Source organism: Triticum dicoccoides, chromosome 2A (genome assembly GCF_002162155.2).
Source record: "Triticum dicoccoides isolate Atlit2015 ecotype Zavitan chromosome 2A, WEW_v2.0, whole genome shotgun sequence".
Classification (NCBI taxonomy): domain Eukaryota; kingdom Viridiplantae; phylum Streptophyta; class Magnoliopsida; order Poales; family Poaceae; genus Triticum; species Triticum dicoccoides.
In genome coordinates, this window is record NC_041382.1 from 128,170,824 (window position 1) to 128,242,224 (window position 71,401).

Consider the following 71,401-nt stretch of genomic DNA (forward strand, 5'->3'; position numbering starts at 1 on the left):
GAAACTTGATTTTCCTGTCACGTTGATTTTCAACCTCACTCTGAAATTCCTTGAACTTTTCAAAGGTTTCAGACTTGTGTTTCATTAAGTAGATATACCCATACCTACTTAAATCATCAGTGAGGGTGAGAACATAACGATAGCCACCGCGAGCCTCAACACTCATCGGACCGCACACATCAGTATGTATGATTTCCAATAAGTCGGTTGCTCGCTCCATTGTTCCTGAGAACGGAGTCTTGGTCATTTTACCCATAAGGCATGGTTCGCATGTGTCAAATGATTCATAATCAAGAGACTCTAAAAGTCCATCAGCATGGAGCTTCTTCATGCGTTTGACACCTATGTGACCAAGGCGGCAGTGCCACAAGTATGTGGGACTATCATTATCAACCTTACTTCTTTTGGTACTCACATTATGAACATGTGTAGCATCACGTTCGAGATTCATAAAGAATAAACCATTCACCATAGGAGCATGACCATAAAACATATCTCTCATAAAAATGGAACAACCATTATTCTCAGATTTAAAAGAGTAGCCATCTCGAATTAAACAAGATCCCGATACAATGTTCATGCTCAAAGCTGGCACTAAATAACAATTATTAAGGTTTAAAACTAATCCTGAAGGGAGATGCAGAGGTAGCGTGCCGACGGCGATCACATTGACCTTGGAACCATTCCCGACGCGCATCGTCACCTCGTCCTTTGCCAGTTTCCGCTTATTCCGCAGCCCCTGCTTTGAGTTACAAATGTGAGCAACTGCACCGGTACCAAATACCCAGGAGCTACTACGGGCACTAGTAAGGTACACATCAATTACATGTATATCACATATACCTTTTGTTTTGCCGGCCTTCTTATCCGCTAAGTACTTAGGGCAGTTCCGCTTCCAGTGACCGCTTCCCTTGCAATAAAAGCACTCAGTCTCGGGCTTGGGTCCATTCTTTGGCTTCTTCCCGGCAGCTTGCTTGCCGGGCGCGGCAACCTCCTTGCCGTCCTTCTTGAAGTTCTTTTTACCCTTGCCTTTCTTGAACTTAGTGGTTTTATTGACCATCAACACTTGATGTTCCTTCCTGACTTCTACCTCTGCTGATTTCAGCATAGCAAATACTTCAGGAATGGTCTTTTCCATCCCCTGCATATTGAAGTTCATCACAAAGCTCTTGTAGCTTGGTGGAAGCGACTGGAGGATTCTGTCAATGACCGCATCATCCGGGAGATTAACTCCCAGCTGAGTCAAGCGGTTATGCAACCCAGACATAGTGAGTATGTGCTCGCTGACAGAACTGTTTTCCTCCATCTTACAGCTGAAGAATTTGTCGGAGACTTCATATCTCTCGACCCGGGCATGAGCTTGGAAAACCATTTTCAGCTCTTCGAACATCTCATATGCTCCATGTCTCTCAAAACGCTTTTGGAGCCCCGGCTCTAGGCTGTAAAGCATGCCGCACTGAACGAGGGAGTAGTCATCGAAACGTGCCTGCCAAGCGTTCATAACATCTTGTTCTGCAGGGAGAACGGGTGCGTCACCAAGCGGTGCTTGTAGGACATAATCTTTCTTGGCAGCTATGAGTATGATCCTCAGGTTCCGGACCCAGTCCGTATAGTTGCTGCCATCGTCTTTCAGCTTAGTTTTCTCTAGGAACGCGTTGAAGTTGAGGACTACGTTGGCCATTTGATCTACAAGACATATTGCAAAGATTTTAGACTAAGTTCATGATAATTAAGTTCAACTAATCAAATTATTAGTGAACTCCCACTTAGATTAGACATCCCTCTAGTCATCTAAGTATTACATGATCCGAGTTAAACTAGACCGTGTCCGATCATCACGTGAGACGGACTAGTCAACATCGGTGAACATCTTCATGTTGATCGTATCTTCTATACGACTCATGCTCGACCTTTCGGTCTTCTGTGTTCCGAGGACATGTCTGTACATGCTAGGCTCGTCAAGTCAACCTAAGTGTTTGCATGTGTAAATCTGTCTTACACCCGTTGTATGTGAACGTCTGAATAAAACACCCGATCATCACGTGGTGTTTTGAAACAGCGAACTGTCGCAACGGTGCACAGTTAGGGGGAACACTTCTTGAAATTATTGTGAGGGATCATCTTATTTACTACCGTCGTTCTAAGTAAACAAGATGCAAAACATGATAAACATCACATGCAATCAAATAATAAGCGTGACATGATATGGCCATTATCACATAGCTCCTTTGATCTCCATCTTGGGGCTCCATGATCATCTTGTCACCGGCTTGACACCATGATCTCCATCATCATGATCTCCATCATCGTGTCTCCATGAAGTTGCTCGCCAACTATTACTTCTACTACTATGGCTAACGCGTTTAGCAATAAAGTAAAGTAATTTACATGGCGTTTCTTGATGACACACAGGTCATATAAAAGAATAAAGACAACTCCTATGGCTCCTACCGGTTGTCATACTCATCGACATGCAAGTCGTGAATCCTATTACAATAGCATGAACATCTCATACATCACATATAGATCATTCATCATTCATCACAACTTTGGCCATATCATATCACAAACCACTTGCTGCAAAAACAAGTTAGACGTCCTCTAATTGTTGTTGCAAGTTTTACGTGGCTGAATTAGGGTTCTAGCAAGAACGTTTTCTTACCTACGTTAAAGCCACAACGTGATTTGTCAACTTCTATTTACCCTTCATAAGGACCCTGTTCATCGATTCCGCTCCAACTGAAGTAGGAGAGACAGACACCCGCCAGCCACCTTATGCAACTAGTGCATGTTAGTCGGTGGAACCGGTCTCACGTAAGCGTACGTGTAAGGTTGGTCCGGGCCGCTTCATCCCACAATACCGCTGAAGCAAGAAAGGACTAGTAACGGCAAGAAAGTTGACAAATCTACGCCCACAACAAATTGTGTTCTACTCGCGCAAGAAGAACTACGCATAGACCTAGCTCATGATGCCACTGTTGGGGAACGTTGCAGAAAACAAAAATTTTCCTACTCGTTTCACCAAGATCATCTAGGAGTTCATCTAGCAACGAGTGATTAGATGCATCTACATACCTTTGTAGATCGCGCACGGAAGCGTTCAAAAGAACGGTGATGATGTAGTCGTACTCGACGTGATCCAAATCACCGATGACTAGCGCCGAACGGACGGCACCTCCGCGTTCAACACACGTACGGGACGGGAGACGTCTCCTCCTTCTTGATCCAGCAAGGGGAAAGGAGAGGTTGATGAAGATCCAGCAGCACGACGGCGTGGTGGTGGATGCAGGGCGTCATAGCAGCAGGGCTTCGCCGAGACTACGAGGGAGAGACGTAACGGGGGGAGATGGAGGCGCCAGGGGCTGGTGTGAAATCCCTCCTCTCCCCCCCACTATATATAGGGGTGCCAGGGGGGGCGCCGGCCCTAGTAGATGAGATCTACTAGGGGGGCGGCGGCCAAGGGGAGGTTTCCCTCCCCCCCAAGGCACCTAGGGGTGCCTTCCACCATATGGACTCTTCCATGGTGGAAACCCTAGGCGCATGGGCCTATAGGGGCTGGTGCCCTTGGCCCATATAGGCCAAGGCGCACCCCCTACAGCCCATGTGGCCCCCCGGGACAGGTGGCCCCACCCGGTGGACCCCCGGGACCCTTCTGGTGGTCCCGGTACAATACCGATAACCCCGAAACTTGTCTCGATGCCCGAAATAGCACTTCCTATATATAATTCTTTACCTTCGGACCATTCCGGAACTCCTCGTGACGTCCGGGATCTCATCCGGGACTCCGAACAACATTCGGGTTTCTGCATATACATATCTTCATAACCCTAGCGTCACCGAACCTTAAGTGTGTAGACCCTACGGGTTCGGGAGAAAGCAAACATGACCGAGACGACTCTTCGGTCAATAACTAACAGCGGGATCTGGATACCCATGTTGGCTCCCACATGCTCCACGATGATCTCATCGGATGAACCACGATGTCGAGGATTTAATCAATCCCGTACGCTATTCCCTTTGTCTATCGATATGTTACTTGCCCGAGATTCGATCGTCGGTATCCCAATACCTCGTTCAATCTCGTTACCGGCAAGTCACTTTACTCGTACCGTAATGCATGATCCCGTGACCAGACACTTGGTCACTCTGAGCTCATTATGATGATGCATTACCGAGTGCGCCCAGTGATACCTCTCCGTCATACGGAGTGACAAATCCCACTCTTGATCCATGTCACCCAACAGACACTTTCGGAGATACCCGTAGTCTACCTTTATAGTCACCCAGTTACATTGTGACGTTTGGCATACCCAAAGCACTCCTACGGTATCCGGGAGTCACACGATCTCATGGTCAAAGGAATAGATACTTGACATTAGAAAACTCTAGCAAACGAACTATACGATCTTGTGCTATGTTTAGGATTGGGTCTTGTCCATCACATCATTCTCCCAATGATGTGATCTCGTTATCAATGACATCCAGTGTCCATAGTCAGGAAACCATGACTATCTGTTGATCAACGAGCTAGTCAACTAGAGGCTCACTAGGGACATGTTGGTGTCTGTTATTCACACATGTATTACGATTTCCGGATAACACAATTATAGCATGAATAAAGACAATTATCATGAACAAGGAAATATAATAATAATGCTTTTATTATTGCCTCTAGGGCATATTTCCAACATATAGCCGTATTCCTTCATTGCTCTCTATGTGTTACATTGCCAGCATATTCCATGTACTGACCCGTTTCGGGCTGCAATGTTCATGCTGCAGACTTTTCAGACGACGAGTAAGGTGCTTTTAGGTCATGGTTCTATACTCAGTGATGCCGTTGGAGTTGATGGACTCACTTATCTTTCAAGTCTTCCGCTCTTATCGTTATTAGATGGCCTTAAGCCATATTTATTGTAATAAGTTCTCTTTTGAGACACTCGTTGTAATAAGTGTGTGATTGCTACTCTGTTATAAATCCTTCAAGTACTGTGTGGTGTCAGCATTACTGATCCAGGGATGACACCTGAGCACAGAGATTGGACCGTTTGAGGTCTGGTCGCTACACAGGAGCATCATGAAACCCTATTTCCACCGCCGCAACCTTCTGTACCCAAGAGATCTCATCTTGAGGCCTTTTTAGGAGCTCCGCCGGAGGGGGCATTGATCACGGAGGGCCTCTACATCAAATCCATGGCCCCTCCGATGATGTGTGAGTAGTTTAACTCAGACCTTCGGGTCCATAGCTAGTAGCTAGATGGCTTCTTCTCTCTCTTTGGATCTCAATACAAAGTTCTCCTCGATTCTCTTAGAGATCTATTTGATGTAATCTTCTTTTGCGGTGTGTTTGTCGAGATCCGATGAATTGTGGGTTTATGATCAAGTTTATCTATGAACAATATTTGAATCTTCTCTGTATTCTTTTATGTATGATTGGTTATCTTTGCAAGTCTTTTTGAATTATCAGTTTGGTTTGGCCTACTAGATTGATATTTCTTGCAATGTGAGAAGTGCTTAGCTTTGGGTTCAATCTTGCGGTGCTCGATCCCAGTGACAGAAAGGGAAACGACACGTATTGTATTGTTGCCATCGAGAATAAAAAGATGGGGTTTATATCATATTGCATGAGTTTATCCCTCTACATAATGTCATCTTGCTTAAGGCGTTACTCTGTTCTTATGAACTTAATACTCTAGATGCATGCTGGATAGTGGTTGATGTGTGGAGTAGTAATAGTAAATGCAGGCAGGAGTCGGTCTACTTGTCACGGATGTGATGCCTATATACATGATCATACCTATATATTCTTATAATTATTCGCTTTTCTATCAATTGCTCGACAGTAATTTATTCACCCACCGTAATACTTATGCTATCTTGAGAGAAGCCACTAGTGAAACCTATGGCCCCCGGGTCTATTTTCCATCATACAAGTTTCTAATCTATTTTATTTTGCAATCTTTACTTTCAATCTATATCATAAAAATATCAAAAATATTTATCTTATTATCATTATCTCTATCAGATCTCACTCTTGCAAGTGGCTGTGAAGGGATTGACAACCCCTTTATCGTGTTGGTTGCGAGGTTCTTATTTGTTTGTGTAGGTACGAGGTGACTCGCGTGTGGTCTCCTACTGGATTGATACCTTGGTTCTCAAAAACCGAGGGAAATACTTATGTTGTTTTTCTACATCACCCTTTCATCTTCAACGGAAAATCAACGCAGTGCTCAAGAGGTAGCAGCCGCCGACGCATGAAACCGTCGGAGAACCTGTCGAAGACGGAGACGGCGGAGGTGCCGAAGGATCCGAGTATCACGCTCGCCCAGAAGATCAGCTCGGCGATGCGGCAAACTCGCCGCGTCAAAGCGAACACCGCAAAGAAGGAGAAGCTCAAGAAGCGGTTGGCTAATAATGGGCCTGGTGGTGGCATTGGGCGTGGAGGTCGTGGCGGACGAGGCGGTCGGCACGGCCGTGGCGGACGCTGCCAGATGGTTCAAACTATTGATGGAGGCGACAGACAAGAAGCTCAAGTTCGAAGAGAGGAGGACCATGATTGAAAAGAGGAAGGCTGCGCTCGAGGAAGAGAAGTTGAAGATCGTTGCCAATGCGGAGGACGCAAGATGTTGACCTTGAATGTAGACTCTCTGGATGCTGACGTAAGAATTATCATGCAATCCGTCCGCTACCAGATGTTACAGCAGCAGAAAGATCAGTTGGCGGCGGTGGAGAATGAGGACGTGGCGGAGGCATACGTGGACGCGGAGGTAGATGCTGCCTACGCGGTGGCGACAACATCTCCTTGATCGAGGAGCAGACGGCTGGGACTATCGGTCCGGCAGGACAGAAATGCACAGACTACCGGACTAATATTCTTTGGATTCGGGCATGTAAAAATTAAGCATATTTGCCTCTTTTTGGTTGTGATCGGGCATGCGGTCCGACGCTGGTGTGATCCGGCATGCTGTATGGATCGGAGTACATTTGAACTTTTTATGGACAGGATAGTGGTCTCCTGCGTCCGTGTCCATGGACTAGTCTCTATCCATGGACGGATGCGAGAGGAAATTTGTGTGCCCTAAGCATGTATTCTCTCCAAAGACATGAAATAGAGAAAGAGCCGCACCTTACGTCTCATGTCTATCTATATCTCTGTTCACGTGTGTTCCATCAAAGTCTCAACAAAATTCGGTGTCGAAAAAGCTATTGTCTGTAAAACTATCTTTGTTCAAACTTGCACTACACAAATCTACTAAACTTAACAACAAGCTTGGGCTTCATACGTGTTACTCGAGTCTCGATCTCTATTCTAGAACTCTAGGTGATTTCACCGGGTGAGTAGGCAACACCAGTCGATTCGATTGACCAAAAAGAACAACCTAAACAAACAGTGTGTGAATTTTCCTTTTGCTCCATGACCTTGCACAAAGACGACCGTGATCACATTACATCAGTACCCTTCTCTCGTGCATTCCTGGATGTGAACTGCCTGCAAAACCATGGGGCGTGCAGACGTTAGAATGATTCCGTAAAAATATGAACATTGATTTCTCGAACATCAATATAATAACGTGATTGAAAGGTGAAGAACAGATATCTCATTTACTTGATCATGTCAGCAGACTTTGAGTCGCTTGATGCTGCGCCGTCGTCCTCTTGATTCGCCAGTTTCTCTCGTGATCGTATCCTCGTCGATGAAGTTCTGATCCGACCCCTCTGAAGAAATGCACAAGTAGTTCCCTTGTAAGAACCTTGCCGTGTTACCCAACTCTATGAAAACAGACTAATTTGAAGATGTCTATTCATAATCTTATACGTACTCCACAAAAATGTGCGTCAATGAGGACTAGTGGTGTCATCCCCGAGTTCGTTGCTACTCCCTCCGTTCCAAATTACTCGTCGTAGAAATGGATATATCTAGAACTAAAATACATCTAGATACATTTATACCTGCGACAAGTAATTCGGAATGGAGGGACTGGCAGGGTGATTGATCGTTTATCCTTTCTTCTTTGAACTTTTGGTCATTTATTCTTGGTAAAACACATAGCTGAGTAAACTAGACGGTGCTACGAAATCAATGTATTCAAGACAAACATAAGTTGAACTAGCACCCTAAAACATAAGTGTTCCTAAACATAAGCTTTTTTTTAGAGATTTCAATACAGGCTATATGCCTATACACGAAGCAAAATGGGTCTATATACATCTATACGTAGTCGGTGTTTAAATATCTAAAACGTCTTATATTTAAAAACGGAGGGAGCATCTTTGAGGAACAACGTACCTGCAGTGCTAGAAGGGGAGCGCCCGCGCTTGGCAGAATGGCACGGGGAAGATGGTCCAGAGCTCGTCGCGCTTGCTTGGGAGCAGGACTCTTGCACGGTCTCAGTGGACGATGCATCATCATCATCATCATCATCCATGGAATGGACTTCCCCATCTCCCTGATTTCCACAGCAAGGCGTTCTGGCCGGCTCAACCTTTGCTCTGTCAACCTTGGACGGTTGCTTGGGCCCTGAAGCTCCTGGTCCTGGGGAGAGATCGAAGAGGCCCCTGAAGCTGATTTCACCGTCGTGTAACCGGTTCACGAACGACTCCTGCAACAAGCCTAGGTAGAGCATGTGCTTCTGGTCCGTCCATCCGGCCGAAGAGCACACCACCATCACGTCCTGCCATAGCAAAGAAACAACTTCAGAATCAATCCAGAGCTGCACAAATCTGCGGGTAATTAGACGGGGAAGACGAAGAAGAAGAGAACGCTTACCGGGAAGCGCGCGAGCTCCCGCAGGCCGGCCCGCCCCTCCTCCTCCTCCATCGTCGTCTCCTTCCCAGCACCGCACGACCAGCCAGAGCGAGAGAGAGAGAGAGATGAGAAAACAGAAAAGATCTCGAATGCCTCGGCCGGCCGACGGAGGTTTCTCTTTTATTTCCTTGGTGGCGCCGCTTTTCCACGTGGCCTTGGGGAGGGGCGGTAAATATCCGCCACAGTGTCACGCGCGAGCGCGTGCGGCAGGTGGCCGCGCTGCACCGCCTACCTCGTGCCTTGTTTATTCCGATCCGGATGGTTCGACGGTACCGCGGCCGAGATATTTTCAGAAACCACGATCTCGCGTTTGGTACAAAGAAGAAAGAAAGAAAGACCATGGATATTTTCCCGGCACAAACAAGCAAACGATGATATTTTCTGGTCGATGGTAATGAGGTTTGGGTTTGGGATGGGCTGGTGGCTGCCGTGACGTCGCGCCTTTTGTCCCGGCAGCAACTTGTGCTGTGTATTCTATGCCAACTTTTCTATCCTTTCTCGGCTAGTAATAATTAGGTTTTGTTTTGCCACAACCTCGACTTTAGCTCCAGGGGGACACCAGACAAGATGTTTAAGCAAGCTAGTGCCTTTTGGAAAAAGCAACGCTCCTGCGCTGGTTTGTTTCGGTGACTATTTTTACTGGAAGATCGATCGACCGCTATCCAGTTCTATCCATGATTCATCATGGGTTTCGGCTGTCGCGGTCGCCGATGAGTTCGGTGGTCGCTATCCTCAACAGAACGGAGCTGCGTCCGGTCAGAGAGAAGATCGGCGAGGAAGATGGATAAGAATACGGGCCCGAGATATTTTCGCCGGCGCGCTGAAAAGATCTGGGTCGCCGCGGCGGCGCTGACGAGGCTGTGACGAGCTCTGACTTCATCCGCGTGGTGGCCTTGTGGGTAGCTCGACCAGGGGGTGCGACGTGACATGGACAGCGCGTGAAATAATAATACACTCTTTTAATCGATGCACCTAGTATAATGCAAAACAAATACCAAGACTCAACCACCTCTAAGGAAAAACCATTTCAATCACCCATGTGAATGTGAAACAATGTACTAGTACCAAATATCATTAGCTTTTCATAGCAATATACAAATCCCCTCGTAATATTATATGCTTCCTCGCGTTCACAAACAAAGTACCATCTCGCGAGAGGAAATATTGGCTAAAACTTTGTTGTGTTTGGCAACATATCAATAATGCCAGAAACGTCATTTACTTTTTCAACATGGGCGCCAGGGAGTAGTATTAGTAGTATACAATGGATCTGGGGAAGAAGTCATGATGTCGAAACATAAATACAAGAAGAAACTATGAAGATTGGGCAGCATAACTTATTCAGGAGCAAAAGACCACTCCCTGTGAGATTCCAGCATTAATACACGACGATGCTGTGATACCTAAATGAATCACCGAACCCCCTCAAGCGGTTTATTTGCAATCACTCAGGAGCAGATAACCGTCTTCGGCACGTCGAAAGATGGGAGGCCAGCAGAAAGGCCCAAACAGAGACCATCTCCCTCATACAGGTCTTTGTGACGCAGCAAGCTCTTCCACCCTCTGCCGCATTTTGTACTGCAGCATGGGCGGGGCACAATCCAAAGGAGTTTCCCCTGCTCAAAAAGTTCATCAAAGTTATCGATTCTGTCACCGTCATTTGGGCACAGCACTATTGATGATTAAAAGTAGCATTCAGAACGAAGTAATCTAGAGCAATCATTCTATTGTATATCAAGTGTGGATGTATATAGTATTTTAGAGCAATCATTCTATTGTATATCAAGTGTGGATGTATATAGTATTTTAGAGCAATCATTCTATTGTATATCAAGTGTGGATGTATATAGTATTTTAGCTTATCTACTTCTATCTACAAGCTAAAAGCTAAAATGTTGCATATATGCTGTTAGCTAGGTTCTTTCCAGCTAACTTTGCAAGGCTGTCTGGAAAAGCCCGTGGAGATAGGCTTTTATTCCGTCACAACTTATAGTAGTTGACAGAATACAAAAGCATAAAAAACATCAAAGCCACCAAAGAGCCTTGCAATCCAATTAAACTCTTCCTTTTGTCCATGCTAGCTCGTATTTTGGTTTGAACTGCACGAATATGTGTGTAAAGAACATTCGACGGTATCAATATTAATTCAGTGGATTGGTAGATCGGATAGGAACATGTTGATGAAAGAAACTTTTGTGCTTAAGAAGATTATAAATCAACTTTAGGAACTCGACAATGTACAGTATTTGAGCAATATATGCTATCCATGATAAAACTGCCTCAGATAGTAAAAGCAACCAACCTTGCCCATTTTTGCGTTGAATATTGGCTCCACTATCCATGAGAATAAGAGCAATCTCAGTCTGGTTAAATAGCGCAGCCTGCGATTGTCCATAGGCAGATAGATGTTCAGTAGAAAGTGATTTGCTCGTTTCTATATGTATGTGCCAAACGCAACAATCTTCTGTAGCACAATAAAGCATGTGCACCACTAAATTATTAAAAAAATGAACAGGATAAGTAATCATGTTGGCGTGCAAAGGGGTTCTTAATTGTGGGGGGGATATCATCTGTATTTGGCACATACAGAAGCAACAGTTCCAGAGAAGGCAATGTAATCTGGTCAAGTGAATCTTTGGATACTTAATTTATCAGCAGATACATCTCATTTCAGTATTAGTGCACACGTGTTTTATATCATTCAGATGCATGGGTGTGCTCTGGCCTTTACATCGCAAATGGTGTTTCCCTTGTAGGACCGAACATTTATAAGCAAACGGCTACACAAAATGGTACAATGATGTGCAAATATAAGTTGACCACGAGGGAGTTGGTAAAACAACCACATACCAAATGTAGCAAAGTGAATCCTTGCTTGTCGCAGTAGTTAGAATCGACTCCCTGCGCAATGTAATTGTAAAAAACAAGTAGATAAAAATAAAACGAGAGAAAAGCTAGAAACAGTACCTGGCTAAGAAGTTTCTTCACAGCTTTAATATCCCCACCCTTAATCGCTTCTCTCAGTCCCTAAAAAGGAATGAAGATTGGATTTTTAACAGGAAACTCCTAGAATGCCAGGCCAGAGATATCGCAAGTACCTGATGGGTTGAATAAAGAAACAGAAAATGAGCACTATTGAGCTGTTCCTAAGCTTACCTCTCCAGTAACTTCATAGTCAGACGGAGTCTTATCATTGCTGTCGTTGCTCATCAGGCCAAGATTTAAGAATGAGCTGGAATAACAACAATCAGGACACAGAGATGAGAAGGTCAGCTACAGGCAAAATGTTTGTGCCTAATGCACATATGTAATCTTCCTATTACAAAGAATGTATAGGTCCTGGCATTTAAGATAATGACCAAAATATGCAATAGATCTTGCCAAACAAAGTTGATCACATAGTGCAAAAGCATACTACGAAGATTACGAGAGACATATATGACAATAAGTTAGAATTCCTCTTAACAATGCCAGAACATGACAAGTCTACCGAACCTTGAGTTGCTGCTGGAAGTAGCTGAAGCCTTCTTCGAGCTTGATTCAGATGACTGCTGGTTGCTAGAAGGTTTTTTAGGCTTTGGGTTTGATTGTGCAGTTGACGAAGCGGCACTGATATTCTGGTACATAAGAATAATTATGTTAATATACACCTACAACAATCGATTAAATGGATCGGATTGTCGTCAACCTTTACAGGCGCAGGTTCAGGTTTTGGTGCCTCGCATATGCACAAAGGCATCCCGCATTTGCACTCGATAACGGCAACTGGAGTCTGAACCGCTGAACTTCTCGTGGGCAACGAATCATCATCTTTATCCAAATTCAGCCCTGAAAAGGAGTCTGCAGCACCCGAAACGCTCCCGGCAGAACTCGCGTTATCAACACCCCCGCGTCTGCAACATCGCACGGGAAGATAGACAAAAATTCAGTTTATATCCAGACCAAACATAGTCAGTGTTTGCGCGGTCAGATTCATCAGATTGTAGCAAACTAGTGAGCCAAGCTACCTGGATGATGATTTGTTGAAGCACTCGTAGCAGACCCTGGCGTCCGTGTATATCCCGTACTGCGGCAGGGCCTGGAACCAATCGAAGCAAAGAGTTTAATCAAGCAAGCTTGGGAACCCTTGACTCCCTACACTCACAAACTTGCTCAGTTTTGAGGTTCCCTACCATGTGGTACGAAGAGTGCTCGTGGCAGAGCGTCCTCCCGCAGCTGCGGCAGTGGTGCTGCGAGAGCGTCAAATCAGTCAGAGATCAGGGACGCGGCCAAACGAAGAGAATCTCTGCACGGATGAGAGGGAGGGAGGGAGGGGGAGGACGCGTACGCGGCGGCGGAAAGTGGAGAAGGTGCAGCGGCAGACGTCGCAGTGGGCCGACTCCTGGAACGGCGGCGGCGTCTCCATGGTCTTCGCCGTCGGCTCGCCGCGAATCCGATGCTCCGACGATCTGGGACGCCGATCTGAACCGAAGACGATTGGGGGCGAGGTGGTAATTTGGGAGTCGACGACGGCGAGAGGATTATTGTCTTGCTCGATCCCAGATGCGCGAGAGCGGAAGGGGAACGCGGAGTGTCGCTGGGCGGTTTCGGGCCGTCGATCGATGGCCTGTGTACGGTCAAGATCGCATCTCTCGTGTTCTCCTCTGACTCTTGCTCCAGAGCAACTAGTCATTAGTCAACCGACGGAGCAATAGTAAAGCACATAATTTCAGTAGACGAGCTCTTGGAACATTCAGAACATGAACCGATACTTAACATTTGACAAGATTCCACATGATTTTTAAGCTCTTGTACAGACAGCGTTTTTGAGAACTTTGGCTGATGATTTTCAAATTTCCTTCTGACTTTTTCACGCTCAACTATTTAGATGATGGTTGTACTTCAGGGAAGGAAAACAAAGCCTCTTAGCAAATCGAGCACATTGTGCCATTGCACCTTATGAACAACTCCCAAGGAAAAATATACATGGCACAGAACAGCGTGTCAAGAATAAGAGTCCTTGAGGCATATATATAATCATTTGACAGGGAAGTCCAATACATCTAGAGAAGACAAGGCCTCGAAAACCCGACTTGAATCACTGATTGGGTTTCCTCTAGCAATGATCATCCCACACTTGCAGTTACTTGCGATTTCAGCAGTGGCCAGGGATAAAAATGGCACAGGAGCCACACATGGAGATCCTTCAAAGCCGGTAGAAAACTGGTCGGTTTTTAAATCCTGCATCAATACAATTGACATGACTGTAACCATCAGGCACTGGCAGTTCATATGGTTTCATCGGTGAGCATGGCAGGAACAGAAATGCACAAGAAGCCACCTATGGATATTCAAAAGCGAAATATGTACGAAAGGTGGAAGTCAATCCTGTAGGAACAAATGACGATCCCAAGTAGACATTTCCAAAAAAAAAAAAACATATTAAAAAGGTCATGCATTTAAACAATAATAAAGCCCTCAGAAATCAGGTTAAATCAAAGACCAAGCCTTGAGGGCATGTCATACAGCACCTGCGATGCATGAATTTCCTCATTGAGTAGAACAGGATTGCCGGCAAGCTGGAATAGCTTCAATTTACACAACAAATCTGTACAAAATATGCTAACAAGTGCCCAATAGTATAAAAGGGGCAAGCCCTTGCCAAACCTGCACTGATATCATGGACAAGCCATGTTCTATGGCGGTATAATGATCCAGCACGCAGTTCTTAAGGTTTCATCAGTGGACACAGGAGGAACAAAAATGCACAAGAAGCGAATCACAGGTAAACTTTTTAATTATTAGGAAGCAGTTAAGATTTAAAACTAAAAATGCCAAGGTGGAAAACAATTGTATAGAAACAGATGATGCTTTCAAGTAGAAAATTCCATGCGAAAAGCAGTAAAAAGGTCTTGCATCTAGAAAATAAAACCCTCAGAAAGCTGGTTAGATCATAGACCAAGCCTTGAGGCCTAGTAATGTCATACAGCACTTGCAATGCATAAGTTTCCTCATTGGATCATAAACCAACCAGAACTATTTTTAGAAGCCTCCGCTATAATGGAAATCAACTCTGTAAACAACAAATGATTTTCTCAAGCAGACAAATCCAAGCAAAGTACATTACAAAGGTCTCACAATCACATAATAAACCCTCAGAAAACTGGTTAGATCATAGACCAAGCCTTGAAGCCTAGTAATGTCATACGGCACTTGCAATGCATGAGTTTCATCATTGGGTACAACAAGATCAAAACACAAATAACGAGTCACAACAAGAAGTTCATTTAAAACCTCCAAAAGCTAGAGATGCCAACATACTCTGTAGCAACAATGATGCTCTCAACTGGAGAATTCCAAATAAAGTGCATTACAGAGGCCTCGCATCTAGACAATAAAACCCTCAGAAAACTGGTTAGATCATAGACCAAGCTTTGGGGCCTAGTAATGTCATACGGCACTTGCAATGCATAAGTTTCTTCATCAGGTACAACAAGATCAAAACACATATAGGGAGTCACAAGAAGTTTGATAAAACCCAGAAAACTGCATGAGAGATGGAAATCAACTCTGTGGCAACAAATAATGCTTTCGAGTAGACAATTTCAGGCAAAGTATATCACAGAAGGTCTCAATATTAAACCCTCGGAAAAAAAATAGATCACAGACCAGCCCTTGAAGCCCAGTAATATCATACGGCACTTGCAAAGCATGAGTTTCCTCATTTGGTACAACAAGATCAAAACAAAAATACGGAGTCACAAAGAGAAGGAAGTGTCACGGAAAAGCAAGCTGGAATAAAATTTGCATAACAATATGTGAGCTAATAACACATAACAATCTAAAGGTGCAAAAACAAAGGACCTGAAATAACTTGAAATTCCAAAATTGTCAAAATCCATTGGAATTTGTTGAATTAAAATAAATTATATGATAGTGTTGCATAAGAAATTACGCAGAAAACTTAGTAGCAGCCTTTACAACCTTTTTTTCTTGGTTACTCTCTGGATGATCTGAGTTGAGAGTTTACCTTTGCTTCCTTGAAGATTCTAGGAAGGAGCCGGCACAAGAAAATGTACATCTTTGGTTTATGGCAAAAGTTATAGACAAGCTTTCATTGCTTTATTAAGTGATCATACACCCGATATGGTATGAGGTATGAACTGAGAAGCCAGTGATGTGACAGTAACTACTCTACAAATCTACATCACCATTCTCTTGTACAAAACTGGAGACTGGTCTCAATTCTATTCTGGCGGTGTACTTTTTACATGCGCAATGCATCAGAGACTTTTGCAGCATCCACGCCATACCCAACATTATGAACCCTTAATATGTTAGCACCATTCCTAATCCCAGCTGCATTAGCAGCAACTGTAGCTGCGTCTCTCTCAACTGGATCGGCACGATTGCATATTTCACCTAAGAAACTTTTTCTTGAGAGTCCAAGTAATATTGGCACATGTGAAGCACCTAAACTCACTTTACCCATCTCTTTTCTAATGGATCCCAAGCCCTTGATTATTTCAAGATTATGTCTGAGTTTCTTGGAAAACCCAATGCCGGGATCAAGAACTATCCTCCACAAAGGAATTCCAGACAACTCTGCTTCTCTTAACCGTGTGTATAACTCAGAAGCAACTTCTTTGCAGACATCATCATACTGTAAATTCTGTTCACTCTGCATAGTTGATGGATCACCTCTCATGTGCATGGTAACATATGGAACTCCAAGTTCAGCTACAACTTCAAGAATACTTGGGTCAAGCTGTCCGCCAGACACATCATTAATCATGGTGGCTCCTCTCTTTACAGCTTCAGCAGCAACTTGTCCGTAGAATGTGTCTACTGAGATCAGCTTCCCTTCCATCTCGGGGATTTTGACGATTGCATCCAGAACAGGGACCAGCCTCTCAAGTTCTTCACTTGCAGATAGTCTTGTTGCAGAGGGCCTGGTGGATTGAGCACCAATATCAATTATGTCTGCGCCTTCTGATATCAACAACTTGGCCTGAGCAACAGCAGCCTCCACTTCTTGAAACTTACCTCCGTCACTAAAGCTGTCCGGCGTCAAGTTAAGCACCCCCATGACAAGGGTCCTCTCACTCCAATCCAACAGACGATTTCCAACAGCCATAACCCTCTTGATACCTTGTGTCCCAATTAAAGATTCACCACCAAGCTCGTTCCACACATCAAAGAACCCACCGCTGCACTTCGAAAGGGAGTGCCAGCTTTTCTCCATATGATCGTCAGCCGAGGACCCTAGAAGGTCAACAAGAGGCGCTAAAACGAATTGTCTCTCATGGATGCGCTCATGTGGCACAGTCAGGGTCTCGGTACTGATCTGGGAGTCGCCATACAGGAGAATATCCAGATCGATCGGCCTTGGGCCGTACCTTATCCCGGCGGTCCGCCCTATATCCCTCTCGATCTCCTTCAGCTTCTTGAGCAGATCATGAGGCCCCAGCTTGGTGGTGCCCCGAACAGCGGAGTTGAGGAACCGCGGCTGGTCCGTCACATACTCAGGGGCGGTCTCGTACAGACAGGCGTGTCTGGTGATCTTTATGCCCGAGTCTTTCATCAGCCGCAGCGCCCTGTCGAACGAACTGATCCTATCCCCCACATTGCTTCCCAGAGCGATCACAATCTCTTGGTCGGCAGGGCTTCCCACGATGTGCGCATATGAACGGGCCCTGCATGGATTAACAAACCCCGGCGCTTTCCTTGAGGGGTTGAGAGAATGCCTTAGATCCCATGCTGCTGTTATATTAAGAAGAACGAACGAGTTAGAAATGCCTTTGAACTGGAATGTAGAGGGGCTGGTGAACAGATTCGAGCTTGGAAGGAGAGCTACCTGGAAACGTGTTGGGCGCCGCTAGGCCCCCGCAGTAGTAGCCCTTGGCGACTGAGTACATCTTCCTCAGTGTCTCCTTAGCATGGAGCATGTTGGAGCATGCGAGCCAGGACTAGCCCTGCTGATTAGATTCTCTTTCACATCAACCTCTTCCCTGCCGTGCGGAGGGATCCCCGTGGTCGATGCCCTGCGGAGTGAATCTGCTCGGCCGCGTCAGCTGCGGCGAAATCTGCTTGCTGTACTTTGGAGCTAAACTAAATCTGCGGCGTAACGGAAGCCGGAGAGAGAGAGACACACACAAGCGTACCTGGAGATGCAGGCGAGTGACGCACCGCGGCGCTGGTCCTTCGAGCCTAGGCTGACGGCGGAGGTTGGTGGTACCGTCGGTCGCTCGGCGGGGGGAGTGGAGGGGAGAGAGAGGATGCTGCGCCGCGCCTTCGGCGGCGGGGGGTGCTGCTTTGCTGGGTTCGGATTTGTTTACTCCATCGTCATCGGCTACCCCCCCCTACACTAACCTACTCCTACCTACCGGGAGCGCTGGCTGGGCTTGTTACGTACAGTGCACGCGACAGCCCAATAGCCCATACCAAGGGCACAGACGAGCTGCGCGACCGCTGAGCCCACACACACACGCACGCGTGCGCACGATCGGCGTCTCTCTTCTCCGAGGAGCGCGCGCCAAGAGATCGTGGCGAACGAAACGCGAGCTCTCTCCTTCCCTCGGCCGGCGGCGTGTGCGCAGGGCGCCCGCCACTTCGTCGCGGTGGCCGGTGCTTGTCAGTAACCAATCATGGTATGCGGATATGTTCTTCTCCCCAGCTTCTCAAGCGTCCTTTTTCCTTTGTATCAAGCGGATGATGCTGGTTGATTTCGCTGGAGGTTCGTTTTATTTTATTTTATGTTTTGATGAGACTAGAGGTTTCATTTCGCTGTTCGATCAGGGTGATACAAGGACACATTCGCAAAAAAAAGGGGGATTTTTACTATCACCGTCCCAATTGCACAAGGATTTTTTTTTCTTTCAAAGAAGAATCATAACGCGGCAGAAAACTGTCACTGAATACGACTTCACTGCTACGGCGGACAGCATCTACTGGCTGCTGCTGGGACGGATGAACAAGAATGACCCTAAGACTCGGCAACAAAACTGTAAATCTGTACAACTGTTACTACTTCCCAAAAGGTCTCTGGAACACTTTCAGGCCTATGTACAACAGTGTGACGCTTATACTGCGTAGTCGCCGGATTCGCCGTCGCGCCGCGTGTAGCTGTCGCTGCTGGACATCCTCGTCATGTTCGCCCGCTGCACGAGCCGGACCAGCGACTGGACGACCTCGGACATCGGCGGCCGGAACTCTGGCTCTGCCTGCTCAGGTTTCAGGACAAGCGTCAGCGGTGTGGCAAAAAAATAATTCAGAGACACATGAGAACTGCAAGAGGAGGTGTTATGGAATGCACCTGCACACAAAGAGCTATCGCATCGGCGAAGCGGGACAGGGACTTGGAATGGTACAGCCCCTGGAGCGCCGGATCGACCATCTGGTCCAGCGCGTCGATGTCGTGCAGCTGCGGGGCGGCCCATCGGACCAGCGACTGCTCGGACCGTGGTCGGGACCTGCGGTGATTCATTTCAGACAGTAACTGGAAGTTCAGTACACTTCAGTGGGCTACATGTTCTTATTACAGTTTACAGGGAGTTGCCTGAATATTCTTGGGCACTTCTGAAACAATTTCAGGAAGAGATATGGATAGTGCAGTAGTATTTGATTGCGGTGCGTACCTGTCAAAAGGTTTGCGGCCAGTGAGGAGCTCTAACATGACTACTCCGAAGCTATATACATCGCTCTTCAGTGAGTATTGGCCAGACATGGCTATCTCAGGTGCCCTATATCCTGAGTTTTCTTCTGATTCCTGGAATTGATGATATGTAAGTAAGTAATTATTGACAGAAATGTTTGGCCCTAAATTATGATCATTAGCACCTGCATTGCGAAATATGCAGAACACCAAACTCAGTATCATCTCACTTGTTCGATCAGATACTATCTAGCCTTGCATCCAACTAACAAGTAATAGTTGAACAGCAACTCATGTTTGCTCCACTAATATCCATATTAAACTAGCATCATGCTATGTGAAATACTTAATTATGGATAATTGACATAAACAAAATGATAATATGTTTCAGCTGCAAAATGGCAAATAATTCTAGCATTTCCCTTTGATGATTAACATTAAATTGTGTGATATTCCTGGCAGGTTGTCAGGAAGTCTGAGGATATAGTGCACGACATTACCTGGAATTCCTGGTTAGGAATAAGATCTCCATATCCAGAATCCGAAAGGTGAGGGTTCAGCTCATTATCCAGTAAAATGTTTGATGACTTGAAATTCTTGTGGATCACAGATGGCGAACATGTTTCATGTAGGTATCTGCAGAATGCCGATGATTGTCATTGACATGAATTTTTAATTCCAGATTAACACGAAGGGTTGACAGGCATGTTCCACTTACTCTAATGCCCTTGCAGATCCAAGAGCAATCTTTACACGGCTATTCCAGGACAGTGGTTTGCTTTGATCATCCACCAGGTTAAGTAAGTCACACAGAGAACCATTTTGATAGAATTCATATGCCAACAAGCACTGCCCATGCTCTGAACAGTAGCCAACTAACTCAGCAAGGTTTGGATGATTTAGCCTTGAAATATTTGCAACCAACTCAATGAACAAATCAGAAGGATGGCCTGGGAATGCAGAAAAGTTGATTTTCTTTACAGCCAGGACCTGAAAATACCGGAAGATGATGAGAATGCAATAGTAGCAAGGGGACTTTATTCAACATCAAGTCATGGTTAATGAAATGAGATTGTTGAGCCCAATTAGCACCATATAAAATCAGACAACAGCATTTTGCAATGATACAAGCATAGATCGGGTATTCCCATGCATACAACAAACTTTCGTGCTATTACATGGATATATTTTGAAGCAGGTATAATTTGATGAAAAATATTTATGACAGATATAAAATCCCCATACTGTAGATGTTTAGTAGGACAAGATATGAATGATATGTATGATGGCATGAATGATATGTTTAATCCGGGAAATAATGGACATCAAGTAATTGGGGAAGCACCTTCTGATCATTGAATTGTGCTCTGAAAACACGTCCAAATGATCCCTCACTGATGAAATGGTCAGCACTGAAGCTTCCTGTTGCTATCTGCAGGTCGGCAACTGTGTATGCAGGTATTTTGATGGAAGACAAACTTATCTTCCTTGTAACAGACTTGGGTGTGAGATCATTTCCATCGAAGGACTTGTGCAAGTCAATTTTTGTTGGAGGTTTTAAGCTCATTGAAACAGTCTTTTGAAATTGATCCTTGCCAGTTGTTGAGATGATCTTGATGGACTTCATCTCTGAAAAATATAGTTTTGACTTTAAGAGAGACACCTTGCAAAATGGAAATTGTGAGTAAAGAAGTAAGGAAATGCACAATTCACTGGAAAAGGAAGGTTGAATAATTTATTCCTGGGCTAGAGAACTGTAGTAAGATGACCATGTGGAACTCAGAGGCAATGACGCTTACGTTTAAATCCTGAAGCAAGGGGACTTAGAGGTTCTTTCTGTTCGGGGTCTTGTCCTCGGGACAACTTCCAAGATTTCCTCTTGATCACAAAGAATGCAAACATTGCACCAAGAACCAGCAAACATATAACAATTCCAGCTATTGCACCACCTTGTAGTTTGGAGTGTTTGCTGCCGCTGTTGGATGGACCATTGTTGTCATTACTACTTGGAAGAGCAGGGCGTTGAGGCGTTGGCGTTGGCGTTGGCGTTGGATTTGTAGCTGGTGGGGGTGGTGGCGCGGGACCATTGCTAAATGAGTTTCCAGTTGTCCTACGAAAGGAGTGGAGTACTAACTGTGATTCCATTCTACATGCTTATATCAGCCAAACCATGACAATTGTAGTAAAACTGCTTACTGTAGACTCCTTATTTTCTTTAGCTTATCAGGGACCCAGCCCGTGAATTGGTTGTTCGCGACATTTCTGCAAGAATGGTCGAATGTTGCATTTATAGGACGATTCAACCGTGAATTAGAAAAGGTTGTGGGTATATCAACTCACAAGTCAGTAAGAGGAAGATTGGCAAGGACATCTATCGTGCCACTGAATTGGTTGTTCTGCAGATAACTGGCAAGAGGAGATATTACATTTGTAATCAACATATGGACTTTATTCTTGTTGATGAAACAAATTGATGCAGAAACATTACAAAACAATGTACTCACAGTGTTTTCAAACTTGTTATAGAGTTGAAGCTTTGTGGAATATTACCAGAAAATGTGTTGAATGAGATATCCCTGAGTGAAATGAATTAATGGTTCAGTTTTTTCACTAGCTTGGCAGCTTACTGCTCAAACAGAAAATCACTCACATTGTTGTTAAGTTGGTGAGCTGGTTAAACATATCACTGATGGTTGAGAGCTGGTTATGAGCAAGATTTCTGCAACGGAGACATTAAAATAATTTGGTCAGATCATACCAGAAAAAAGAAATGACAAAGAAAGTCAGCTGATACATCGGCTTATCAGAGATAAGTAACTTACAAATCCTTAAGTGCGACCATTTGGGAAATAGAGTATGGTGTGGTTCCAGTGAAGTGATTTCCAGCAAGATTTCTGCAGATCAAGTTCTCTGTAAGAACTAAAAGATTGTTCCGCATATAGATAAGAGCAGCTTGAGTTGCACATAGAAGTACTACTTACAATTTCTCGAGATTTGGAGGAAGATTATAGGGAATGTCACTGCCTCCAAGATAATTATTGCTCATATCACTGCACAGAACTAAACTAGATCAAAACTTGTTTTTGGTGAGAGGGCATTGATGTTTGGGATGAGAGAGATCTCACTAACAGCTGAACTAGTGCAGTCAGTAGGTTCATATTGTAACCCAAAGTCCCGTTAAGACTCATGCCCGGTAAGTTTCTGTCAGGTATTAGGATAAATAAATATCAGATAAGAAGGATAAACAGTTGTGACTTGCAAAAACACCACATCTGAATCTCAGCTCACATTGCTGTCACTCTGGAACCCGAGCAAGTGATCCCCTGCCACGACTGCCCGCAGGGATCTCCATTTTGTGACACCCAGTTTTTCAGCTGGGGTGGGTGGTTCATTGTTGTATAGAAGACATTGAGGGCTGTCACTGCATAGGCAAATGCAGATTTTGGGAGAATCAGTAATGCTTGTGGATCGATATTTCAGATAAATGAGTAACGATGTTTTGTTCTTACTTTGGTCTTCCCAATGAAAGTATTTTTTCAACACAAAAAAGCAAAAGGAAATTATCGTTTAGTTCATTATGTAGCAATATTTCCTTTAAATTTCCTTCTGCACAGAACCAATACTTAACTCGTCTAATGGGAATGCAAATGTGGTTACTCATTCCATCGCTAATGTTGTAATAGTGTGAAGGCTAGTGATGTTATGTATGATTCAGTTCATTCCTGAGTGTTGGAATTGGCCACTAAAGATTTTGTAAACAATTATTAATTTTATATATAGTACGGCTTCCAAATAATACCAAACTTGTCTTGCTAATGTTGTAATAGTGTGAAGGATAGTGATGTTATGTATGATTTAGTTCATTCCTGCATGCTGGAATTGGTCACTAAAGATTTTGTAAACACTGATAGTTTTATATAGTACGTTTCAGAATCATACTTAACTTGTCTTACTTCCAAATTGGAAAATAATACTGTACTTAACTTGTCTGTACCATCGACGATTTCGAAGTTGACTTTTGCAAATAAGTAGTCATGTCTAACAAGGTATCCCCATTATTCTGTAACCAAATGTTCATCAAGACTAGTTTGATTCTCGAACCAAATGAAATATTAATAGAACCAAGAGCTGGGTTATTTTGGCAATCACACAAACATTTTTTTCGGACTAGCAGCTGTCTGCAACCCCGCACAAAACCAGGCATAAAAGAACAAATGAACTAATTTTTCAGAAACTCTCTGCTGAAGTCAGACATCTAGGTGGATAAAACCAAGAAATCTAGAACTTGCCACAAATTTAGCATCACCACTAGGAAAATATTATAATTAAGGAAAATTATAACTTCTGAAAACTCTGCTATCTGTTCGTCCCAAACTGCAACAACCCTAAAATTCCCACCAAGAAAGGATAAAAAAAGGCAGCAGGAACAAACGAAGAGCTAAAGAAAGTAAGAAACATCTTTACTTGGTTTGGTTAACTGACAACCAAGGAAAATGTTTATGGGATGCCAATGAACAAAGCAGAGCTCCAAATTGACCAAAAGCATAAAGCAAGGACGGGTCGAATGAGACCGTTGGGTCCATGAATCTTCCAGCTTCCTCTCCTGAGCCGAAACGCATCTTCTTAGCACAATGGTTTCCTGTTTCCATCTAAACCTAAAATTTCAGGAATCCAGGAATGGGTACCGAAAGCGGCCTATCTGCACTGAGGTGAACCGACCAAAGCAGGGGGGAAGGAGGAACCAAGAACACAGATTTTTCCCCATCCGTTGCTACTCAGTCAAGCTAAGAAATGCATTGTTTGTTGGTTTTCCGAAGTAAAATCAAACCAAAAGAAAAGAAAATTGAGTACAAGAAGTAATAATACAACTCGCTTACCATCGTTGGAGTCGGTGTTGGCATGAGCCCCCAAGGAGGCGGTGGCCAAGAACAGCAGCGCCGCTCCAATGGCCGCAGCTCCTCTCCCCCTCATCTTGGTCGTGGCCGTGGTCGTGGTCATGGCTGCCGCGTTGGTCACTGCAGCACCCGTCTGGCCGTCTGCACTCTGCAGGCAGGCTCTGAGACTGGGAACACAGCAGCACCGCTGCAACGCCCAATAACTTATGCTCCGGAAAAAGGTCTCTTTTGCACCCACTGCTTTTGTTTACTTGGTAGTATTACTTTTTCTTTTTTCTCGGTACTGACATGTCCTTTTTTTCCCCAGTGGATTGTGTATTTGTCAGCAAGCTAGAATTAGGGAGAAGGGGGAGGGCTTTAAGAAGTGCACTTCGCACGCTGAGAAACCCCTCGGAAAGGGCAAAAACTAATTATCCCTTCACGAGCAGTGTCACCTTTTGCAGCCCTCACTTTGGGACTGAGACAAAAAATTTGCGCAGTCCGGTTGTATCAGCTTGATAAGACGACTGAACGAAGATATTGTTTTGTCAAAGGAAAAGATGTTTGCGGTGCCTGTCTATAGCTTTTGCCTTCTTTTCAATCGAGAATATGCAAAGTTTGCGTATCAAGAGCTCTGGCCTTCCATTGAAATGGGATTTATTGCTGAGAAACCCCTCGGAAATGACAAAAAGTAATTATCCTTTCACGAGCAGCGTCACTTTTTGCAGCGACATTTTGGGAGTGAAGCAAGATTTTTGCGCAGGCCGGTTGTATCAGCTTGATAAGATGACTGGACGAAAATATCATTTGTCAAAGGAAATGATGTTTGCGGTGTCTTTCTATATGCCTTCTTTTCAATTGAGAATATCAAAGCTTGCATATCATTTTCATTGATAGAGCGATTTGGCCTTCCAATGAAATGGGATTTATGGCGCGTATATATTGTTTTGAATAAGTGAAATACTGAAATCCCCCAGTGAGCTGCTAGATGACGAGTGCTTACAGTGGGTTTCCCAAAGATGCGCTGAACTCGCTTTCCCCTTTCTAGTTTCCTTTTGAACCTTTGGTGAAAACGTATGTATTTCCATTATGAAAAGTAATGGAAAAGGATTATGCCTGGTTCAAAAAAAAAAGTGAAATACTGAAATCAAGAATGAATCCTTGTATTCAAATACCGAAAGCTTAACAATACTACAAACGAAGATTTGGGGCAAAGGGTCATTCAGAAGTTTTATACTGTATCAGGAAGATGGCCACTTGAGCTGATGCGTGTCCTTGCGGGAGAAAGTGGTATGTATGCGCAATGACACGTTGAAGAGGTGAGTGGAAGATGTTGCGGTCACTTCTTTTGTGGTGTTGCGCGTCGTGGCTCCCATGCCATGCCGCCGGGAACGTTGCCGTCCGTGCGGTCGCTTTTGCTGATTGGCAATCAATTATACTGATACAGTTGCTCGCATGCGTGTGCAGAGTGCTCCTTCATTTTTTCCGCGAAACTACTTCACAGCCGATGCGAAATGGACGATTCATGGACGATTGATGATCAAATGGCCGTGCTGGACTTCATTCAATATTTTGATGGTTGGATGTGTAGAATCGTGCAGCAGTCGTGCATGGGTGTCGTTTGTGTAGCACTACTGTTTTTTCCGGCTGGTTTCATCATGGCCACAGTACGTAGTAACTTCCAATTCCCTGCCGTTCTCCTTGGAAAGAGGTCCAAAGGGATCCAAAGATGCTTCAGGAACAGGCACTAATTTTGATGCAGTCAGTTTTTCGAGTTGTTTATGACGCAGAAACTTCACATGAAATCAAATAATTCGTTATCTTTCTTTTCTTTTGCAGGGATGGAATGGAACCATTTGTTTGCTCTGACTTTTCCGTAAAAGTAGGCGCATGTTGTTCTCAGCGTGATTGCACCGTGCCATGATGATGGAGCATGATTACAGTATCCTTCCCGAGCATCGCTTTTCTTCCTTTTCAACATTTTTTTATCCTCGCCTTTCTTTTACATGAATATTCGCCTTTTCTGTCCAAGTGTCTAGCGTCCAGTGCTATCCGGTTAGGCGAATAATTTGGCTGCTGACCGCAGCTTCTCCGTGACATCGGGCGTCGTAACAGGTGGCCAAACCCGTCCGATTAGCATGTCACAAAACACTACGCTGCGCCCATAACCTCGTCGTTTTCGCGAGCTGTTTTCGAGCTGAGACGGACGGCTTCTCGTCGCATCGGTCAGTAATACGTACTGTAGGTACCAAGTGCATTACTATGTGGCAACTAAACAAACGTGTAACTGTCTCTGCTGGCCGACATGCGTATAGTTTAGCAGCAACGTGGACGTTTTTTACGTTATGCAGCACTGTTCTTCGGAGTGGCTACGTCTGCCGAGAAAAAGAAGAGGCGGTGCTAGAGATTTCATTTCGCTCCTGGCGGTGGTGGCATAGTAGTATTATTTAGTTCTCTATATGCTTCGTCAGCAAGTTCAAGTTGGTTGCTTAACCGAATGGTCGGGGAATCGGCTGTTTGACGTCGCCTGCGCGATTTGGTTGCACCTGACCTGTTAATTGTTCGGGCAGGCCAACGAACTGCGGCGCTGAAGCAAAGGAAAAATAACAGGGCCCGTCCAACTCAACTCCGATTGTTGGGTGTACCTCCGGACTGTGATCCTGGATGGCTTGTGCGTGATCCTAACCACCCTCGCCTTGGCTTTGGGACAGAGTGGTCGGAGAAGTTTGTTTGTTGTAGCAGACGAGGGGGAAGAAGAATGACCAAGTTAGACCACCAACCAACCAAGAACCACACTGACGCCAAGAACAGTGAAGGAAAGCGAAAGCAGTCTGCTTCGTGCCAATCTCTCTCTAGGAGACTAGGACTGTACCCACACAGAGACAGAGGTGGGCATGAGCAGTTAATTCGGTTAGCCAACTCCAGGGTCAAGGAGCAACTAACGGGTGAAGAAGGCCGGCGACTGCGTACCAAATCGCACGCCCTTTTTCAGTGGTTGCGCCGAGACGACGGGTCATGTTGATTCAAGAGTGCCCAAACACTCCCGTAAAAAAAACGAGTGCCCGAACACCGGTGCCACAATCCACCAAAAGTCTTGTGTGTCTGTGCCGCGCACTGTTTCTTTTGGAGAGGAGGTCACGGCGAGCTTCGTTTTGCATGCGGATATATAAAGTAGAAATGGAAAGAAAGAACGGCTGATCGGATGGCCGAGTTGGTCTAAGGCGCCAGATTAAGGCTCTGGTCCGAAAGGGCGTGGGTTCAAATCCCACTCCGGTCAATTTCTTTTTTGACGTTTTTCAGCCAAAAAAAAAGAGAGATCCAGGTGCTAAAAAACCCATGTCGATGCAAGAGTAAAAAATAAACTCATTATAACTTTTCTCTAAAAAATTTGTTTAACCCATAATCATTTATACGAATCACCTGTTTTGGCTAACTAATATTTAAAAATTATTTTTGATTTTATTCAACTAACTCTCATGAATCTCCTTTAATGTTTTTTTCTCAACATGATTTTTGGTATCCCCTAAAAAACATGATTTTTGGTATCCCCTAAAAAACATGATTTTTGGTGCGATGCACTGTTTGTACGAAGACCATGGATTTCGCTCCAAATCATCTAAAAGAATATAGAAGTTCAACTCACAAAAATGAACCAAGAATGAGCCAACATGTATTTGGCGCAAAATCGATAAGAGAACCAAATGCTAAGGGCATGTACAGTGGTTAATAAGACAATGCTATATTAAACATTGTATGCAATTTAGAGATGGCAATAAAATAATGTCTACAATGCTATATTAAGGACAGCGCTTGTTTCCAGGGAATTAATCACGATGCCTTGGTACCTGCGATTTGGTTGGGGGGCCTAATAAACCCGAACGGAGGGAGTATCTCTTAGCTTCATCTTTAATAATTAGCAATTCCTAAAAGGTGGTGAGACATATGCGCTAAGAGGTCATCTTTTCTTTGAGAGGCTAAAAGATCATCTCTTAAATAAGACAAGACAAGTCTTTTCTTATGATTTCTCTCTCCCTCATCTCAGTATTATCATGTGTCTCACTCGTAAGATAGTATCATTGTACATGCCCTAAGAAGTGCCCTGAGTGTCAGGGTGACTCTGCCTAGAGGGGAGCAAAAAAGAAACTCAGTAAAAAAAAAATCCACGAAAAGCTTGTGATCTGTTCATCTCCAATCAAGGTTACAACTGCTCTGCATATCATACTGTACGGAATTTGGCTTAGCGGATAATTATTCATACAAATCACCCGAGTTTCGGGTTGTTTGGATAACGAATATTTAGGGAACTTGTTTCGCTAGAATTTGTTTAGCAGCATAATGAACTAGCATCTTGTTTGGTTTTATCTAACTATAACTCGAGGATATTTAATACTAGTTCCAAACTCAAAGGTCAAGTTTTACAACTAATCATGGTTACATACAACAAGTTTAAAAGAAATTCCAACTCCAAGTAAGATTTTGTATGACGTGTTCTTGATAGATTTATGCTCAAAACTGGTTTTTCCAAAAGATCATATTAATACAAGTTCTGTTAAAACCAATTACTATTGCTCTCTATTAAAAAAACTAAACACTACAAGAATTATCAAAACAACGCCCCATAGTGAGCCCACAGGGGCGCAATTATGGACAGCTCGTTGTTCTTGCTCTCCCAAACAGCTAATAAGCTCCCTCAAGTTAGGACTTTGTGCAAATTATAAAATAAAATAAATAGCAGCACTGAATGGCAGACTAAAAAAAATACTCCCTCCGTCACAGTTTAGAAGGCACAGTTAAATTTGCGTGCGTTTCCACAATAGACAAGGTTTAGGGCGCATTGCATTTTTATACTATCTATATATTTAATAGTGTATGAGTTTTGAATGATAGCAAAGCATCAATCTTAGCCGTTGGTTTCCTATATCTAACGGTTGGGACTTGAAGGATTCGCAATGAACAGTATCCGCGGCTGCTTCTAATGGGTTCTGGAACCATCGCCTCACACTTCCAGGTTTCCTTGCCAAGTATGGGGTGGGAGTAGAAATAAAAGTAAATAATTTATGGGGTCCATCACGTACTGTACATCTTTATTTCCTTTCTTTGGAAATTTCTAGATGCCTCTAGACCACAGGAGTTGTAACATAACAATTACAAATTTTCTGTTAATTCATTTCTGCATGTGTACATCGACAATATTTCTTTTGCTCTGAATTCGTTGCAAAATATTATATACCTTTTTTTCTTTACTAGAATCATCGGGATAGTATTGTTAAGACGTGCATTGCACGTGTATACATACTAGTATTTCTAGCAGCTAATTAGTACTCCGATATATTATTTCTATATGCATGCGTAGTGTGAATGCTATTTTTTAGCCAATCTCACAACCAATAGATAATCATCTAGGTCCCAGAGAATTTCCAAGCGTGCCTTCTAAACCGTGACGGAGGAAGTACTTCTAACTCCCCTCAAGTAAAGGCTTCGAACAAGACAAACAACATCAGCAAACGTCATTACTTCCAATAGAATATGTTCTGCAGATTGTGCTCATCAGACTGGCTAGAAGGGTAAAAAAAAACACAATAGAATTACAGCCACTATAAAGACTGTGCTCTAATTTTTTTTCGAACCGGCCTCAGCATCAAGCGATGCACACGGCCAAATGCTCTATTGTATTATTTTTTTGCATGAAAATGCTTTATTGTGTTTTATGGCCAAAATTTGACACGAAATACAAAGGGAACCAATAAATCAGGACGAAGGTACTAAAAAACTGGCTTAGCCGACAACCATTCATACGAATCACCCGAGTGACAGGGTTGTTTTGATAACGAATATTTAGGGAACCATTTTGTTTGGATTGGTTTATCAGCGTAACAAACACATCTTGTTTGGTTTCATCTAACTAATTCGAGGATATCTAACACTAATTCCTGAAATCTTAAAAGTCAAGTTTTGGGGAATATACTAGCATTTGTTATTCAATAAACACAAGTGTGCTATCATCAACAACCTTATTCCTACGTATTAGGCAGATGCGTTTTCTCTTTGTACCCCCATGTGTGCAAATACAACCAATCATACTTAACCTACAACAAGTTTAAGTCGTTCCGAGTCCAAGCAAGATTTTTGTAAATGCATTCCTGCCATATTTGTTTTTAAAATTGTTTTTTTTCATATAATCATATCAGTATTTTTTTGTTAAAACTGATTGTTATTACTCTTCATCAAAACAACCACTATATGCATTACAAACACAGTGCCCCATGGTGAGCCAATAGGGGCGCAATTACAGACGGTTGGAGGAGATGCTTAGTCGTATGTCCCTAAGTTCGCCTTTGGACGAACCTCTAAAACATATATAATGCGTACATGCATACATGTAATAAATATATTTAGATCATTTAAACATGATTGGTGTCCAATCAAACCTACTTACCTTTTATATTGGGTCACTTTGAGATGAGGAAATTCTGCCGCAATTCTCATCCCGATGTTCTTAACCAACTTCTGATCATGCCAAAAATAAGACACCAAACATGAGGTGAGTTATCTTAATACAGTAAGGAGGAAATAATAATGAAAATTGAGGTTCAGTTTTACCTTATTGCAAACATTCGGTAGTGCACCGAAACACAGAACTTGTGTTTTTCACGGTAGCATCTTTGATCTCTCTGACAACCTCTTTGACACACTATGTGTCTTGTTGTGCAAGTAATAAATCATATGTGATAATAGGGTACGTGATTCAGACAGACTTAAGCATCGCTATGGTTGAGAAGGTCTCATCGTAGTCAACTCCTTGAACTTGTCGAAAACCTTTTGCAACAAGTCGAGCTTTGTAGACAGTAACATTACCGTCAACATCAGTCTTCTTCTTCTTGAAAATCCATTTATTCTCTATGGCTTGCCGATCACCGGACAAGTCAACCAAAGTCCACACTTTGTTCTCATACATGGATCCCATCTCAGATTTCATGGCCTCAAGCCATTTAGTGGAATCTGGGCTCATCATCGCTTCCTCATAGTTCGTAGGTTCGTCATGGTCAAGTAACATGACCTCCAGAACAAGATTACCGTACCACTCTGGTGCGGACCGTACTCTGGTTGACCTACGAGGTTTGGTAGTAACTTGATCTGAAGTTTCATGATCATCATCATTAGCTTCCTCACTGATTGGTGTAGGAATCACTGGAACTGATTTATGTGATGAACTACTTTCCAATTCGGGAGAAGGTATAATTACCTCATCAAGTTCTACTTTCCTCAGATTCATTTCTTTCGAGAGAAACTCCTTCTCTAGAAAGGATCCATTCTTAGCAACGAATATCTTGCCTTAGGATCTATGATAGAAGGTGTACCCAACAGTCTCCTTTGGGTATCTATGAAGACACATTTCTTCGATTTGGATTTGAGCTTATCAGGTTGAAGCTTTTTCACATAAGCATCGCAACCCCAAACTTTAAGAAACGACAGCTTAGGTTTCTTGCCAAACCACACTTCATATGGTGTCGTCTCAACGGATTGAGATGATGCCCTATTTAACATGAATGCAGCCGTCTCTAAAGCATAACCCCAAAATGATAGCGGTAAATCAGTAAGAGACATCATAGATCGCATCATATCTAATAAAGTACAGTTACGACGTTCGAACACACCATTACGCTGTGGTGTTCCAGGTGGCGTGAGTTGCGAGACTATTCCACATAGTTTCAAATGAAGACCAAACTCATAACTCAAATATTCACCTCCACGATCAGATCGTAGAAACTTTATTTTCTTGTTACGATGATTTTCCACTTCACTCTAAAATTCTTTGAACTTTCCAAATGTTTCAGACTTATGTTTCATGAAGTAGATATACCCATATCTGCTCAAATCATTTGTGAAGGTCAGAAAATAACGATACCCGCCTCGAGCCTCAACACTCATCGGAACACATACATCAGTATGTATTATTTTCAATAAGTCAGTTGCTCGCTCCATTATTTCGGAGAACAGAGTTTTAGTCATCTTGCCCATGAGGCATGGTTTGCAAGCATCAAGTGATTCATAATCAAGTGATTCCAAAAGCCCATCAGCATGGAGTTTCTTCATGCACTTTACACCAATATGACCTAAATGGCAGTGCTACAAATAAGTTGCACTATCATTATTAACCTTGCATCTTTTGGCTTCAATATTATGAATATGTGTATCACTACTATTGAGATTCATCAAAATAGACCACTCATCAAGGGTGCATGACCATAAAAGATATTACTCATATAAATAGAACAACCATTATTCTCTGATTTAAATGAATAACCGTCTCGCATTAAACAAGATCCAGATATAATGTCCATGCTCAACGCTGGCACCAAATAACAATTATTTAGGTCTAAAACTAATCCCGATGGTAGATGTAGAGGAAGCGTGCCGACAACGATCACATCGACTTTGGAACCATTTCCCACGTGCATCGTCACCTCATCCTTAGCCAATCTTTGTTTAATCCGTAGCCCCTGTTTCGAGTTGCAAATATAAGCAAGAAAACCCGTATCAAATACCCAGGTGCTACTACGAGCATTAGTAAGGTACACATCAATAACATGTATATCAAATATACCTTTCACTTTGCCATCCTTCTTATCCGCCAAATACTTGGGGCAGTTCCACTTCCAGTGACCAGTCCCTTTGCAGTAGAAGCACTCATTTTCAGGCTTAGGTCCAGACTTGGGCTTCTTCACTTGAGCAGAAATTTACTTGTCGTTCTTCTTGAAGTTCCCCTTCTTTCCTTTGCCCTTTTTCTTGAAACTAGTGGTCTTGTTAACCATCAACACTTGATGCTCCTTCTTTTTTTCTACCCCCGCAACCTTTAGCATCGCAAAGAGCTTGGGAATTGTCTTATCCATCCCTTGCATATTATAGTTCATCACGAAGCTTTTGTAGCTTGGTTGCACTGATTGAAGAACTCTGTCAATGACACTATCATCAGGAAGATTAACTCCCAGTTGAGTCAAGTGGTTGTGTGTGACGCCCGGATAATTAGACCATAGTAATTCCCTGCTAATTATGCCACATCACCTCTGTCACTGTAGTTAATCTTGGGTTAGTTCAAAAACCGATTCAAATTCAAAATTGAATTAAAGGCAAACAACAAAAATTTTCAAACTTTAAAACTAAAATGTTCGAGTTGTGCCAAGTAATGTAACGTTAGTTGTGGTGAAGAAACCCCACTTTTATAAAATGTTTTAATACTCTAAAATGATTAAAACGGTAGTTGAAATGATCGAATAAGTGCCTTTGATATTTTATAAAATGATAAACTATTTTATTTTGAGGTAAAACATTTTAGGGTAGTGGGTTATTTTGAAACACTATCTTTGGGAGCTATTGTCATATTTTACTGAACTGAAAATAGAGTGTAACTAAAATAAAACAGAAATGAATAAATAAAAGGAAAAGAACAAATAAAAAGGGACAAAGGAAATTAAAAGCCCCCACCCCTCGCTAGGCCTCGGCCCAGCTAGCCACTGGGCTAGCCAGGCCGGCCCAGCCGGCGCCTCACTCCCCACCTCCATATCCCCACTCCGGGGGAACCCTAACCCGTAACCTCCACCCACTACCCCCACTACCCCCTCTCTCCCCTGTTTCCGTCTAGATCGGATCGGGCACCAGGGCCAACCCCGACGCTCGTCCCTGCGTTCCCGTCGCCGATCCTGCCACCTAGCCGACCTCCTCCGCGACTCCTCCTCGCCGGACGCCATCCCCATCGTCCTCCCCCACGTCATCGTCGTCCCCGACATCCTCCCCGCGCCCCACTGCTCAGTCCCCTACTACTACCTCGTGAGCCCCCCTTCTCTTCTGCCGTGCACCGGGCGCGCCCATGGCCGCGCGCACATGCGCACGCCACCCGCACCCCACTCCGGCCCTGGACCTCCCTCACCCGTCTCCACTTGCCTGCCCGCACCTGTCGCATCATGGCCTTGTTCGGCCGCCGTCCCTGCTGCTCGGCTTCGCCTACTGCCGCGCACGCGCGCCCGAGCCCCTCATACTCACCACGCCCCGCTCGACCACAGCCCCGCTCGGCCCCGCTTGCTGAGCCGCTCCGCGTGGCCCCGCTACTCGCCCGCCGCCCTGCAGCGCTCACCGTCGCCCTAGCTCACCCCCCGCATCGCCTGCTCCACGCCGGTCGCCCCGTGACCTCGTCACCCCTCGCCATCCCTCACTTCAACCCGCGCGCGAGCCCCTGTCCTGCGCCCGCCGTTTCCGCGCGCGGCCGCCGCCACTCGTGCACCTGCATCCTCGCCGCTGCTCGCCCGTGCCGCTCACGCCTTGCTTCGTACCCGCACGTTGCCACGGCTCCCGCTCCGCTGCTGTCGTGCCGCCCCGGCCTCTTCTCCCTCCCGCGGCGCCGTCCCCCTGCTGCTAGTGCGCCGCCGCGCCCTGGCTCCCCTGCGGTGGCTCCTCTGCCGCCCGCGGGCTCGCTCATCACCGGACCCGCACTCCACCTCTCCACGCCGGCCAACCACCGCGATCGCCCTAGCCACTGGCCTCGCCGCACCCATGGCGGGCGGCCCCCCTGGCGACCTGGATGCAGGCTGGCGCTCGTCGCCCGCACCACCCGATCCGTTATGGTCCCCTGGCCCAATGACATATGGGGGCCTATGTAACGCCCACGATGCGGCTATATCTCCCACGTGTCGAAGCACGACTTAGAGGCATAACCGCGTTGTAAGCAATGTCGCAAGTGAGGTAATCTTCACACAACCCATGTAATACATAAGGGAAAGAGATACATAGTTGGCTTACAATCGCCACTTCACACAATACATGAATAAAGCATTACATCATCTAGATACAAGCAAGGTCCGATTACGGAACCAAAATAAAAGAAGACTACCCCAAATGCTACAGATCCCCGATCATCCCAACTGGGCTCCATTACTGATCAACTAGAAACGAAACAACATAACGAACACGATCTTCATCGAGCTCCTCCTTGAGCTCGGTTGCGTCACCTGCACGGCATCATCGACACCTGCAAGCTAGTTTTGGAAGTAATCTGTGAGTCACGGGGACTCAACAATCTCACACCCTCGCGATCAAGACTATTTAAGCTTATAGGAAGGGTAAAAGGTATGAGGTGGAGCTGCAGCAAGCAACTAGCATATTTGGTGGCTAACATACGCAAAAGAGAGTGGGAAGAGAAGGCAAAGCACGTTCGAGAAATCTATGATCAAGAAGTGATCCTAGAACAACCTACGTCAAGCATAACTCCAACACCGTGTTCACTTCCCGGACACCGCCGAAAAGAGACCATCACGGTAACACATGCGGTTGATGCATTTTAATTAAGAGAAGTTTCAGGTTTTCTACAACCGGACATTAACAAATTCCCATCTACCCATAACCGCGGGCACGGCTTTTGAAAGTTCAAAACCCTGCAGGGGTGTCCCAACTTAGCCCATCACAAGCTCTCACGGTCAACGAAAAATATTCCTTCTCCCAGGAAGACCCGATCAGGCTCGGAATCCCGGTTACAATACATTTCGACAATGGTAAAACAAGACCAGCAAAGTCACCAGAATGTGCCGACAAATCCCGATAGGAGCTGCACATATCTCGTTCTCAGGGCACACCGGATTGTCCAAGGTTCTGGTAGGCCAGCCCAGAGTTGCCCCTGGTGGCCACCGGCAGCTGACAGGTTGGACCAACACTCAGAGGAGCACTGGCCCGGGGTTTAAACAAAGATGACCCTTGGGCAGGCCTACCCAAGGGAAAGAAAAGGCTAGGTGGCAAATGGTAAAACCAATGTTGGGCCTTGCTGGGGGAGTTTTATTCAAGGCGAACTGTCAAGGGGTTCCCATTATAACCCAACCGTGTAAGGAACGCAAAATCCGGGAACATAACACCGATATGACGGAAACTAGGGCGGCAAGAGTGGAACAAAACACCAGGCATAAGGCCGAGCCTTCCACCCTTTACCAAGTATATAGATGCTTTAATTAAATAAGAGATATTGTGATATCCCAACAAAATATCCATGTTCCAACACGGAACAAACTCCAATCTTCACCTGCAACTAACAACGCTATAAGAGGGGCTGAGCAAAGCGGTAACATAGCCAAACAACGGTTTGCTAGGACAAGGTGGGTTAGAGGCTTGACATGGCAATATGGGAGGCATGATAAGCAAGTGGTAGGTATCGCAGCATAGGCATAGCAAAAGAGCGAGCAACTAGCAAGCAAAGATAGAAGTGATTTTGAGGGTATGGTCATCTTGCCTGAAATCCTGCAAGGAAGAAGAACGAGTCCATGAAGAAGACAAACGGACGTAGCCAATGTATCCTCACAAACGCAACATTACCGGATTACCGAGAAGAAGTCCACCGGAAAGAAAGCAAACAACATAGTAAACAACCAACACATGAATATGGCATGATGCACAATCAAGTATGATGCATGTCCGGTTTAATGAAGCATGGCATGGCAAAGTGCACAAACAATCCTACAAATTAAGTGGAGCACAATATGCAACTCCGTTGCATATTGACGAAACACCACGTGACTTATTTAGTTCGATCTTGTTTATGTACCCAACAATATTAAATGTTGTTAAACATGGCAAGAGGGTGAAGCAAAGTTAAACTACCTATCTAGTCAAGTTTAAATGAAGCCGGAAGCAACGAACAACAATTCCGGTAAATCCTCATATGCATATATTAGGTTTGGTACTGTTCTACCCTAAACCATATTTTATAGTTGTTAAACATGCAAAGTGAGGCCACCATGTTAAACTAGGCATTTTCTACCCCATTTACATATAAAGATTATTAAATTTGGAGCTACGGTTAAATAGTTATGAATTAAATCATTTTAGCAAATTTAAACAACCAACATATTAAACATTTTAAACATGGATGAAAATGACATATTATGAAGCTTTTTTTTGAGATAGCTTACCAGGCTTGACATATTATGAAGCTAGATGAATTTCTAAGCATGTTTCTTATAAAGTTTGTTTTAATCCGATGCACGGTTGTGAAGGTATTAAATGCATGAAGTTTAGGGGCTCTTTTGAAAAACTGCAGTCTCAGGAAATAAACAAAAATATGCAGAGCCTAAAAAAACCTATTCAGGCCAAAACTGGCAGGCTGGCCCAATAGGTAAAAAAACAAAAGGGGAAACGCTGGGGTGTGGCCTCACCCATGGGCCAGGCCCGGAACTGTGGAGAGGAGGAGGTAGGCCGGGACGCTGGGCCTTGGGGAGGCGCTGGCCTCACACGCATAGGAGGCATGCCGCATCTAGCGCTGCTCGCTGGGCCTAGAGGAGGAACGTGGCCCATGTGCGGGGTCAACGCGGTCGAGCGGGACAAGCTCGGTCTCGTTCGCGTGCAGAAGCAGGGGAGGCAGCGCATGATGCAGAGATGAAGGCGACGCGGCAGGAGCTCCGGCGAGGCGGTCTCGGCGGGGACCGATCGGAACGGGACTGGGGCGGCGGGATCTGACGGATCTGGGCACGGGGATGGAGTTCCGGTGGACTTGGCTGGCGAAGAGGTGGTGCAGATATTCCTGGCGCTCCACGGGAAGACGCGGGTGAGGAAACTTGGCGGAGCGGCGCGCCTTGGAGCAGATCGAGCGCGACCATGGCGTCGGGGTCCTTCATGGTTCCTGGTCAGAGAGAGAGAGATCAGAGAAGAGAGAAGGATGGAGAAGGGAGAAAGCGGGGGAGGCGGCCTGGCCTGTTGGTGGTCGCCGGCAGAACTGCTCGCCGGGGACGACGGCAGGCGTAACTGGAGGAGAGGCGTGGGGCTGGACTCATGGTCGCCGGCGATGGTGCCGGTCGTGAGCCGACGAGGTGGGATGGAGGAGCACGGGGCTCGGGCGACCGATTGGTCAAGCCCGCAAAACGAGGGAGAGGGTCGGGGAGGATTTGTCTTGGCTGGTGTTTGAACAAGAGAGGAATTTTGGATCAGGGAGGACGCTGCTGGTTCGGTGTGGAATCCGAGGAAGAGAGTGGCGGCAGTGGGATGGATCCCTAGAAGTTTGGGATTTGGTCTAGGGTTAGACTAGCTATATATAGTAGGTGGGTTTTACTTAGGGGTATATCGTCCCTCCGATTGCAATCGGACGGACGAGAAAAATAGGCTAGGGAGTCCAAATGAGAAAACGGTGACGTCTTGTAGATGTTAGGGGATGATCCGGACCCAACGGTGATGACTGCCCGAGTCAGGTTCGGGACAACTTCCGGACGCGCGCAAGGGGTTTGGTGCACTGCGCAAAGAGGGGTAGGATGGGCCTAGGTGGACTGTGGAGAGCGGGTTTGTCTGAAAGAAGAGGGGAGAGATGCAGCCTGGCACGATTTCCGGAGACCGAAAATGTCCGACGATAAGACCGACTATAATGTCGCTATAGTTTAACGGTTGGGCTATCAAACGAACTCCGAATGCGATGAAACTTGACAGGCGGTCTATCTACACTATAACAAGACCGCACACCAACTTTCATCCCATTCCGAAAACATTTTCCGGTCACTTATAAAATAATATTTCGGACGTGCCGCGGGCGCGTGCAAGTGTGTCTGGGCTCAGAACGAACAACGGACGAAACTGGGCAACACGGACGGGTGCAAGTTTCGAAAACCTGATGATGCAATGCACATGATGACATGACAAGATGCGACACGCAAGCAAATGACATGGCAACGACAGCGAATAACTGGAAGACACCTGACACATCGGTCTCGGGGCGTCACAGCCTAGCCCCAGAACGTTTAATAATAATAATAATAAAGAAGTTAATAAATATATAAATAGATAAATAAATAATAAATAAATTAATCAATTAATTAGTTAACTTAAATTAATTTTGATTAATTAAACTAAACAACTAAACAACTAATTAATCATGTTTAGTTAGTCTAGTCAATGACGAAGGGGGCCCACACGTCAGTTTGACCAGTCAACACCCCTGTTAACGGCTGACATCATGCTGACGTCAGCATGCACTGTTCTGGATAATGTTGAATTAAATTAATTAGATAAATACTAAAAATGATTTAAATCTTTTAAAATTAATATAAAATAAACCGTAGCTCGGATGGAAAAACTTTGTACATGAAAGTTGCTCAGAACAACGAGACAAATTCGGATACGCAGCCCGTTTGACCACCACACATCCCTAGCATAGCAAACACACAACTTTCCCCCTCCGGTTCATTTGCGCGAAAACGCGAAACACCGAGGATATTTTCCCGGATCTTTCCCCCATTCACCGGTATCACCTCATACCGCGTTAGGGCACACCTAGCACCGCTACTTGTCATGTCATGCATCGTTATGCATCTGCTTGCATTGTATTCATTATTTCTTCCCCCTCTTCTCTCCGGTAGACTACGAGACTGACGCCGCTGCTGGTGCCCCGATCGACTACACTGTTGACGACCCCTACTTGCCAGAGCAACCAGGCAAGCCCCCCCTTGATCACCAGATATCGCCTATTCTATTCTCTACTGCTTGCATTAGAGTAGTGTAGCATGTTACTGCTTTCCGTTAATCCTATGATGATGCATAACCTGTCTTTGCTACTCCTGTTGTTACCTTTACCTGCAATCCTAAATACTTAGTATAGGATGCTAGTATTTCATCAGTGGCCCTACATTCTTATCCGTCTGCCATGCTATACTATCATGCCGTGATCACTCGGGAGGTGATCACGGGTATATACATACATACTTACTTACTTACTATACATGTGGTGACTAAAGTGAGGTCGGCTCGTAGAGTACCCGCAAGTGATTCCGATGTGGGGGCTGAAGGGGCAGGTGGTTCCATCCAGGTAGTGGTGGGCCTGGGTTCCTGACGGCCCCCGACTGTTACTTTGTGGTGGAGCGATAAGGCAGGTTGAGACCACCTAGGAAAGAGGTGGGCCTGGCCCTGGTCGGCATTCGCGGTTACTTCAAAATAACACGCTTAATGAGATCTTGGTATTTGATCTGAGTCTGGCCACTGGCCTATACGCACTAACCAATTGCGCGGGAACAGTAATGGGTACTCGATGTCGTGGTATCAGTCGAAGCCTTCGTGACGTCAGCGACTGAGCGGCGCGCGCTAGGTTGGACCGCGTAACGCAACTTCCTTTGTAATGGAGGTTGCTAGGTCTGCTCACTGGCCGCGTACGCAACGTGCAAGTGTGCAATGGGCGATGGGCCCAGACCCCTATGCACATAGGATTTAGACTGGCGTGTTGACCTCTGTTGTGCCTAGGTAGGGCTGCAACGTGTTGATCTTCCAAGGCCGGACATGACCCAGAAAAGTGTGTCCGGCCAAATGGGATCGAGCGTGTTGAGAAATGTGGTGCACCCCTGTAGGGAAGTTGATCTATTCAAATAGCCGTGTCCCTCGGTAAAAGGATGACCCGAAGTTGTACCTTGATCTTATGACAACTAGAACCGGATACTTAATAAAACACACCCTTCCAAGTGCTAGATACAACCGGTGATCGCTCTCTCATAGGGCGACGAGGGGAGGATCACCGGGTAGGGTTATGCTATGCGATGTTACTTGGTGAACTTACCATCTACTCTCTCCTACTGCTTCAAGATGGAGGCTTCGAGAAGCGTAGTCTTTGATAGGACTAGCTATCCCCCTCTTATTCTGGCATTCTGCAGTTCAGCCCACATATGCTACCCTTTTCCATTTGATACCAATGCATACATATGTAGTGTAGCTCCTTACTTGCGAGTACTTTGGATGAGTACTCACGGTTGCTTTGCTCCCCCTTTTCCCCCTTTTTATACCCGATTGTTGCGACTAGACGATGGAGTCCAGGAGCCAGACTCCACCGTCGACGACGACTCCTACTACACTGGAGGTGCCTACTACTATGTGCAGGCCGCCGACGATGACCGGGAGTAGTTTAGGAGGATCCCAGGCAGGAGGCCCGCGCCTCTTTCGATATGTATCCCAGTTTGTGCTAGCCTTCTTAAGGCAAACTTGTTTAACTTATGTCGGTACTCAGATATTGTTGCTTCCGTTGACTCGTCTATGATCGAGCTCTTGTATTCGAGCCCTTAAGGCCCCTGGCTTGTAATATGATGCTTATATGACTTATTTTATTTGTAGAGTTGTGTTGTGATATCTTCCCATGAGTCCTTGATCTTGATTGTACATGTTTGCGTGTATGATTAGTGTACGGTAAAATCGGGGGCGTCACAAGTTGGTATCAGAGCCGACTGCCTGTAGGAATCCCCTTCCACACTCCGTGGCAGAAGTTGAGTCTAGTCATTGAAAAACTTTTACTAACATGCCTGTGTGGCTTACGGGCCCACGTCACCATTGGGAGGTATTAGGATCTTTTATTCCTCAACCTATACTCCGGGACTCTGATCTCTCTTCTATTCGGGTTAAATAATTTTATTAAAATCTAACTTTAGGTTCTCAAAAATACTTTCTCCCGGAGAGCCCCTTCAGTCCAGATGATCGCCGGCTGCACCAGAAGATTTCGAAGATACTCTCCCATATTCTCTTGAGACCTTGTGCCCGTTGCTTTTGCAATTCCCTACCATCGAAATATCCCTATGGATAAATACTTACAAATGTCGTTCTTACCTTTATTCCGAGTCGATCTTGTTATTACAAAGTGCAATGAACTGCTCTCCGTTGTTCCGAGAATCCTTTGAGCTTACTGCCTTACAGTTCTTTGCCACAAGAATACCCCTATGGATAATTCCTTGCACTTATTGAGTATCCCCTCATTCTTAGTTGTTCAGGTGTTTCGCATAAGCCTTCGGAAAACTATTTGATCTTTCGAAAATCCTCAACAGCCTATTGTTCTTGAAATTCTTACTTGCTTGCATTATGGTTAATCCCATAAGTATAGTAATCTTATTGGCATCCTTTGTCACTATCATTTTTGAGTCCATTGATTCAATAAGTTGTGAATGTTCACAATCATTAGTCGAATCCTAGGATTATCCTTCCGGCTCAGACGTCATTTGGATATGAGCTGGTTCTTGACCAATCAATGCCTTGATCAGTTGTGCTTCTAAGTCTATTGAACTTATTCATTTTTCATCAGAACGATTGCTTCTGATCCCTTCATTTGAAAATCATAAAATTTCCTTGCATTAAGCTTTGAATTAGTCAGTTGTTTATATAATTTGATGCCTTGGCATTCCTTCTTCCTCTGATTGAGTATGGATACTCACATCAGCCCCATTGTGCACCGCCATACCCATTGTCGGGTTATTATCCGACCATGTCCTTCACAACCAAAATTCTTGCGAGTTCTTTATCTGATACATAATGCCTTTGGTAAATTGTATCCTCTATTTTTGTCAACCATGCTCTACTATTGAGCTTGTGTTATTTACTCCTGAAGTTCATGGTATATGTTCTAAGAAGCCCCGATGGGTTGAACCTATGCGTTCCTTAATCTGTGTGAACCCAAAAGTTTTCATGGGTCATACTCCTCTGGTAATTCACTAGGTAGGTTTTGACACTGAAATCATTTTTATCTAGAGCAGTGAATGAAAGGTTATGCATTGAAGAAGTGGGAGTCGACCTTGAACTTTGTGTTCATGCCCATGGACACGATGTGGATCTTATCATTAAAGCTTCTCTTAAATTAATTATTCCCTTGGTATAAGTTCTTATATCTGGGATCCGACCTTTTGCAATCGTGGTTCCGACCATGTTTTCCTTTAAATACCATTTCTCGTGCAAGTTTAAGCACTTGTCTTCTACAGAGCAATACCCTAGTCCAACCTCTACTTTGATCTGTCGTCGAGTATTACCCCACTGGTATCTCAAGATAATCTTGGAACTGCATAAATTCTTATGAGTTCTTCATCAAGTACTACATTCTCACTGATTACAAATTTTCACACCGATAACTGAACCGAGTCCGCACTACGGTTCAACAACTCTTAGTAATCTTCTTTAAGTATGAGTTTGTACCCGATCACGCCATTCCTAGCCTGTTTGGCTATATCATTGTTGTGATGATTTTAACTATGCTACTTGGTCCTTAATCCCGAAGCACAACTTTTGATGATGAGCTAAGGTTACGTCGATCTTCCTCGCCTTATCATTACGCCTCGAACAACAAGCTAGGTTCCAATCTTTTGCTTCATCGGTCCTTTTGTTTGATGCAATCGCTATTCGATTGCCTCTTCGTGGAGCCTCTCGACAAAATTTGTTATGATCATCATCAATATTTTGACTCCTTCCAGGATATCAATCTAAGTCATGATGATAAGTGCCATCCTCGTCCCTTGGTAATTTGAGTTACCACCGGCAACATTATCACCTTCCTCTCATCACAAACTTGTTCATGTTATGGATGCAACTTGCTATCCAGTTTGTATTTTATTCTACCTTGAAGTATTACTGTCTTTTATGTCAAGGATGTTGCAAGGATTGCTCCACCTCTTAAGAATTCTTGGTATAGTGATACTTCCCACAAGCACCATTCTTTCTTGGTCCCCGTATTGACTAACTGGGAATATCAACGAGTGAACGATGATGCTTGGATTCTGTACTTCTAGCAACCTTATTGCCTTGAAGTTAATGGTCGATAGTTCATTCTTAGACTATTGGTTATCGAATTGCCATTGTAATATTGATCGTGCTACTTATTCCAGATTTCCGGGTGCACCTTTCTATCATTGTTCAATTGTGTATGTTTTCATCGAACATACATCATTATATCATTTGGTCTGACTAATGTTATCTCCTTGTTCACATAATTGTGGAAATCATCTTTTGTTAATCTCGATGAATTTTCGCTGAGTCCATCAGCCACGCCCTCGTCATTTCCTTGGTTTAATGATGAACTCTTGTTTCAGAACTCGCTTCCATAGTTCATTCCCGAGAATCTTACAATGTCTTCTCGACAATTGAGTTGCACCTTTCTTCTCAGGCATCATGAGTCTGAGGTATCCTGATTCCTAACATCAATTAGATCTGAATCTCTGTCAAATATGATGGTTGGGACATATTTCCAAGAGTTATAACATTATTGGTAAGGTGATGTCTTGCCTATCACACCTGGCCGGAGTACTTGTTGTTATAGTTTCCTATTTACCAAGTTTAACCATTCTTCCATGAGGAAATTGTAAGACTTATTCTATAAGTTGTTCCTGATGGATCCTTTGTGCATCCAAATTATGACCCTTACTTAATAACCATGTCAATGCTATCTCAAAGCATGTCTGTGGTACTCCGATCTTAAATAAGAACAGTTGAAGCAATGCTATATTTTCGTTATCAATTACCCAAAACACAGTTGTATGGGTATTGTCATCAAATTCCTCTCCCCTTACCTAAATGGTTACTACTTTCTATCATGTTGTGGATATCTTGCTCTGCTTGTCCTTGGGAAGGGTATACCCCTGATATATGTGTCAAAAACATTTTTCTTTCCATTATTCTGTTTGATCCGATCATCACATTTTCCTTTCCATGGATTTGTTTAACCTTCCTTGTGATCCATATGATCTGAGCAGTAATATTCTTCTACTTATGTAAACACCTTGGTGAACAACCGTGTCAGTAAGACCCTGTTGCATTTGTCGATAGCATTCCAGTAACCACCGATGGACGAGAACTTTGCCTATTGGTCCGCCTTGTTCAACGAGCAGGAAAATGGTTCTCTTCGTCCCTCGCCCTTGGTATCGATGTTGTTGCCGACATAACTGATAGGCTACCCTCTGACATGCCTTGCTACCGTGACCGTGAAAAATGTCGGCCCCTTTCTACTTTAAACCACATGGTGGGCCCATAAACCACAGTTCCACAGGATTGAAACCTAACTCTCCTGTACATCCTGTTGCCAAAGTTATTCCTAGATCTTGACTTCATATGTAGTTCACGGGCCACCTACCTAGTGATCTATTCTACTAACCGACGCAATACTCAATCTTGTTGCTCTGGACCCTTTTCGCCCATTGTTTCTAACATCGAACGGTTGCCTATGCGCTTGAAACTTCTATTGTGCACCTTCTTACTTTGCTCTCGATAATTCCTTAAGTTTCAACTCGAGAGTAACTTTCTGCCACCTTCCCTAATATAATCTACCAGGTAAGCAACCTTGTAGAGGTCTGTCCTTTTGAAGCTACCCCTTATCCTTTTCGTAAGTACGATGAAGATCCGGAAGGAATGATGACCACTTCATCATGATGACCCGAAGCAGAGAAATGAAGACATCAATGTAGTGGATCGACCTCTTCGAGAAGAGCAACTAAGACTTAGAACAATCGTTAGAATTTAGTAACCAGATCTTTCCCCTTACTCCGCCTCTTAAAATCTCGGGACAAGATTTCTTGTAGTGGAGGAGAATTGTGATGCCCGGATAATTAGTACAGTAATTCCCTACTAATGTTGCCACGTCACCTCTGTCACTGTAGTTAATCTCGGGTTAGTTCAAAAACCGATTCAAATTCAAAATTGAATTAAAGGCAAACAACAAAAGTTTTCAAACTTTAAAACTAAAATGCCTGGGTTGTGCCAAGTAATGTAAAGTTAGTTGTGGTGAAGAAACCCCACTTTTATAAAATGTTTTAATACTATAAAATGATTAAAACGGTAGTTGAAACGATCAAATAAGTGCCTTTGATATTTTATAAAATGATAAACTATTTTATTTTGAGGTAAAACATTTTAGGGTAGTGGGTTATTTTGAAACACTATCTTTGGGAGCTATTGTCATATTTTACTGAACTGAAAATAGAGTGTAACTAAATAAAACAGAAATTAATAAATAAAAGGAAAAGAACAAATAAAAAGGACAAAAGAAATTAAAAGCCCCCCCTTGTTGGGCCTCGGCCAAGCTGGCCACTGGGCTAGCCAGGCCGGCCCAGCCGACGCCCCACTCCCCACCTCCATATCCCCACTCCGAGGAACCCTAACCCATAACCTCCACCCACTACCCCCACTCCCCCCTCTCCCCTGTTTCTGTCTGGATCGGATCGGGCACCAGGGCCAACCCCGACGCTCCTCCCTGCGTCCCCGTCGCTGATCCCGCCACCTCGCCGACCTCCTCCGCAACTCCTCCTCGCCGGACGCCATCCCTGTCGTCCTACCCTACATCGTCGTCGTCCCCGACATCCTCCCCACGCCCCATTGCCCAGTCCCCTACTACTACCTCGTGAGCCCCCCTTCTCTTCTGCCATGCACCGGGTGCGCCCATGGCCGCGCGCACACGCGCACGCCACCCGCGCCCCACTCCGTCCCTGGACCTCCCTCACCCATCTCCACTTGCCTGCCCACACCTGCCATGCTGTCGCCTTGTTCGGCCGCCATTCCTGCTGCTCGGCTTCGCCTGCTGCCGCGCACCCGCGCCCGAGCCCCTCATGCTCACCACGCCCCGCTCGGTCCCGCTTGCTGAGCCGCTCCGCGTGGCCCCGCTACTCGCCCGCCGCCCTGCCGCGCTCACCGTCGCCCTAGCTCACGCCCCGCATCGCCTGCTCCACGCCGGTCGCCCCGTGACCTCGCCACCCCTTGCCATCCCTTACTTCAACCCGCGCACGAGCCCTTGTCTCGCGCCCGCCGTTTCCGCGTGCGGCCGCCGCCACTCGCGCACCCTCGTCCTTGCCACTGCTCGCCCGTGCCGCCCGTGCCTTGCTTCGTGCCCGCATGCCGCCACGGCTTCCGCTCCACCGCTGTCGTGCCGCCCCGGCCTCTTTGAAGGAAATATGCCCTAGAGGCAATAATAATGTTATTATTTTATTTCCTTATATCATGATAAATGTTTATTATTCATGCTAGAATTGTATTATCCGGAAACATAATACTTGTGTGAATACATAGACAAACTAAACGTCACTAGTATGCCTCTACTTGACTAGCTTGTTAATCAAAGATGGTTATGTTTCCTAACCATAGACATGTGTTGTCATTTGATTAACGGGATCACATTATTAGGATAATGATGTGATTGACATGACACATTCCATTAGCTTAGCACCCGATCGTTTAGTATGTTGCTATTGCTTTCTTCATGACCTATACATGTTCCTATAACTATGAGATTATGCAACTCCCGTTTACCGGAGGAACACTTTGGGTACTACCAAACGTCACAACGTAACTGGGTGATTATAAAGGAGCTCTACAGGTGTCTCCAAAGGTAAATGTTGGGTTGGCGTATTTCGAGATTAGGATTTGTCACTCCGATTGTCGGAGAGGTATCTCTGGGCCCTCTCGGTAATGCACATCACATAAGCCTTGCAAGCATTGCAACTAATGAGTTAGTTGCGAGATGATGTATTACAAAACGAGTAAAGAGACTTGCCGGTAACAAGATTGAACTAGGTATTGAGATACCGACGATCGAATCTCGGGCAAGTAACATACCGATGACAAAGGGAACAACGTATGTTGTTATGCGGTCTGACCGATAAAGATCTTCGTAGAATATGTGGGAGCCAATATGAGCATCTAGGTTCCGCTATTGGTTATTGACCGGAGACATGTCTCGGTCATGTCTACATTGTTCTCGAACCCATAGGGTCCGCACACTTAAGGTTTCGATGACAGTTATATTATGAGTTTATGAGTTTTGATGTACCGAAGTTAGTTCGGAGTCCCGGATGTGATCACGGACATGACGAGGAGTCTCGAAATGGCCGAGACATAAAGATTGATATATTGGACGGCTATATTCGGACACGGGAAGTGTTCCGGATGATTTCGAAGAAAACCGGAGTGCCGGAGGGTTACGGAACCCCCCGGGAGAAGTAATAGGCCTTATGGGCCCTAGTGGAGAGAGAGAGAGGGGCAGCCAGGGTGGGTCGCGCGCCCCCTCCCCCTCTAGTCCGAATTGGACTAGGAGAGGGGGGCGACGCCCCCCATTCCTTCTCCCTCTGCCCCTTCCTTTCCCCCTCCTAGTAGGAGTAGGAAAGAGGGGAGTCCTACTCCTACTAGGAGGAGGAGGACTCCTCCTTGGCGCGCCCTAGGACCGGCCGGCCTCCTCCCCTTGCTCCTTTATATACGGGGGCAGGGGGCACCCCTAGACACACAAGTTGATCCACGTGATCGTTTTCTTAGCCGTGTGCGGTGCCCCCTTCCACCATACTCCTCGATAATATTGTAGCGGTGCTTAGGCGAAGCCCTACAACGGTAGAACATCAAGATCGTCACCACGCTGTCATGCTGATGGAACTCTTCCCCGACACTTTGCTGGATCGGAGTCCGGGGATCGTCATCGAGCTGAACGTGTGCTAAAACTCGGAAGTGCCATAGTTTCGGTGCTTGATCGGTCGGGTCGTGAAGACGTACGACTACATCAACCGCGTTGTCATAACGCTTCCACTGTCGGTCTATGAGGGTACGTAGATCACACTCTCCCCTCTCGTTGCTATGCATCACCATAATCTTGCGTGTGCGTAGGAATTTTTTTGAAATTACTACGTTCCCAACAGTGGCATCCGAGCCTAGGTTTTATGTGTTGATGTTATATGCATGAGTAGAACACAAGTGAGTTGTGGGCGATATAAGTCATACTGCTTACCAGGATGTCATACTTTGGTTCGGCGGTATTGTTGGATGAAGCGGCCCGGACCGACATTACGCGTACGCTTACGCGAGACTGGTTCTACCGACGTGCTTTGCACACAGGTGGCTGGCGGGTGTCAGTTTCTCCAACTTTAGTTGAACCGAGTGTGGCTACGCCCGGTCCTTGCGAAGGTTAAAACAGCACCAACTTGACAAACTATCATTGTGGTTTTGATGCGTAGGTAAGATTGGTTCTTGCTTAAGCCCGTAGAAGCCACGTAAAACTTGCAACAACAAAGTAGAAGACGTCTAACTTTTTTTTGCAGGGCATGTTGTGATGTGATGTGGTCAAGACATGATGCTAAATTTTATTGTATGAGATGATCATGTTTTGTAACCGAGTTATCGGCAACTGGTAGGAGCCATATGGTTGTCGCTTTATTGTATGCAATGCAATTGCGCTATAATGCTTTACTTTATCACTAAGCGGTAGCGATAGTTGTGGAAGCATAAGATTGGCGAGACGACAACGATGCTATGATGATGATCAGGGTATCACGCCGGTGACAATGGTGATCATGACGGTGCTTCGAAGATGGAGATCACAAGCACAAGATGATGATGGCCATATCATATCACTTATATTGATTGCATGTGATGTTTATCTTTTATGCATCTTATCTTGCTTTGTTTGACGGTAGCATTTTAAGATGATCTCTCACTAGTTATCAAGAAGTGTTCTCCCTGAGTATGCGCTGTTGCGAAAGTTCTTCGTGCTGAGACACCACGTGATGATCGGGTGTGATAGGATCTACGTTCAAATACAACGGGTGCAAAACAGTTGCACACACAGAATACTCAGGTTATACTTGACGAGCCAAGCATATACAAATATGGCCTCGGAACACGGAGACCGAAAGGTCGAGCGTGAATCATATAGTAGATATGATCAACATAGTGATGTTGACCAATGAAACTACTCCATCTCACGTGATGATCGGACATGGTTTAGTTGATTTGGATCACGTAATCACTTAGAGGATTAGAGGGATGTCTATCTAAGTGAGAGTTCTTTAAGTAATATGATTAATTGAACTTAAATTTATCATGAACTTAGTACCTGATAGTATCTTGCTTGTTTATGTTTGATTGTAGATAGATGGCCCGTGCTGTTGTTCCGTTGAATTTTAATGCGTTCCTTGAGAAAGCAAAGTTAAAAGATGATGGTAGCAATTACACAGACTGGGTCCATAACTTGAGGATTATCCTCATTACTGCACAGAAGAATTATGTCCTGGAAGCACCGCTGGGTGCCAGGCTTGCTGCTGGAGCAACACCAGATGTTATGAACGTCTGGCAGAGCAAAGCTGATGACTACTCAATAGTTCAGTGTGCCATGCTTTACGGCTTAGAATCGGGACTTCAACGACGTTTTGAACGTCATGGAGCATATGAGATGTTTCAGGAGTTGAAGTTAATATTTCAAGCAAATGCCCGGATTGAGAGATATGAAGTCTCCAATAAGTTCTATAGCTGCAAGATGGAGGAGAACAGTTCTGTCCGTGAGCATATACTCAAAATGTCTGGGTATAATAATCACTTGATTCAATTGGGAGTTAATCTTCCAGATGATTGCGTCATTGACAGAATTCTCCAATCACTGCCACCTAGCTACAAGAGCTTCGTGATGAACTATAATATGCAAGGGATGAATAAGACTATTCCTGAGCTCTTCGCAATGCTGAAAGTTGCGGAGGTAGAAATCAAGAAGGAGCATCAAGTGTTGATGGTCAACAAGACCACTAGTTTCAAGAAAAAGGGAAAAGGGAAGAAGAAGGGGAACTTCAAAAAGAACAGCAAGAAAGTTGCTGCTCAAGAGAAGAAACCCAAATCTGGACCTAAGCCTGAAACTGAGTGCTTCTACTGCAAGCAGACTGGTCACTAGAAGCGGAACTGTCCCAAGTATTTGGCGGATAAGAAGGATGGCAAGGTGAACAAAGGTATATGCGATATACATGTTATTGATGTGTACCTTACTAATGCTCGCAGTTGCACCTGGGTATTTGATACTAGTTCTGTTGCTAACATTTGCAACTCGAAACAGGGACTATGGATTAAGCGAAGATTGGCTAAGGACGAGGTGACGATGCGCGTGGAAAATGGTTCCAAAGTCGATGTGATCGCGGTCGACACGCTACCTCTACATATACCTTTGGGATTAGTATTAGACCTAAATAATTGTTATTTGGTGCCAGCGTTGAGCATGAACGTTATATCTGGATCTTGTTTGATGCGAGACGGTTATTCATTTAAATCAGAGAATAATGGTTGTTCTATTTATATGAGTAATATCTTTTATGGTCATGCACCCATGAAGAATGGTCTATTCTTATTAAATCTCGATAGTAGTGACACACATATTCATAATGTTGAAGCCAAAAGATGCAGAGTTGATAATGATAGTGCAACTTATTTGTGGCACTGCCATTTAGGTCATATCGGTATAAAGCGCATGAAGAAACTCCATACTGATGGACTTTTGGAACCATTTGATTATGAATCACTTGGTACTTGCGAACCGTGCCTTATGGGTAAGATGACAAAAACACCATTCTCCGGTACTATGGAGAGAGCAACAGATTTGTTGGAAATCATACATACAGATGTATGTGGTCCGATGAATGTTGAGGCTCATGGCGGATATCGTTATTTTCTCACTTTCACAGATGACTTAAGCAGATATGGGTATATCTACTTAATGAAACATAAGTCTGAAACATTTGAAAAGTTCAAAGAATTTCAGAGTGAAGTTGAAAATCATCGTAACAAGAAAATAAAATTCCTACAATCTAATCGTGGAGGAGAATATTTGAGTTACGAGTTTGGTGTACATTTGAAACAATGCGGAATAGTTTCGCAACTCACGCCACCTGGAACACCACAGCGTAATGGTGTGTCCGAACGTCGTAATCGTACTTTACTTGATATGGTGCGATCTATGATGTATCTTACTCATTTACCGCTATCGTTTTGGGGTTATGCTCTAGAGACAGCCGCATTCACGTTAAATAGGGCACCATCAAAATCCGTTGAGACGACGCCTTATGAACTGTGGTTTGGCAAGAAACCAAAGTTGTCGTTTCTGAAAGTTTGGGGCTGCGATGCTTATGTGAAAAAGCTTCAACCTGATAAGCTCGAACCCAAATCGGAGAAATGTGTCTTCATAGGATATCCAAAGGAAACTATTGGATACACCTTATATCACAGATCCGAAGGCAAGACTTTTGTTGCTAAATTCAGAAACTTTCTAGAGAAGGAGTTTCTCTCGAAAGAAGTGAGTGGGAGGAAAGTAGAACTTGATGAGGTAACTGTACCTGCTCCCTTATTGGAAAGTAGTACATCACAGAAACCGGTTTCTGTGACACCTACACCAATTAGTGAGGAAGTTAATGATAATGATCATGAAACTTCAGAACAAGATACTACTAAACCTCGTAGATCAACTAGAGTAAGATCCAGACCAGAGTGGTACGGTAATCCTGTTCTGGAAGTCATGCTACTAGATCATGATGAACCTACGAACTATGGAGAAGCGATGGTGAGCCCAGATTCCGCAAAATGGCTTGAAGCCATGAAATCTGAGATGGGATCCATGTATGAGAACAAAGTGTGGACTTTGGTTGACTTGCCCAAAGATCGGCAAAGCAATTGAGAATAAATGGATCTCCAAGAAGAAGACTGACGCTGACGGTAATGTTACTGTCTACAAAGCTCGACTTGTCGCAAAAGGTTTTCGACAAGTTCAAGGGATTGACTATGATGAGACCTTCTCACCTGTAGCGATGCTTAAGTCTGTCCGAATCATGTTAGAAATTGCCGCATTTTATGATTATGAAATATGGCAGATGGATGTCAAAACTGCATTCTTGAATGGATTTCTAGAAGAAGAGTTGTATATGATGCAGCCGGAAGGTTTTTTCGATCCAAAAGGAGTTAACAAAGTGTGCAAGCTCCAACGATCCATTTATGGACTGGTGCAAGCCTCTCGGAGTTGGAATAAACGCTTTGATAGTGTGATCAAAGCATTTGGTTTTGTACAGACTTTTGGAGAAGCCTGTATTTACAAGAAAGTGAGTGGGAGCTCTGTAGCATTTCTGATATTATATGTAGATGACATATTACTAATCGGAAATGATATAGAATTTCTAGATAGCATAAAGGGATACTTGAATAAGAGTTTTTCAATGAAAGACCTCGGTGAAGCTGCTTACATATTGGGCATTAAGATCTATAGAGATAGATCAAGACGCTTAATTGGACTTTCACAAAGCACATACCTTGACAAATTTTTGAAGAAGTTCAAAATGGATCAAGCAAAGAAAGGATTCTTGCCTGTGTTACAAGGTGTGAAATTGAGTAAGACTCAATTCCCGACCAATGCAGAAGATAGAGAGAAAATGAAAGATGTTCCCTATGCTTCAGCCATAGGCTCTATCATGTATGCAATGCTGTGTACCAGACCTGATGTGTGTCTTGTTATAAGTCTAGTAGGGAGGTACCAAAGTAATCCAGGAGTGGATCACTGGACAGCGGTCAAGAACATCCTGAAATACCTGAAAAGGACTAAGGATATGTTTCTCATATATGGAGGTGACAAAGAGCTCATCGTAAATGGTTACGTTGATGCAAGCTTTGACACTGATCCGGACGATTCTAAATCGCAAACCGGATACATGTTTACATTAAACGGTGGAGCTGTCAGTTGGTGCAGTTCTAAACAGAGCGTTGTGGCGGGATCTACATGTGAAGCGGAGTACATAGCTGCTTCGAAAGCAGCAAACGAAGGAGTCTGGATGAAGGAGTTCATATCCGATCTAGGTGTCATACCTAGTGCATCGGGTCCAATGAAAATCTTTTGTGACAATACTGGTGCAATTGCCTTGGCAAAGGAATCCAGATTTCACAAGAGAACCAAGCACATCAAGAGACGCTTCAATTCCATCCGGGATCTAGTCCAGGTGGGAGACATAGAGATTTGCAAGATACATACGGATCTGAATGTTGCAGACCCGTTGACTAAGCCTCTTCCACGAGCAAAACATGATCATCACCAAAGCTCCATGGGTGTTAGAATCATTACTGTGTAATCTAGATTATTGACTCTAGTGCAAGTGGGAGACTGAAGGAAATATGCCCTAGAGGCAATAATAATGTTATTATTTTATTTCCTTATATCATGATAAATGTTTATTATTCATGCTAGAATTGTATTATCCGGAAACATAATACTTGTGTGAATACATAGACAAACTAAGCGTCACTAGTATGCCTCTACTTGACTAGCTTGTAAATCAAAGATGGTTATGTTTCCTAACCATAGACATGTGTTGTCATTTGATTAACGGGATCACATTATTAGGAGAATGATGTGATTGACATGACCCATTCCATTAGCTTAGCACCCGATTGTTTAGTATGTTGCTATTGCTTTCTTCATGACTTATACATGTTCCTATGACTATGAGATTATGCAACTCCCGTTTGCCGGAGGAACACTTTGTGTGCTACCAAACGTCACACGTAACTGCGTGATTATAAAGGAGCTCTACAGGTGTCTCCAAAGGTAAATGTTGGGTTGGCATATTTCGAGATTAGGATTTGTCACTCCGATTGTCGGAGAGGTATCTCTGGGCCCTCTCGGTAATGCACATCACATAAGCCTTGCAAGCATTGCAACTAATGAGTTAGTTGCGAGATGATGTATTACGAAATGAGTAAAGAGACTTGCCGGTAACGAGATTGAACTAGGTATTGAGATACCGACGATCGAATCTCGGGCAAGTAACATACCGATGACAAAGGGAACAATGTATGTTGTTATGCGGTCTGACCGATAAAGATCTTCGTAGAATATGTGGGAGCCAATATGAGCATCTAGGTTCCGCTATTGGTTATTGACCGGAGACATGTCTCGGTCATGTCTACATTGTTCTCGAACCCATAGGGTCCGCACACTTAAGGTTTAGATGACAGTTATATTATGAGTTTATGAGTTTTGATGTACCGAAGTTAGTTCGGAGTCCCGGATGTGATCACAGACATGACGAGGAGTCTCGAAATGGTCGAGACATAAAGATTGATATATTGGACGGCTATATTCGGACACGGGAAGTGTTCCGGATGATTTCGGAGAAAACCGGAGTGCCAGAGGGTTACCGGAACCCCCCGGGAGAAGTAATGGGCCTTATGGGCCCTAGTGGAGAGAGAGAGGGGCAGCCAGGATGGGCCGCACACCCCCTCCCCCTCTGGTCCGAATTGGACTAGGAGAGGGGGGGCGGCGCCCCCCTTTCCTTCTCCCTCTCCCCCTTCCTTTCCCACTCCTAGTAGGAGTAGGAAAGAGGGGAGTCCTACTCCTACTAGGAGGAGGACTCCTCCTCCTTGGCGCGCCCTAGGGCCGTCCAGCCTCCTTCCCTTGCTCCTTTATATACGGGGGCAGGGGCACCCCTAGACACACAAGTTGATCCACGTGATCGTTTTCTTAGCCGTGTGCGGTGCCCCCTTCCACCATACTCCTCGATAATATTGTAGCGGTGCTTAGGCGAAGCCCTGCGACGGTAGAACATCAAGATCGTCACCACGCCATCGTGCTGACGGAACTCTTCCTCGACACTTTGCTGGATCGGAGTCCGGGGATCGTCATCGAGCTGAACGTGTGCTAAAACTCGGAGGTGTCGTAGTTTCGGTGCTTGATCGGTTGGGCCGTGAAGACGTACGACTACATCAACCGCGTTGTCATAACGCTTCCGCTGTCGGTCTACGAGGGTACGTAGATCACACTCTCCCCTCTCGTTGCTATGCATCACCATGATCTTGCGTGTGCATAGGAATTTTTTTGAAATTACTACGTTCCCAACACTCTTATCCCTCCTGTGGTGTCGTCCCCCTACCGCTAGTGCGCCGCCGCGCCCCAGCTCCCCTGCGGTGGCTCCTCTGCCGCCCGCGGGCCCGCTCATCGCTGGACCCGCGCTCCGCCTCGCCCACGCCGGCCAACCACAGCGGCCGCCCTGGCCACTGGCCTCGCCGCGCCCATGGCAGGCGGCCCCCCTGGCGACCTAGATGTGGGCTGGCGCTCGTCGCCCGCACCGCCCGATCCGTTATGGCCCCCTGGCCCAATGACATGTGGGGGCCTAGCCCCAGAACGTTTAATAATAATAATAATAAAGAATTTTAAAAATAATTAATTAATTAAAGAATAAATTAGCTTAATTAATTTTGATTAATTAAACTAAACAACAAACAACTAATTAATCATGTTTAGTTAGTCTAGTCAATGACGAACGAGACCCACACGTCAGTTTGACCAGCCAACTCCCCTGTTGACTGCTGAAGTCATGATGACGTCAGCATGCACTGTTCTGGATAATGTTGAATTAAATTAATTTGATAAATCCTAAAAATGATTTAAATCTTTTAAAATTAATATAAAATAAACCATAGCTCGGATGGAAAAACTTTGTACATGAAAGTTGCTCAGAACAACGAGATGAATCCGGACACGCAGCCCATTCGTCCGCCACACATCCCTAGCATAGCAAACACACAACTTTCCCCCTCCGGTTCATCTGTTCGAAAATGCGAAACACCAGAGATATTTTCCCGGATGTTTCCCCCCTTCACCGGTATCACCTCATACCGCGTTAGGGCACACCTAACACCGCTACTTGTCATGTCATTCATCGTTATGCATCTGCTTGCACTGTATTCAATGTTTCTTCCCCCTCTTCTCTCCGGTAGACTACGAGACTGACGCCGCTGCTGGTGCCCCGATCGACTACGCTGTTGACGACCCCTATTTGCCAGAGCAACCAGGCAAGCCCCCCCCCTTGATCACCAGATATCGCCTATTCTACTCTCTACTGCTTGCATTAGAGTAGAGTAGTCCTACCTCTTGAGCACCGCATTGGTTTTCCCTTGAAGAGGAAAGGGTGATGCAACAAAGTAGCGTAAGTATTTCCCTCAGTTTTTGAGAACCAAGGTATCAATCCAGTAGGAGGCTACGTGTGAGTCCCTCACACCTACACAAAACAAATAAATCCTCGCAACCAATGCGATAAGGGGTTGTCAATCCCTACACGGTCACTTACGAGAGTGAGATCTGATAGATATGATAAGATAATATTTTTGGTATTTTTATGATAAATATGCAAAGTAAAATAAAAGCAAAGTAAAAAAGCAAAGGAAATAACTAAGTGTTGGAAGATTAATATGATGAAGATAGACCCGGGGGCCATAGGTTTCACTAGTGGCTTCTCTCAAGAGCATAAGTATTTTACGATGGGTGAAAAAATTACTGTTGAGCAATTGACAGAATTGAGCATAGTTATGAGAATATCCAGGTATGATCATGTATATAGGCATCACGTCCAAGACAAGTAGACCGACTCCTGCCTGCATCTACTACTATTACTCCACACATCGACCGCTATCCAGCATGCATCTAGAGTATTAAGTTCAAGAGAACGAAGTAACGCTTTAAGCAAGATGACAAGATGTAGAGGGATAAATTCATGCAATATGATAAAAACCCCATCTTGTTATCCTCGATGGCAACAATACAATACGTGGCTTGCTGCCCCTACTGTCACTGGGAAAGGACACCGCAAAATTGAACCCAAAGCTAAGCACTTCTCCCATTGCAAGAAAGATCAATCTAGTAGGCCAAACCAAATTGATAATTCGAAGAGACTTGCAAAGATAACCAATCATACATAATAGAATTCAAAGAAGATTCAAATATTGTTCATAGATAAACTTGATCATAAACCCACAATTCATCGGTCTCAACAAACACACCGCAAAAGAAGATTACATCGAATAGATCTCCATAAGAGAGGGGGAGAACTTTGTACTGAGATCCAAAAAGAGAGAAGAAGCCATCTAGCTAATAACTATGGACCCAAAGCTCTGAGGTAAACTACTCACACTTCATCGGAGAGGCTATGGTGTTGATGTAGAAGCCCTCTGTGATCGATGCCCCCTCCGGCGGAGCTCCGGGACAGGCCCCAAGATGGGATATCATGGATACAGAAAGTTACGACGGTGGAATTAGGGTTTTGGCTCCGTATTTGATCATTTGGGGGTACGTAGGTATATATAGGAGGAAGGACTACGTCGGTGGAGCAATAGGGGGCCCACAAGGGTGGAGGGCGCGCCTAGGGGGGGGGGGTAGGCGCGCGCCCCCTACCTTGTGGCTTCCCTGTTGGTTGCTTGACGTAGGATCCAAGTCTCCTGGATCTTGTTTGTTCCAAAAATCACGTTCCCGAAGGTTTCATTCCGTTTGGACTCCGTTTGATATTGCTTTTCTTCGAAACCCTAAAATAGGCAAAAAACATCAATTCGGGGCTGGGCCTCCGGTTAATAGGTTAGTCCCAAAAATAATATAAAAGTGAATAATAAAGCCCAATAATGTCCAAAACAGAAGATAATATAGCATGGAGCAATAATAAATTATAGATACGTTGGAGACGTATCATGTAGCATGTTACTGCTTTCCGTTAATCCTATCCTGATGCATAACCTGTCTTTGCTACTACTGACGTTACCTTTACCTGCAATCCTAAATACTTAGTATAGGATGCTAGTATTTCATTAGTGGCCCTACGTCTTGTCCGTCTGCCATGCTATACTATCGGGTCGTGATCACTCGGGAGGTGATCACAGGCATATACATACATACTTACTTACTATATAGGTGGTGACTAAAGTCGGGTCGGCTCGTAGAGTACCCGCAAGTGATTCCTATGTGGGAGCTGAAGGGGCAGGTGGTTCCATCCAGGTAGTGGTGGGCCTGGGTTCCCGACGGCCCCCGACTGTTACTTTGTGGCGGAGCGACATGGCAGGTTGAGACCACCTAGGAGAGAGGTGGGCCTGGCCCTGGTCGGCGTTCGCGGTTACTTCAAAATAACTCGCTTAACGAGATCTTGGTATTTGATCTGAGTCTGGCCATTGGCCTATACGCACTAACCAACTACGCGAGAACAGTTATGGGCACTCGACGTCGTGGTATCAGCCGAATCGTTCGTGACGTCAGCGACTGAGCAGCGCGCACCGGGTTGGACCGCGTAACGCAACTTCCTTTGTAATGGAGGTTGCTAGGTCTGCTCACCGGCCACGCATGCAACGTGCAGGTGTGCAATGGGCGATGGGCCCAGACTCCTGCGCGTATAGGATTTAGACCGGCGTACTAACCTCTCTGTTGTGCCTAGGTAGGGCTACGACGTGTTGATCTTTCGAGGCCGGACATGACCTAGAAAAGTGTGTCCGGCCAAATGAGATCGAGCGTGTTGGGAAATGTGGTGCACCCCTGCAGGGAAGTTGATCTATTCGAATAGCCGTGTTCCTCGGTAAAAGGACGACCCGGAGTTGTACCTTGACCTTATGACAACTAGAACCGGATACTTAATAAAACACACCCTTCCAAGTACCAGATACAACCGGTGATCGCTCTCTCACAGGGCGACGAGGGGAGGATCACTGGGTAGGGTTATGCTATGCAATGTTACTTTGTGAACTTATCATCTACTCTCTCCAACTGCTTCAAGATGGAGGCTTCCAGAAGCGTAGTCTTCGATAGGACTAGCTATCCCCCTCTTATTCTGGCATTCTGCAGTTCAGCCCACATATGCTACCCTTTTCCATTTTATACCAATGCATACATATGTAGTGTAGCTCCTTACTTGCGAGTACTTCGTGTCATGGAATTGTCACGACAGATGACCTAGCAAAGGGACTTAGTCGTAGGGCCATCGCAACTAGGAAGCTTAAAGGGGTTAATCGGGACAAAGGACAGGAGAGGTTTTATACTAGTTCGGCCCCTTACAATGAAGGTAAAAGCCTACGTCTAGTTGTGTTGGTATTGCTGGGGTTTCGTTTACCAAGAGGCTAGTTCGCCGGCTTGGTTATCGATCTCTTGTTTCTTGCCCTAAGCCGCCACCGGGTTGTCCCCTTATATACACGGGTTGACGCCTGGTGGCCTACAGAGTCCCGGCCGGCTCATAAATCGTGTCCGGCTCGGTGACTTCTTTTACATGCCTTTCTTCACAAGTCTTTCCTTACATACGGCGGTTTACAATATTGGGCCTTAAGCCGCCTCTAGGCCTTTAGGACTTCTATAATACTTGATAAACTATCGTCTTGAATGTTTACTGGGCTTCCTTTGTAACCCGCCATTGGGGCTGACCCGGCCCTTCCTGGGCGGGTCATAACTGATAGTTATATCCCCAACATTAGGCCCCAGGTTGACTTTGAACTTTGTTCTTTGTCAATCTTCAACACTTAGACAAAATCCATCTTTTTATCCTCGCAGAATTTTTTGTAACCGGCATGACGTCATCTCTTGAAAACACAAAAAACTTCTATGACGTCATCCCTCAACGGGTCTTCATCTTTAACGCCTCTCGAGAATCGAGGCATCCGCTTAGTTGGATAATCATTATTTGGGTCTTCCTTGATTTTTGTGCCCGTCTGTTCACCTTTTCCCTTATAAATAGGCACGCCCCGGCCTTTTCTCTCATTCTTCTCTCTTCTTCATCTCCTTCCTCTCGCAACCCTCCTGTCGCTCGAGCTCCACCGTCGCTGCAGCGCTCATCGTCGTCCTCAAGCTCGGCCGCTGCATCACCCCGACACTGTCCAGAGAACGGCGGCGATTCTCCGCAGCAACTCGGAGTAACCATAGGCTCTCACCTTCTCACCCCCATAGATCTGCATTAGGGTTCAGGAGGTTTCCTTCTTGTGTTCTTCGCAGTTCGTCGTAGATTTGTTGCAACTTCTCTTACCACACCCTATTTTGATCTAAAAGTAGTGAAGAACTTAAGCGGTAGCTGTTTCTCATCCATTTTAGATGTTAGTAGATCCCTTTCCTTTGCACAGATATCTTCTTAGAGCTTATGAACTCATATGGGCTATATTTTTAGGTCTAGGAAGTTTCTTATTTTGAACGGTCATTTGATCCATAGTAATATCCAGAAGTTAAGAAACTTGTTTGTCTCCATACTTAATCAATTCTATCGCAGGTATTTCTCAAATGTCTATAGTCATGGCGGCTTACTGTGCCGGCTTACTTTTCCTTATATGACATTAGCCCTTAATTAAGCCGCCATTACTCCCCTGTATCATCATCATTTACTTTTACCATTATCATTCAATTGAACTGGCATGTTGCCTTTCTTTCAGCTCGTTTTTGAACATCATGCCGTCCAAAGCGCCGACCGTCTGCAACTGGGTTCCCTCAACCGTAAATGAGGAATGCTTGAAGGAGTTCTTCTCCATGGGATTTTTGCCAGGAAAAAACGTCATGTCTTATCGTGCACCTGACCTGAACAAAGAATGGCCCAATCCAAGAGATGGTGAAGTCATTGTTTTTACTGACCACATGAACCGTGGCTTTTCACCGCCCGGCTCAAAGTTCTTCAGAGATGTCCTCCATTTTTTCAAACTCCATCCTCAAGACCTCGGGCCTAATTCCATATCCAATATCTGCAACTTCCAAGTTCTCTACGAGGTGTACCTTCAAGAAGCACCGACTGTAGAACTCTTTAGGGGGTATTTTTATATGAACTGTCAGAATGAGTGCACCAATTGCCCTAGCCTGGAACTTGGAGGTATCTCAATTCAGCATCGACAAGGCGCCGTCTTCCCCCTTATAGTCTTGCCAAGTCATCCCAAGGACTGGTATCAGACTTGGTTTTATTGTCAAGACACTTCACCAGCAAATGAGCATCCACTGCCGGGTTATCGCTCAGAGCGTCTTGACTCCAAATTTGCACTTCCTGACAAACTCACTGCTGCTGAACGTAAGAAGCTGATACCATCCATCAAAAGGATTAATGCTTTATTGGGAAATGGCTTAACCGGAGTTGACCTGACCCGTTGCTGGGTTGCATGACAGGTCATCCCTCTAAGCCGTCGATCAAAGTTGATGTACGAGTATTGTTGATGATATAACCACTAAGGGTAAACCGCCCAGGAGGGGCTGGTTCACCTTCAGTTATACTGAAGCCCAAGGAAACCCGGAAGATGGCGCTTTACGGATGAATCTTAGAGGCCCAGAGCCCACAGGCGGTTTAGGGCCCATGATAGTAAACCACCATGATTGTATAAACTTGCATTGTAAGATAAGAAAGAAGAGACCGAGGCGAACACTTGTATGAGCCAGCCTCGGGACTCTGTAGACCGGCCGGGATCCTCCTGAATATATAAAGGGGTGACCCGGTGGCGGTTCAGGGACAGAAAAAACAACAACTCGAAGCCAGACAAAGCGGATTCGCTCCCCGGTCTTCGAAACCCCAGCAATACCAATCACAACTAGACGTAGGCTTTTACCTTCATCGAAGGGGCCGAACTAGTATAAACTCTCGTGTCCCTTTGTCCGGTTTAACCCCTTCAATCTAACCCATAGTGATGGCTCCATGACTAAGTCCTTCCATGAGGACATCTGCCGTCACAATTCCACGGCAGTTGGCGCCCACCGTGGGGCCATCGCATGATGGTTTTGAGTTCTTGAAGGGCAACTTCGATGGACTGAGGGGATACGCTGTGGGCCGGATGACGAAGAGTCGTCGCGGCAAGCTCTACATCGACACCGCAGGATGGGGTCCCGAGGCTAATTCAATCGAATATGGGTACCGGGTCCCCTTTGGTGGGATTCACGTCTTCATCGGCAAGATCGGCGAACCGGCCCCCGAGCCGGACACCTGCACCGACATCATCGAGATGGCTCAGCATGCAAGTTCTTCACCGGTTCAGCCTGAGGCCAGGCATGTTTTCGTGGGTGTCGTCCACGGTTCGGGTTATGAGGAGGAACCAATCTCCGATGGAGAAACCATAGTCCGCAGTGATGACGAGTCTTCCGGAGAAACCGAATCGCTTTACCAGTTGTACGACGGCCGGATTGAGGAAGGATCCGAGGGCAACAGTATTCCGGATTCCCTCGGTCTGCCAAACCGGGCCGCTGTCTTCATGGCCGGCACACGACCGGCGCCTCATTCATCTACCGCCGCAGCGGTACTCTCTGGTTCAACGACGGCCACGCCAGAAGGTGCAGGAAGCTCGGCGCCGCCTCCGGCCCAAGTCTTGTCTGATTTGTTCGACGCTCTAGCGACACTGATGTCCGCGGAGGTAGACGCAGCAGCCAGGGATCAGCATGATGCGGAGATTCTAAAAGTGAAAGATCAGATAGCCCAGGCTAAAGCGGACCTGGCAGCAGAGAATGCCAGGATGGCCATAGAGCTGGTCGAGTTGGAAGCACAGGCTTACCGGATTAGACTAGATCAGAATGCTTCAGAAGAGGTCATGAGAAGAAGGTACCGATCACGTCTCCCGTCGATTTATGAGCCGCAAAATCTTTTCAACACGCCAGGTGCAGGAGCTGGTATCCAACCCGCGCCAAACCGGGCGGGGGCACCGGAAGCAGGAGCGCCGGTTCAGCCACGCGCAACAAACCTGCCTCGCCAGAACAACATTGTATTATCAACGCCGCTCGGGCATTATTCCAACCCGTTGGATAATATTGTGGCCGCCGCTTCACGCCTGGCGGCTCTCCCAACTGACGGCGAATCACCAGTTGCAGTGGAAGCGCGTCGGCCCAGGGATCTCCTTCAGACAGCACTGAATCAACAACAAGCGTATTCACACAGCCGTGAGAGGATTCATTCCACTCCCTGTCCAAGCCGGAGTTATAGCAGACACGTGGAGGACGAACCGGCCATATCCAGTAGCGCACGCCACCGAAATTCGCCGCGGGAGAACAACCCAGCCGGGGGAGGTGCTAATGCGCAAGATGTTGTGGACCACAGCCGCGCACGACGGGGGCCCGAGTTGACAGATCGACACGAAGCATGACATCATACTCCGGGTCACCCCACTGCCTCCGTGGAGCCAGGGGTACTGTTCAGTTCCCTAAGAGTACCATGTTTAACTCCTGCACTACATAATGTGCGATTGCCCAAGGATTTCAAGGGACCTCGTAAGGTACCAAATTACACCGCCGAGTTGCAGCCAGAGGCGTGGGTGGAGAGCTATGAGATGGCAATGGAGATGTTAGATGTGGATGAGGCGGTTTGTGCTAAATATTTCACCATGATGCTGGAAGGAACAGCTTGCACTTGGTTGAAGAGCTTGCCAACCAACTCTATCGACTCATGGGCCGAATTAAAGCGCCGGTTTATCCAGAACTTCAAGGATACGTGCAAGCAGCCGATGTCAATTGTGGATCTGGCCGCTTGTGTCCAAGAGGAAGGGGAGTCCACGACTCATTGGGTTAAACGAGTCTCGACGATTTTGCATTCGTCAGATCGTATTAATGCAGATACCGCGGTATTAACGTTGGAGGGCAATTGCCATTTTAAGCCGTTGAAACAGAAGTTGGGAAGGCTCAAACATCATTGCAACGACATGTCAACACTCATGGCCGCTTTAGTTAAGTATGTTGATTCAGATAATACCAAGGATCCGGATTCAGAGGAGGACAAACCGGAGAAGGGAAAGAAGAACGGCGGTGCAAAAGGGCAGCACCACAACCAAGGGGGCCATGGGAATAACAGTAAGCGTAAAGCGGATAATTCAGACTTGGTGGCTAACACAAATATGCAGCATCGCAAAGGTAAACCGCCCCAGCGCGGCATGAATCTGGAGCGTTTGTTAAACCAGCCCTTCCCGAAGCATGGAACCAAGGAGGCCCCTGCCACACATCTTTGGAAAGATTGTCACATAATAAGGGAGTTCAAAAATTCTGATTTATACCGGTATGATCAGGATCCACCCGGCGGTTCAGGCCCAGGTTTCCATGGGGGTGGCGGTTCAAGCTCTGGATTTCAGAACAACCAGGGCCATCAGAACAACCATGGTAATAACCAGCAGAATAACCAAGGGAATCAGCAACAGTCAGGTTACTAGAGTCACCCCAAGCAGTTGAACAGCGGACAGTATCATGTGTTCACTACCAGCTTGTGCAAGCGGGATCAGAAACTTCACAAGAGGGCAGTCAATACTGTTGAACCGGCTGTACCACATTATCTACGATGGTCAGAGCAGCCTATTGTGTGGAGCAGGGAGGATCACCCGCCCCGGGTTGACAATCCGGGCCAACTAGCCTTGGTGGTAGCGCCTCAGGTGGGAGGCTATAAGTTTACCAAGGTTCTGATGGATGGAGGGAGCAGTATCAACATCCTGTACTATGAGACTTCCCGTCGCATGGGTTTGACGGATAAGAATCTTAAACTATCAAACACTATCTTTCATGGTGTGGTACCAGGTAAGTCGGCCTACCCTGTGGGAAAGATTGCTTTGGAAGTTGTGTTTGGAGATGAGTTTGATTCCAGGTCTGAGACTTTGACCTTTGAAGTGGTGAAAATCCAGAGTCCATATCACGCGCTATTTGGACGGCCGGCTTATGCGAAATTCATGGCGAGGCCCTGTTATGTCTATCTACAGCTCAAGATGCCAGGTCATAAGGGGAGAATCACAGTACATGGGAGTCGAAAGATTGCCTGGGATTGCGAGGAAGGTGAAGCGGCCTATGCTGAATCGGTTTGTGCAACAGAGGAGCTGAAATTCTATAAAGACAATGTTGATCCGGCGGAGATGACCCCCCTGAAGAAGCCTACGACAGAGCATGACCCGGCCCTCACGTTCAAACCGGCTAATGAGACTAAACTCATTGACTTCGTCCCTGGTGATTCATCCAAGCAGTTTAGTATCAGTACAAATCTGGATCCGAAATAGGAAAGCGCGCTCATCGAGTTCATCCGTGAGAACCGGGACATCTTCGCATGGAAACCTTCTGACATGCCAGGTGTACCGAGGGAACTCGCTGAGCACACCCTAAATATTGATCCTAAGTTCAAGCCGGTCAAGCAGTACCTTCGCCACTTTAACGAAGAAAGACGCAAGGCCATCGGTGAAGAGGTAGCCCGGCTACTGGCGGCTGGGTTTATTGTCGAAGTGTTTCATCCCGAATGGTTGGCTAATCCGGTGCTTGTTCTTAAGAAAAATGGCACTTGGCGTATGTGTGTAGAGTACACTGATTTGAATAAAGCTTGCCCGGCAGATCCTTTCGCTCTCCCGCGTATTGATCAAATCATTGATGCAACGGCGGGTTGTAAGCGCTTGAGTTTCCTGAATGCTTATTCAGGTTATCATCAGATTAAGATGGCAGTTAAGGACCAGGAGAAGACAACCTTCATCACTCCCTTTGGAGCCTTCTGCTATGTTTCTATGCCCTTTGGGCTCAAGAGTGCCCAAGCAACCTACCAGCGTTGTGTGCAAAATTGTCTTCACAAGCAGATCGGGCGTAATGTTCATGCCTATGTGGATGACATTGTGGTGAAATCCAGAAAGCAGGAAACCCTAATAAATGATCTCAAAGAGACGTTTGACAATCTTCGGGTTTACAAAATGATGCTCAACCCGGACAAATGTGTTTTTGGTGTTCCAGCAGGCAAACTCTTGGGTTTTCTTGTGTCTAACAGAGGTATTGAGGCAAATCCGAAAAAGATCAAAGCAATCACATCCTTGGCTAAACCGGCATGTATCAATGATGTTCAGCATCTGGCGGGCCGGATTGCAGCCCTCAGCCGATTTATCAGCCGTTTGGGAGAGAAGGCGATTCCCCTATATCAGATGTTGAAGAAAACAGATAAATTCGTCTGGAGTGACGCCGCTGATACAACATTCGAAGAGTTGAAGCGGCAGCTAGCTGAACCGCCAGTCCTCGCCGCTCCAATTGATAATGAACCTCTACTGTTGTACGTGGCTGCCAATGCCCGAGCGGTTAGTGTGGCGATTGTGGTTGAGCGTAAGGAGTCTGGGAAAGAATATCCGGTTAACGACCAGTTTATTATATCAGTGAAGTACTGATCGAATCAAAGCAAAGATATCCGCATTGTCAGAAGCTAGTGTATGGAGTTTTCATGGCAAGTAGGAAACTCAAGCAATATTTTCAAGGCCATCCTATTACAGTGGTTAGTTCTGCTCCCTTGGGTGATATAATCCAGAATAGAGAGGCAACTGACCGGGTTGCGAAGTGGGCGATCGAGCTCGGTCCCCATAGTTTGAAGTATACACCCCGAACAGCCATCAAATCTCAGGTGCTTGTGGACTTCATCAATGATTGGACCGAGTTACAGGCACCAGAAGACAAACCGAATAATACATACTGGACCATTCACTTTGATGGATCCAGGCAGCTGGAAGGCTCGGGGGCTGGAGTTGTCCTCACTTCCCCTCGAGGAGATAAGATTTGTTATGTTCTCCGCTTAATGTTTCCTTGTACTAAAAATGTAGCGAAGTACGAGGCCTTGCTCCACGGTCTTCGTGTAGCTAAGGAAATGAACTTAAGCCGGGTTCGATGCTTTGGAGATTCTGATCTGGTGGCTCAGCAAGTTTCTGGTAGTTGGGATTCTAAAGACCCGCTCATGGAGGCTTATAGGCGCGAGGTGGATATTGTAGCAGGTCACTTTAAGGGTTATCAAGTGGAGCACATCGACCGGTGCAAGAATGAAGCAGCAGATGCTCTAAGCCGACTGGGATCTCAGCGTAAACCAGTACCACCTAATACCTTTCTAGATATCTTGCATAACCCGTCTGTCAAGTTGCCTACAGAGGAGGATTTAGCTGTTCCTAATCCGGAGGCCCAGTTGGTAGCCGTTTTACATGCCACTCTGGATTAGACGGTTCCATGTTTGGCGTATCTGAACCGGGGCGAATTACCAGAAGACGAACTTTTCGCCAGGCAGATAGTCCGGCGGTCCAAGTCTATGGTTGTTCACAATGGCGAGTTGCACCGTTCTAGTGTTTCAGGCGTATTCCAACGTTGTGTTTCTCCTGAAGAAGGACAAGAGATTCTACGGGAAATACATGAAGGGGATTGTGGTCACCATGCCAGCTCAAAGTCCTTGGTTGCTAAGGCTTTCCGACACGGGTTCTACTGGTTGAGAGCTCATTCTGATGCGGAAGACTTGGTAAAGCGGTGTGACGCTTGTCAGAAATTTTTACGTCGTGCTCATGTTCCTGCTCAGGAGTTACACATGATCCCCATCACTTGGGCGTTTGCTACTTGGGGGCTTGATATGGTTGGACCCTTTAAGCGTTCTAAGGACAAGAAGACCCACCTGTTGGTGGCGGTTGACAAGTTCACCAAATGGGTTGAAGCGGAGCCCGTCAATAAATGTGATGCAGCCACGGCGGTTCAATTTCTCAAAAAGATTATTTTCCGTTTCGGTTTCCCACATAGCATCATCATAGATAATGGTACGAACCTTTCTAAAGGTGAGATGGAGGAGTTCTGACAACGAGAGCACATCCGGCTTGATGTAGCGTCCGTGGCTCACCCCCAGTCCAATGGTCAAGCTAAGAGGGCGAATCAAGAAATCCTGAAGGGTATCAAGCCTCGGCTCATGGTCCCTTTGAAGCGGACGCCGGGTTGTTGGGTGAAGGAATTACCATCTGTGTTATGGAGCATAAATACCACCCCAAACCGATCTACGGGATATACACCCTTTTTCCTGGTTTATGGGGCTGAGGCTGTCCTCCCAAGTGATATTCGTCACGACTCGCCCCGGGTCGCGAATTATGTTGAAGCGGATAACGAGCAAGCACGCCAAGAGGCGCTGGACCTGTTAGATGAGAAGCGAGACATGGCTTTGGCTCGGTCGGCGGTTTATCAGCAAGACCTGCGGCGTTATCACAGCCGCCGGGTTAAGACAAGAACCTTTCAAGAAGGCGATTTGGTACTTCGGCTCATTCAAGACCAGACTGATATGCATAAGTTATCCCCACCTTGGGAAGGGCCTTTTGTGGTCAGCAAAAATCTGCACAACGGATCATACTACCTCATTGACGTTCGAGAAGACTCACGTAGCTCTGAGGAGGAGACCCGGCAGCCATGGAACATAGCTCTCCTACGACCTTATTACACTTGAAGCCACAGGCTTTTCATATGTACATATTTCAACAATGTATATATTATGATTAATATAATAAACTGGCATCCTTGCTATCAAGCAGGGCCTCCGCCGTTTTTTTTCTTCAAATATCTGTTAACATGGGGGCTTCCTGTTCAAACATAGGTGTATTCACCAAAGAGAACATAGCGTTACTACCCTCCTAATGCAGCTATCACGCCACAACAAAGCTTGGGAGCTTCACACCCAAGGGGCCAAAGAGAGTCTTGTTGCTACGCACAACTCAAACATAGGCACCCATTGAGCATAGCTCACAAAGTTACTTGGGGGCTCTTTGCGTCAAATACCAAAGAGTTTGAAAGGACCCTTGTAGCTGGGTATCGACCCATGGCTTGGAAGCCTGGTGTATTCACCTAAAACCCCGGGTTAACCTGCCTTCATCAAGTAAGCCACTCCTATCCAGGTAATCCTGGCACGACCCGTCGAACGTTTGACAGTTACTCTCATTGAGACCTTGAACTTGTCAAAGTTAAAATGATGATTGGTTAGTTGGAGGGCCATCTTAAAAGGCTTTGCCAAAATGGTTTAACTCAGTGGCCTGGCAGCCCATGAAAAGCCTCGATTTGGGCCTGGTAGCCCTCGAAAAGCCTCGACTACAGTTTTTTGTTTGCTTTTTTCTGCCAAGTTTTTGTTTTTCGTGAGGTCTACGTTAAACCGGAGTTTCTTAACCCGGCATGGCTTATGGATCTTCTGTTAAACTATACAATTAAAGGTAATCCGGCATCCCTCAAAACCGGTCTGGCTTTGACACTTTGTCTCCAGCAATTGGCCGGTGTTCATCACAACCCGGTTTTATATCATATATGCCAACATGGCATGGTGGAAGTTGGGTTTTCACCTTTTCTTCAAATCATAATTGGTAAACCAACAACAATGTTTTATATCACAAGTATGATTTATTATTGCTGCAACCGTAGTTGCTTACCAAGTTGTGTTGGGTATTTTGACCCGTCCGGTGGTAAACCGCCTGGACGGACTTTCCTTATGCAGGCACAGGGATTTCATAATATTGTAAAAATACATAAGCCAATACTGAAATTCTCATGATAAATCAACGCAAAGTGTATTCCGCTGCACGAGGGAAACGGATCAAAGTATTTCCACTAGCTTATTACAAGGCGCTTGAAGGCTCAAAATATGGTATTTCCAGCAGAACAAGGTTTCTGGAGCGTCACTCTAATTGCCGGATCAAGTCTCATTACCATGTTGATGCAAAGTTGATGGGTCATCTAGCGTCGGTTCAGCCTCTTCTTCCCCACCTAGCGGCTGGAAGTTTGTGGTGGTCCAGTCAATCCGGGTTAAGGCCTGAAAGATAGCTTCTTCACTGATAAGTTCTGACGGATCAATATCAGGGGCATAAGTGTGCTTACGGATTCCTGGAATAAGATTTTGCGCCTCCGGAATGACATGGTTAGCCCGTTTGTTGTTGGCATCATAATAAGACCGGTGAACCATCAAGTTAGCATCTTCTGCCAGTTGACTCGCCAGAGGACGCATTTCCCTTGTCACTCTTTTAAGGGCCGCATCATCAAAATCTGCCCCATTTTCTTGTGTTCTTGGAAAGCCTTTGGCAATGTCAATCAGATCCAAGTCAGCTATCCATGCTTTGGCTCGGGTAAGTGCCAACAAAGCACCGGCCCTGGCAGCAGATCGCTTCACCTCTTCTAGCTATGTTGGTACCATGGATAGCCTTGTCAGAGTATCCTTGATCAGTGTTGGGGCCAGATTGTCATAGGAGGCTGCACAGATAACCCGTTGAGCACCGGTGTAAAGTTGTTTCAGAAGAGTATATGCTGCTTTCAGCTTCATCCATACATTTGAGCCCAGATGAGTAATGCGGCTCCCTGCAACGGTTTCAGAATTTCATATTTCAACCGGCACCTTACAACATGGGTATTTCAAATACTTTGCTAGGAGTACTTACCAAATACTGCGGAGGTCATGGCGTTCACTTGGCACTTTAACCTGGAAAGCTCTTCTGGCACCGGTTGAAGTGCAGATTCGGCGTCTTCAGCCCGTTTCAGCAATGTCCCCTTTTTAGTGTCCCAGTTGGGTCGTTCTGTCTTGAATTCTTCTTTCAGTCGTTCTATGGAAGTTAAAGCGGCTCAAAGTTCATCTTTGGCTTTGGAAGATTCTTCTTGCTGAGGTTTGATAATTTCTTGAAGATCAGCAATCTGCGTCCATTGATGGTTTATGTCAGCCTGCCAAAATCAAGAGTAGCATTTCAATATTTTATCAAAAGTCCCAAGCATACAACTGGTTCTACACTTGGCACTTGGGGGCTAATGCGGATTAATTCTTTCTTACTGCTTATTCAAAGTCCCAAGGATTCATACAAGTTTCAATCTTGGCACTTGGGGGCTAATGCAGATTAATTCTTTCTTACTGCTTATTCAAAGTCCCAAGGATTCATACAAGTTTCAATCCTGGCACTTGGGGGTAATGTGTGTTTGTTCAAAAAAACTTAAAAGTCAACAATGTGCAGCTTGGAAATTCAAAGTCCCGGTTTGTTTTTACAAATTAAATCGACCCTTGGGGGCTACAGGATACAAGGCAGTGAAAATACAAAGATAAGGAGGAAAATGTTTACCTC

General features: G+C 45.4%; 3 protein-coding genes and 1 non-coding gene across 7 annotated transcripts; 1 reads left to right on the plus strand and 3 right to left on the minus strand.

The window, feature by feature from the left end:
- Positions 1-7,109: 7,109 nt before the first annotated feature.
- Positions 7,110-9,004, minus strand: LOC119353778. Its single transcript, XM_037620453.1, has 4 exons — positions 8,768-9,004; positions 8,288-8,672; positions 7,607-7,716; positions 7,110-7,489 (listed from the first exon to the last, which is right to left on the minus strand). Exons 1-3 carry the CDS (start codon positions 8,816-8,818, stop codon positions 7,616-7,618), a joined length of 537 nt encoding a protein of 178 aa, XP_037476350.1. The 5' UTR covers positions 8,819-9,004; the 3' UTR covers positions 7,110-7,489; positions 7,607-7,615.
- A 951-nt stretch (positions 9,005-9,955) lies between these two features.
- Positions 9,956-13,367, minus strand: LOC119353781 (vacuolar protein sorting-associated protein 27-like). The gene is made up of 10 exons (XM_037620458.1): positions 13,134-13,367; positions 12,979-13,035; positions 12,814-12,884; positions 12,495-12,699; positions 12,302-12,423; positions 11,963-12,038; positions 11,774-11,833; positions 11,657-11,707; positions 11,109-11,187; positions 9,956-10,422 (listed from the first exon to the last, which is right to left on the minus strand). The coding sequence occupies exons 1-10, from the start codon at positions 13,209-13,211 to the stop codon at positions 10,331-10,333; spliced, it is 891 nt and encodes a 296-aa protein (XP_037476355.1). The 5' UTR covers positions 13,212-13,367; the 3' UTR covers positions 9,956-10,330.
- Positions 13,368-13,686: 319 nt separating this feature from the next.
- Positions 13,687-24,551, minus strand: LOC119353780 (folate synthesis bifunctional protein, mitochondrial-like). Of its 4 annotated transcripts, XM_037620456.1 has the most exons (17): positions 24,317-24,551; positions 22,728-22,860; positions 22,569-22,640; positions 22,421-22,489; positions 22,262-22,333; positions 22,090-22,158; positions 21,944-22,015; positions 21,780-21,845; positions 21,636-21,701; positions 21,239-21,549; positions 20,785-21,068; positions 20,158-20,429; positions 19,940-20,075; positions 19,423-19,553; positions 19,101-19,257; positions 18,885-19,008; positions 13,687-17,548 (listed from the first exon to the last, which is right to left on the minus strand). In XM_037620456.1, the coding sequence occupies exons 1-17, from the start codon at positions 24,435-24,437 to the stop codon at positions 16,053-16,055; spliced, it is 3,651 nt and encodes a 1,216-aa protein (XP_037476353.1). In that variant the 5' UTR covers positions 24,438-24,551; the 3' UTR covers positions 13,687-16,052. The 4 variants fall into 4 exon arrangements, 3 of the variants coding, with proteins under 3 accessions (XP_037476353.1, XP_037476352.1, XP_037476351.1); XR_005170527.1 differs by lacking the exons at positions 18,885-19,008; positions 19,101-19,257; positions 19,423-19,553; ... (11 more) ...; positions 22,728-22,860; positions 24,317-24,551 and adding exons at positions 17,643-17,842; positions 17,950-18,133 and having other exon boundaries at positions 13,687-14,026; positions 15,816-17,548; XM_037620455.1 differs by lacking the exons at positions 18,885-19,008; positions 19,101-19,257; positions 19,423-19,553; ... (11 more) ...; positions 22,728-22,860; positions 24,317-24,551 and adding exons at positions 17,643-17,842; positions 17,950-18,133 and having other exon boundaries at positions 13,687-17,545.
- A 2,958-nt stretch (positions 24,552-27,509) lies between these two features.
- On the plus strand, positions 27,510-27,590 carry TRNAL-AAG. Its single transcript has one exon. It is a non-coding gene; the product is annotated as a tRNA-Leu (tRNA).
- Positions 27,591-71,401: the final 43,811 nt, after the last annotated feature.

What these genes read in the sequence shown, in the direction of transcription:
- LOC119353778 (XM_037620453.1), bottom strand. Translation starts at nt 8,818, where the DNA reads ATGGAGGAGGAGGAGGGGCGGGCCGGCCTGCGGGAGCTCGCGCGCTTC. An exon ending in GGGAGCTCGCGCGCTTCCCG is followed by an intron (nt 8,673 to 8,767) that starts GTAAGCGTTCTC and finishes TTGCTATGGCAG; the next exon opens with GACGTGATGGTGGTGTGCTC. An exon ending in CTCCCCTTCTAGCACTGCAG is followed by an intron (nt 7,717 to 8,287) that starts GTACGTTGTTCC and finishes GCATTTCTTCAG; the next exon opens with AGGGGTCGGATCAGAACTTC.
- LOC119353781 (XM_037620458.1), bottom strand. Translation starts at nt 13,211, where the DNA reads ATGGAGACGCCGCCGCCGTTCCAGGAGTCGGCCCACTGCGACGTCTGC. An exon ending in TCTCCACTTTCCGCCGCCGC is followed by an intron (nt 13,036 to 13,133) that starts GTACGCGTCCTC and finishes ACGCTCTCGCAG; the next exon opens with CACCACTGCCGCAGCTGCGG. An exon ending in CTGAACCTGCGCCTGTAAAG is followed by an intron (nt 12,424 to 12,494) that starts GTTGACGACAAT and finishes CTTATGTACCAG; the next exon opens with AATATCAGTGCCGCTTCGTC.
- LOC119353780 (XM_037620456.1), bottom strand. Translation starts at nt 24,437, where the DNA reads ATGACCACGACCACGGCCACGACCAAGATGAGGGGGAGAGGAGCTGCG. An exon ending in CCTCCAAATCTCGAGAAATT is followed by an intron (nt 22,334 to 22,420) that starts GTAAGTAGTACT and finishes CTTGATCTGCAG; the next exon opens with AAATCTTGCTGGAAATCACT. An exon ending in CACAATTCAATGATCAGAAG is followed by an intron (nt 20,430 to 20,784) that starts GTGCTTCCCCAA and finishes CGGTATTTTCAG; the next exon opens with GTCCTGGCTGTAAAGAAAAT.